Source organism: Lepisma saccharinum, chromosome 28, assembly GCF_977018435.1.
Source record: "Lepisma saccharinum chromosome 28, izLepSacc3.1, whole genome shotgun sequence".
Classification (NCBI taxonomy): Eukaryota; Metazoa; Arthropoda; class Insecta; order Zygentoma; family Lepismatidae; genus Lepisma; species Lepisma saccharinum.
The window spans coordinates 29,811,437-29,883,525 of record NC_139256.1 but is presented as its reverse complement, the minus strand read 5'-3'; the positions used below and the strand labels follow the sequence as shown (position 1 = coordinate 29,883,525).

Genomic DNA, 72,089 nt, shown 5'->3' with positions numbered 1-72,089 from the left:
GAGCGTTGCAAGCGGATCACGAAAAATAGCCATTATAATGCCATGAAGGTCAAACATATATGAAATTAGTCACGTTTTACTTTATAATCACAGCATTTAAGCATTTTTGAAATTTTAAATCTGGGAACGCCGGGCGTACGGGCGTACTATAACGCTACGCCACTGGTAGGGACATTGAATTTTCGCAATGCACGAAATCGCGAAATGTGAAAAAAAGATGCAATTTTGAACATTCTGCACGTAACTACACCCTCATGAAATATGCATGAGTTTTATTCTCGAAGTAATGCGAAATGTGTGTTTTCCACGAAATGAACGCGCGAAATAACCGTGAAATATCATCAAATTAAGTAGAAAACACGCAAAAACCGGCAATCGAGGTTGCGCGCGCAAACTGTCGATTTGTAACGAAACGTTTGCCTAAGTTTCCTACCACTTGCAGCTGAAGAACGTTTTATCTTCGATCACATCAGGAAGACGCTTCAAATTGGGATTTCCCATGCACATAATCTCAGTTCGAAAACTTCGCTCCCTGTCAAGCTGCAGTCCTTTCGTCCCCCGAATGTCTACTCAACTTCCAGTTTCATTGAACTTGCTAGCTGTAGCAGCGATAAGATTAGTCTGTTCCCGCACATCAAGGGAAACAATGGTGTCATTTGTGTTCAGTCATGAATGAATTTTGTTTATCATCATGTGATTTTCAACATGTGTTTGTGTATGTGCAGTAGTGATTATTTTATTTTTTGGACAGCAAGGATATCCTTTAAATACATACAATGAATAAATCACTTGAGATATGCAATTTAGAAATGAAGTGATTTTGTATTGATGTTTTCTTTTTGGTTGGACAGCTAAGTACTTGTGTATGTGTACAGTATATAAAAATGAAGTAGTTTATCAATTTATAGCTCTTTTGTATGTTGTTTCCTCTCATGCCATTTTTTTTCCACCGCTGGTATATACCGCTGATCTAACATTTTATTTACAGCTCTCCTCAGCTTTTATTTATCATAAATTTGTCTCCCTACTTATGGGGCTATAACTCTCTCTGAAATTTTGAGAAATCAACATTTTCAAATTAAACCTGTGAAGAACTGGGAATCAAACAGAATAAAATAAAATAACAAATAACCCCCGATTGCCATTTTTGAGAGTGGAAGTTCTAAATATACGAAATATCTTATTGTGTGTGCAGCCCCCAAGAAAGAAGCTACACCTTTACAATTCCAGCACCCCCGAAACAAAAAACCTGCGTGCGCAATTGATTCTACTGTGTATACATACGTTTTACAATAAAAACGGGACAGTAGTGCAGGAACTAACTACAAGGAGACGACGTTACCATTAAGGTATCGGGGAGGCCCTATGAAATTCGTGCTCCACCCTTCATATTATAAGTAGACCTCGGTTTTTAGGTTCTAAAAGGTGTGCTTTTTGGTTCCTAAAATAGGCTCTAAAAATCCTAAATTAGGTTCGAAAAATCCTGAAGTTGATTACAAAAGAAAATTCAAATGGTTCAAAATTCCTGAAAAATATTGATTAGTTTGAACAGTTAAAAATAAGATTTCATCAGAATCGTAAGAAATTTTAATAGGTATGTATATCAATTAAATATTAATTTCCTAACCAAGTTTCATTTGTGTATATCATTTTCACAATTATCCACAAATTATTGTATTATGCCGTTAGCAAAGTTACTTGTTGATGTGAAAATGGATTAGGTAATGCATATTTTGCTGCACATTATCATTTTTCATGTTATCTACAGTCAAACTCCGCCTTTTTTGTCTTATATGCTGAAAATGATATTCAACAGAAGCATAGTTACTAGAGTGCGCGTCAAATCTCCTGCATATGGCCTTGAACGGCTGAACAGCACCAACGAATCACAGACGTGCGGCGTTGCCTAGTTCCGTGACAAGGCGTTTCGCTCAACCACGCTGTCTCTTTTCCGTGTGAGATTTCGACATGGCACCGCTGCAAAACGCTGCTATTGGCTATCGCCATATGCAGGAGATTTGACGCGTACTCTAGTGCAAATTTGAATGTTAAAACGTTACTTCGCAAGGCGTGAATGCCACAAAGCACCGAAAGTGAGCGAGAACACAAGCATCAGAAGTTTGCACTTCGGACTGTTCAGATAGTAACGGTTGTTGGGGTGTCAAAACTGGGATGCGCGGGGAGGGGAGGGAGAGCAAGGAACAGTTTACTTTCTCTAGGTAGTCAAGCAAAGAGAATGAGGGAACAGCAACGCAATTCTCACGAACATCGTTACACCACATAACCAATTCACCTGCTGATGATTCTCGCAAGTGCTGCTCCCGTCTGGTAGAAATGAGAGTTAGTCCAAGTGACGTCATTCATCGAATTGAACAGTTTATTTTATTAACATAATCAGTAAGAGCATAACCACAAAGATGATGATTAGCCTATAGGGTTAGAAAACATTAAGTTCATGTGTGCTGCTCTGAAATCGACACATGGTGTTTCAAACAATTAGTCATTGAATTTTTTCGTCAGTACCTTTGTAAGATATAAAAATCCCGTAAAACCTAGAAAATTATAAGAACCTAAAAACAAGGTTTGATTTAGGCGCATAAACCTAAAATAGGTTCTAGCAAGCAAAATAGGTTATTTTAGGCTCTATAAAACTTCATCAGTTCTTGCGTTATTCTTACCTTTGGAGTAGCAAAATAAACTTCAATGTAAAAAGTAGCAAGCTGTAATAATGTTACATACTGTATATGTCCATGATGTTTGTTTCAAAGTTGCCACTGTTGCCTGCACGCAGTGGCTGCAATGAAAGGGGGGGGGGGAGTCGCCCTGCCTTTTGCTCCCGTACAATGGACTCTAATGCTAATAGTTGTTATTCTTCATAATTTTATGGTTAATTGAAAGATGTTTTCTTTAAACTTTTTTCATAAACATTTCCGAAACAGATGGAACTCCGAACATTTTTCTAGGCTATCTTTGAAGTTTAATGCAACGGGAAACCAGAAGTTCGTACATGAAAATTTTGAGACCTAAGTATTTCTCACACCTCTAACATCGCCCAGGCCAGGCTTCGAACCCCAGTCCCTGTCATCGTAGCGCGCTGTGCTAACCTCTCCGTCACGAAGATTGGCTATAGTGCTTAGCGCTTTACGCTTACCACTCCTATTGCACATTTTGACTTATTTTAATATTATACACGCACAAAGAGAGAGAGAGAGAGGGGGAAGATCGAGAACGTAGAAAGAAAAAAGATAATACCTTAGAAGTAATGACCCCTACGAGTTGCTCTGACGTCACCACTGTTTGTACGCAAGATACGGAAATCAGAGGCCTGCACAAGACCTGGAGCAGACCCGTTCGCGAGACATCGCTCCTGAAATGCCATGCAACCTGCGCAACACCCTCGCTTGAGCAGCTTGTATGCCCACCTGCCCAGATCGTTCCTGGCAGGCATTGTAGACCCGCCGGGTACTCGCAGTCTTATGATACCTAGTAGGTCTCAGTTCGTTCTTTCCATCAACTGCAGACAACCTCCCTCTGCATGACGTAGTTGCTTCGAGTAGAAACTGCACCGGGCCCACACCGTTCTGCAGTGTTGCCAACTGCAATAGATTTTCACTACTTAAAAAAGGGAACTCAAAGCTTCGTAAGCCACATCACCAATGAAATGAGATTTACGAATGTTGCTACCCCCCCACACACACACACATTGAAATAGGTTTTCCGTGGCACAGGATCCATAAGTATATGTCGTAAATAACCAATATACGTATATATAGTGATATAGGGCAGGACTGAAACATGTCACGTTCGACGCTGAGGTCGCGAGTCAAACAACACACTGTTCTACTGCGAACACCAGGGCCGTAGCCAGCCAGGGGTATTGCCGTTACCCTCGTTTGGGGGGAAGGGCAAGTACTTGGATAAACGTAACAACAACAACAATCACAATAATAGTAATAAAGTAGCATGAAAGGCATTATTATCCTCATAAATCACGCAAAAAGGGGGTAGAAGTCGGTTCTCACGCATTTGTGTTGAAACAGAGGATTAGAAATATTTTTTTTCAACACGTCAATTTCGCATTAGATAATAATGGAAAACAAGCACACAAACTATTTTTGAAAGAAAGAAAGTGCATGATAAATGCATTCCGAATGTACATACATATGGCATGTAAAATTTCCATCTACAATATTTTCTTTTCACATGGAGCGACGTATTACATAATTAATTCATCCAACTCGTAACAAACCAACATTAATAGCAAATAATATCACGGGCCGCCATAGCATTCTCTGTTTTAAAACTTTTCTCACTTAGATCGTTCGGCACTCAGGGCCGACTCCCGCTACCCCTTTGCTACGGCATTGCACTTGATGAGACTTGTACTTTAATGTTTGACCCCCATCCTGACCCCTCCGCTAGACAATTTCCGTCCAAGGTTGTGAGCAATGCACCCTGCCCCCTCTGGTTGCGCCACTGCGTGCCTGGTTAAGGCACCATGCAATGAAAAACGATTAGTTTTCAGTGAGGAGATTTTTGTTTGCTCGATCATTCATTTAGATAAATGAAACTGTAATATTGCGTGCATTTCCTGGCAATAAGATAAAAACTGCTTACGCTGAACTGAAATCGCTAAGTATATAAATTATCCTTGGAGAAGAAGCTCCTCGTAGGACTTCGTAGGATTTAGTAGCTACGTAAGTAGGCAACACTGGCTGCAGCCGTCCACGTGGTGATGAAACAACTGGAGCGACACGCTGCCGGGGGGCTGTTTCCTTCCAGCAGGTTTTGCAGGCGCCCGGGTCTTGTTGAATGCCCAGGTACATTGTAAGCGCAGAGCGCCTTGAAGACCAAGAACACGGGTAGAGATGCAAGTCGACTCGTTGCCGTGGGCAGGCGAGCAGGTAAACCTGTTATCGCGTGCAAGCGGGCAGTGGGTAGGTAAAAGGCAGACTATGCTGGCCTCTAACGGAAATAATGGCTGTGGTTTGACTACATTGACGACGTGATAAAAGAATGAACGATGCTGACAGAACTGCAGAGCCGTGAAAAACAGGTCACTTTACCCTCACATTCTGCTTTGAAAAATAGTCCTGCAAAAGAGAACTAGAGAATACTTTTCCAATGACATAATGCAAGGGGTGATTGATGAAAGAAGGGGCAATATGATCTTGATCAAGACAGATGGATCTCCCAGGCTAAGGTGGAGGGACAGAAAAGGAAACTGGAATTCGTGACACGTCACAAGTCTTCTGGATAATTACTGCCGCGAAAGAAAAATATGGACACACTATCCTAACGACCGTCGCGACGGAAGAGGCTGGAAATTAAAGTCGCACGTAATTAGCTTGTCAGGGCCAGAAACACGAAGACGCTCGTGAAGAAAAGAGCCTGCTTCAAGATAACAAAAATAATAATTTGTAACTCTCAAAGCATTGCCTGTGAAAATAGTGTCTCGTTTTCTACCCCTCTCTGAATTCTCAATTTCTCTCTTTTTTGCTCTCCCTCGTGGTGCATCCATATTCCACTTCCCCCAAATAGCCCATATGAAAAAATTTCAGTTAATTTTTGACACAGTAAGAATCGCACACACAGAGAGAGAGAGAGAGGGAGAAAGAGGGGGGGAGTGGGATAAAGAGAAAGGGTTAAATAATAATTAAAGTAATAATTGATTGATTTTTATGTTATGTCAAATCAGCACATAGGCTATGTTTGTCCGTCACGCAATGCGGGATATGACCCTTAACTATGTATGTATGTATGTATATGTATGTATTTATGTATATGCATATATATACGTATATGCATATATATACGTATATATATATATATATATATATATATATATATATATATATATATATATATATATATATATACATGAAAAATTAGGAGTGCGTGGGTTGGTTTCCTCTAACTTCCGCTTCTCCTCTTTGGAATACAGTATTCACCACTGCAGACACACACACACAAACACCCACCCTCCATGGCCGTATTTAGAGGGGGGTTTCTAGGGTTCAAACCCCCCCCCCCCGAAACTTCTGACATATTGGATTAATGGAAGTTCAGAAACCAAAATCTGTAACAAATTTTCAATTTTTTTTTTCGAAGCATCACAAAAATACATGGAGACAATGTTGAAACGATCGAGCTAGAATTTTCATACATTTGGAATTCTGAAACTTGAGTGAAACAGGATTTATTCTCAGAATCGACGCCCACCCGCGACCCCTCCATTATCACTTCTGCTGTCATCTTTCCAGTGTTGTTCCTGCGTCACAAGGAATATAGACTGAAGATTCCCTTATGATTGTCCCAAAATTCCCTTTCCAGCTTTTAAATTTCCTGTCCGATAAAGTCGAAAATCCCCCTTGATAGGAGTTCAAACCTAGGATCTCCAGTTTTGTAGCGCATTACGTTCGCGATTGAGGTTACAATCCATGCACCAGGCTAAGTTTTTAAAAAGAATAACTGGTTCCACACTTTTCAAAATTCCAAAAATTTAATTTTAAAGTCAAACAACAAAAACTTTATGACTAAAATTTCCATCTAACTTTTAAAGCTTTTCTCTTGAAGGTATCTAAAGTTTAATGACGAAGTATAATAATTGTGCATTTCAGTACACACTGTATGAAACGTAAAAAATAACAAAAAGAAACTTGTGCTGGATATTCACTCATCTGCTGGATTGAGTAAGGCCCCTCAAGGATATAAAAATAATATAATAACAATTATTATTAGTATTATTATTATGGAATAAAATTGTTTTATTATGAAATTTTAATTATTATTGTACAATTATTGTTATTATTTCTATTATTCAAATTTCTGGCGACGCCCATGCAAACAATTATGAATGAACCCCCCCCGAAATTTTTTCCTGCCTACGGCCATGCCACCCTCCCCCTCCCCCCCACACACATCCAGGTCGTGCTGGGATTCTAACCCAGAACGGCGACTGATTTATTACTTGTGCCGTTAGGTTATCCATAAAGAGGGAAGGGAAAAGCCAGGAAGCGTCCATGGCCTTTATTAAATTAACGACTCCAGCATTCGCCTAGATGCCTACATAGTTTCGACATGCAAACCTCCGAATTCGTTGCCTTGACCACTAGCTCGAAGTCATTATATCAGTAAGCTTTAGCTTCATACATATCTTTTTTAATATTTTTATTTTAAAAATACATGTGGGCCTAGTCAGTTTTCTCTATGCGATTCTCAAGGAATCGGTTTTTATTCTTGTTACGCCTCTGCCATCTGTCGGCCATCTTCTTAAACATTGATCCAAGCTCATTGAACAGCCATGCCATCTGTCGGTTAGCTTTTCTACTAACACTAGACCATGAATAATTTTGACACTTGTGGTATGAACAGTGGCGGCAAGAAATAATCTAGAGGGATGTATGCAAAAATCTCCCACCGGACCCACCGAACAGGAAAACTTGAAGATAATTAACATTTACCCAAAAGTAGCATTTTTAAAGTGTTATTCAAGGGCGTATTAAATGAGACTGCATCCATACAAAATTATCTTGCACTGTCAGTCCATCTTACATTGATACTTCTTTCAGTATATTACTCGTAATTAAATATTCTATCTAATTCAAGTTTAACTCTGACTCCTGACGCACATTATTTTATTTAAAGTTCGCTTTACATTGTGTCTGATTAAATGTCGTTCTAGGCTAAGCGCGACTCCTGGCACATTATTCCTCATTACAACTCGTTCTAGGTTAAGCTTAGACGGCTGGCACATCATTTCTCCTTACAGCTCGTTCTAGGTTAAGCGTTGACTCCTGGCACACATCATTTATTCTTACAATTCGTTCTAGGTTAAGGGTGGACGCCTGGCACATAATTTCTCCTTACAGCTCGTTCTAGGTTAAGCGTTGACTCCTGGCACATCATTTATCATTTCAGCTCGTTCTAGGTTAACCGTGGACTCCTGGCACATCATTTCTCCTTACAGCTCGTTCTATGTTAAGCGTGGACTACTAGCACATCATTCCTCCTTACAGTTCGTTCTATGTTAAGCGTAAACTCCTGGCACATCATTTCTCCTTACAGCTCGTTCCAGGTTAAGAGTGAACTCTTGGCACATCATTTCTCCTTATAGCTTGTTCTAGGTGAAGTGTGGACTGCTGGCACACCATTGCTCCTTACAGCTCGTTCTAGGTTAAGCGTGGACTCCTGGCACATAATTTCTCCTTACAGCTCGTTCTAGGTTAAGCGTTGACTCCTGGCACATAATTTATCATTTAAGCTCGTTCTAGGTTAAGCGTGGACTCCTGGTACATCATTTCTCCTTACAGCTTGTTCTATGTTTATCGTGAACGCCTGGCACATCATCTATCCTTACAGCTCGTTCTAGGTTAAGCATGGACACCTGACACATCACCTTTCCTCACAGCTCGTTCTAGGTTAAGCATGGGCCCCTGAGACATCATTTTTTCTTACAGCTCATTCTATGTTAAGCGTGGACTCCTGGCACATCATTTCTCCTTACAGCTCGTTCCAGGTTAAGCATGGACTCCTGACACATCATTTCTCCTTACAGCTTGTTCTAGGTTAAGCGTGGACCCCTGGCACATCATTCCTCCTTACAGCTCGTTCCAGGTTAAGCATGGACTCCTGGCACATCATTTCTCCTTATAGCTCATTCTAGGTGAAGTGTGGATTCCTGGCACATCAATGCTCCTTACAGCTCGTTCTAGGTTAAGCATGGACTCCTGGCACATCATTTCTCCTTATAGCTCGTTCTAGGTTAAGTGTGGATGCCTGGCACTATTTCTCCTTACAGCTCGTTCTAGGTTAAGCGTGGACGCCTGGCACATCATTTCTCCTTACAGCTTGTTCTAGGTTAAGTGTGGACGCCTGGCACATCATTTCTCCTTACAGCTTGTTCTAGGTTAAGCGTGGACTTCTGGCACATCATTTCTCCTTACAGCTTGTTCTAGGTTAAGCGTGGACGCCTGGTACATCATTGCTCCTTACAGCTCGTTCTAGGTTAAGCATGGAGTCCTGGCACATCATTTCTCCTTATAGCTCGTTCTAGGTTAAGTGTGGACGCCTGGCACTATTTCTCCTTACAGCTCGTTCTTAGTTAAGCGTGGACGCCTGGCACATCATTTCTCCTTACAGATCATTCTAGGTTAAGCGTGGACTCCTGGCACATAATTTCTCCTTACAGCTCGTTCTAGGTTAAGCGTTGACTCCTGGCACATAATTTATCATTCAAGCTCGTTCTAGGTTAAGCGTGGACTCCTGGTACATCATTTCTCCTTACAGCTTGTTCTACGTTTATCGTGAACGCCTGGCACATCATCTATCCTTACAGCTCGTTCTAGGTTAAGCATGGACACCTGGCACATCACCTTTCCTCACAGCTCGTTCTAGGTTAAGCATGGGCCCCTGAGACATCATTTTTTCTTACAGCTCATTCTATGTTAAGCGTGGACTCCTGGCACATCATTTCTCCTTACAGCTCGTTCCAGGTTAAGCATGGACTCCTGACACATCATTTCTCCTTACAGCTTGTTCTAGGTTAAGCGTGGACCCCTGGCACATCATTCCTCCTTACAGCTCGTTCCAGGTTAAGCATGGACTCCTGGCACATCATTTCTCTTTATAGCTCATTCTAGGTGAAGTGTGGATTCCTGGCACATCAATGCTCCTTACAGCTCGTTCTAGGTTAAGCATGGACTCCTGGCACATCATTTCTCCTTATAGCTCGTTCTAGGTTAAGTGTGGACGCCTGGCACTATTTCTCCTTACAGCTCGTTCTAGGTTAAGCGTGGACGCCTGGCACATCATTTCTCCTTACAGCTTGTTCTAGGTTAAGTGTGGACGCCTGGCACATCATTTCTCCTTACAGCTTGTTCTAGGTTAAGCGTGGACTTCTGGCACATCATTTCTCCTTACAGCTTGTTCTAGGTTAAGCGTGGACGCTTGGTACATCATTGCTCCTTACAGCTCGTTCTAGGTTAAGCATGGAGTCCTGGCACATCATTTCTCCTTATAGCTCGTTCTAGGTTAAGTGTGGACGCCTGGCACTATTTCTCCTTACAGCTCGTTCTTAGTTAAGCGTGGACTCCTGGCACATCATTTCTCCTTACAGATCATTCTAGGTTAAGCGTGGACTCCTGGCACATAATTTCTCCTTACAGCTCGTTCTAGGTTAAGCGTTGACTCCTGGCACATAATTTATCATTTAAGCTCGTTCTAGGTTAAGCGTGGACTCCTGGTACATCATTTCTCCTTACAGCTTGTTCTATGTTTATCGTGAACGCCTGGCACATCATCTATCCTTACAGCTCGTTCTAGGTTAAGCATGGACACCTGGCACATCACCTTTCCTCACAGCTCGTTCTAGGTTAAGCATGGGCCCCTTAGACATAATTTTTTTCTTACAGCTCATTCTATGTTAAGCGTGGACGCCTGGCACATCATTTCTCCTTACAGCTTGTTCTAGGTTAAGTGTGGACGCCTGGCACATCATTTCTCCTTACAGCTTGTTCTATGTTAAGTGTGGACGCCTGGCACATCATTTCTCCTTACAGCTTGTTCTAGGTTAAGCGTGGACGCCTGGTACATCATTGCTCCTTACAGCTCGTTCTAGGTTAAGCATGGAGTCCTGGCACATCATTTCTCCTTATAGCTCGTTCTAGGTTAAGCGTGGATGCCTGGCACATCATTTCTCCTTACAGATCATTCTAGGTTAAGCGTGGACTTCTGGCACATCATTTCTCTTTACAGCTTTTCCTAGGTTAACTGTTCATCTCTGTTGAAAAACTGAGATTTTAGTCATGGTGTCAATGTAGGGCCAATAGGTGGTTTTTACATTGTGCACACCACCATACTGCAAATATAGATGTTTGTATTGTAATTTATATAATTTATAGTGAAGCCAAATATAAAATGCAGCACCAATGATTTCTATAAAATAAACATGCACTTTTTTGTACAAATGGTATCAGTTTAAAGGTACCTTCATGTGGTAGCACTAAACACTTTCTAGAGAGTATACTTACTTTTTACACAATCCAGAAAATTTAGTCTGTGCATATCTATTTATCTTATATATACTGCTGGACAAAAAAAACTGGACACCTTAATATTTGACATCTGATTTGCAATGTATTACAGAATGTTTGGCAGATCATGTAGTACGTACCATATGCACTATTCATAGATCCGGACTTTGTTTATGCATTTGTACTTAATTCCGTTTCTGCAACATTTAGTTAGCCTTCGAATCAGAATTTATGCGTTATCACAAAAAATGCAAGTGTCCGGTTTATTTTGTCCAGCAGTATATATAGATAATGAAAAACTGTGACTACCTGTCATAAGGTTCATGTTCTGATACAGCTAAACAGATAAACCATAAGCAATTCACAACAAAGAAATGTTAAAATTGTTAAAGTTACATATATTATATAATGAAAATTTAATGTTTGACTTCCCTAATAAAGTGGCGGGTGCAGAGAAGGCACACAAATGATTTAATGTAATAGTTAAGATGAATTATCGTCCAAGTATACCGTTTTGAACTGTGTTTAAGTAAGTGCAATGCTATGTATTTGCTTGTGTGTGTATGTGTAAGGGCAAAAAATATGTATGTGCAGAGGCGTAGCAAGGGGTGGGGGAAACGGGCGACCGCAGGGGGGCATGAATGATGACATGAATTGAGATTTTGAAGTATTGAGTCTGAACAACATTTTTGTTTCTGTTACATGCAACAATTGGGAGTGCACTATAAAGGCTCTCATCGTTAAATGCTACAATTGAGACCTATTGCATTTCAGTTTTAAAAAGCAGAAGGAATAAAGAAAAAGAATTGTTGTTTTCTCTGTTCATTTTAAACTTACTTTAAACATGGATTTTCAAGTTTTTCAATTAATTAGTGTAATTAGCAGTAGTATTACCAAACTGATAATTAACAAAAAGCAATATCAACAATGAAATAAAATAACGTTCTGTACTGTAGTCTATTAAATACTACTGCAGCCTAAATGTTTGAATGCAATCATTAAAATATGAGTTTCATTTTTTTTTTTTCGTTTGTTTAAATAATGCCTTCTCTATCGTAATATGCCTTTTATGTCAATTACGGGTAGATAGATCATCATTATCATTATTCTATCATGATCACAGTTTTTTTGTGAAGGTAATCGATTTCATTCATCACAAAACTTAGCGAACATCTGGTGAAAATGTTGGGACTAAATCACTGCCTCCCTCCAATAACGGCTTCAGCTGCCAGGATCAGGACAAGAGCTTTTCAGGAATGTACATTAATTCCCTCTCTCCAGTTGCCTCCAGGAATAAGAATGCCAATGTTAAATGTACCTAGGATGTCATGTGTACTAAAGATATATTAAGAATGCATCTTATCTGTGCTAGTGCACTAATGTGCATGTGTGTGTTGCAAACCAACAATATTGATTTAACAGAAAAACAACATTATCAAGTATAAATATCTGTTTTGCAAGCAGAGTGAAAAATAAAATTTTACTAAATTTCACAAATCATCAATGTAATGTTAAAATTTATATACTTGTAAAAAACCCTGATAATTTAAACTGATCTATTAGTGTAAAATTAACTTGAAATGAACAGAAATGTTTATTCCAAATTCGTCATTAGCAAATAAGAAAAATGGCACAAAATATAGAAAGGAAAAAATTCTTTCACTTGTTGGGAACTAAATTAAAGACATAAAAGAGGGGAAATTTCTAGTTATTTATTCAATTTGAACACTACTCTGCTTTAAGAATTAAACTTTACAAATATTTTCATGTACAATGTTTGCGACACTGCCATTTGTAGATAGCAAATGTTATTTTTTATTTTGACTGAAATCTGGCTGTACTCAAATTTCCCTTCATGCATTCAGTTTAACCAGCTTTATGTTTGTTTTTCCTATCTAGGTTGTAATTATGTAAATGCTTGGTAAAATCAATGGCATATCGAGCAAAGAATCACCTGAATATTTCCCAGGATATACCGGGTGATCCGTTTGAGATGTCAGTAAGTAAACATACACAAGAGGTTAATGTACGTATCTCCGAGCTTCTTGTAATATAACCAGAGAGGATGTAAGTTTCGAATGAGTGGAGCTTTACAGACTTCAGCCACATGGCAGCTCTAATGTGCATGGTAACAAAGGTGGTGATCACGGCACAACAGTACACCCAGTATGTCGTATGGTATGCTAAATTTTCGAGCATTACATGCATGTTACTGCCGCGACGCAGCCGAGGTCAGTAAACCTCCACTCATTCAAAACTTACATCTTCTGTGCTTATATTACAACAAACTGCTTAAGGTATACTTTTCCGACATCTCAAATGGATCACCCGGTAGATCTAGGATACCAAGTTTGAAGTAACCACATGTCTACATTACCTAGTTTTTAAGCATGGCTAAGGTATGGATATCATTAAAACAAATGTTAGCCAAAAATAAATCACAGGACAATTTTCCTGCATCCTTTATTAGTTATTGAAATATTTGTTTACCTGTTTTGTAAGAGCTTGCAAAATGTTGTTACTTACGTAATGATGAAATCACATCAACTTCAAAGAAAATTGCTTTTGTTCCTTTACCATTTACATTGTTCCTATAGAGCTAACAATTCTTACTGTTAATATTTATATTTGTTGAGTACATTGTTGTAGACTTTTCCCACATATGAAGTACTTTTAATAGATAGGTGCTACAAAATAAGACTTGCAAAGCTGAATAGTTGACAAAATTATGCTATTTAAGAAAATATTTTGCATGGAATAGTATAAGAAACAAAATTATATCTCAATTTATAGGGTGACCATAATATTTTGACCCAAAAATGGGACATCTCAAAGTCAGTTTACTCCATCCTGAAAAATCGGTTAGGCCTAATTATAAAATTATTATTTAGTTAATGTTGTATGCATATGAAGGTATGACATACTCAAATCAGAAAACAATATGTGGTGTGACACAAAAAAAAAACGTATTGATTGCATAAGTGAAAAACAAAAAAGAGTTGGCAACAACAGTTTTGGTGACATCATGCGAAACCCCTAGTCTATCTGTGCTGCAAGTTTGGACTCACCCGGTCTCGCCAGTTGGGAGTATTGCATCATTGAGTAAACACTTGCAACCGTGTTCTGCCGAAAAAAGAAAGTCTATTGTGAAAAGTGAACAAAGAATCAACATCAAATTCCTTGTGAAACTTACTTTCAGGTTCATAGGTAAAAATCCATGTCTCATCGCAAGTAACAACAGATTCCAAAAAACTTGGCTCATTTCTAAGGCACTGTAACATGTCCTCACTCAAGTCTTACGACACAGTTTTGGTCATCTGACAGAACTTTTGGTACAACCTTCGCACAAATCTTCCACATGTTCAATTCCTCTGTTAAAATGCATTGAACAGCTTCCCTATCAAAGTTAACTAACTCAGCCACTCCACGAACACTCAATCTTCGTTGTATCACTTCAAGAACTCTTGCAATGTTTTGTTTTGTAATCGCAGTTCGTGGGTGCCCTGTACGTTCATTGTCATCCACACTGTCCCTTCCCTCCGAAAACCGTTCATGCCATTCAAACATGCGTGTACTAGACAAAGTATCATCTCTAAAAGCCTCACTTAACATTTGCCGATTTCTTAAGTTTCACAAGGAATTTGATGTTGATTCTTTGTTCACTTTTCACACTAGACATTTTTTCGGCAGAACACTGTTGCAGGTGTTCACTCAATGACGCAGTACTCCCAACTGGTGAGACCGGGTGAGTCCAAACTTGTAGCACAGATAGACTAGGGGTGTCGCATGACGACACCAAAACTGTTGTTGCCAACTCCTTTTTGTCTTTCACTTATACAATCAATCCAGTTTTTTTTTTGTGTCACACCTCGTATATCTAATCTTAATATCATTAACACTCTTGAGTTCGAAAATGTCAATTATACCCTCCAAACATTATGAGATCATTACTATCCACAGTGTTGTAACTTGCTGACCGATTTTGTTGAAATTATTAGGTAATTATTTGTATTATTATACTCCATTTGTCGAAGTTTTGTTTTCTTTCATCACAGTTGAAAAGCTACTTGTGTTGAGTGTGGAAGAGAACACCAAAAAAAAGCAGGTTATGAGGTCTGAGTATCTGTGGTCCAAGTGCAAAGGTGGTGGAGAGCTGAACATGGAATCCACGCAACACTGGATTCAAAAACAAAAGCCTTGTTAGTTATTAAGAACAGGCAGTGTTGCTAATGTTAGTTAGGAGCCCACCAAAATCAGTGCTAAAGTCTGGTTAAAAATGTAACTACTTTTCAGGTTCTCATTTAAATTGTCCGATCAAGATTTTGTCTGGTACTCTCTTTGACAACATTTTTTTGATAAAGTTTTCTACTTCCTGCGGTGCAGTAAGTTCTTGTGTTACAATCTGTCTCAGATGTACACCGTTATTACACAGACATGTCACCACACTAGAATTGGATTTCATGTGTTAAGATGCACCTCCACCTGATGACACCATGCCCAACTCTTAACATGGTTTTTATTCAACCCTTCATTCCCTTACACAACCTTGACTGAAATACCACTGATGATTATATAGGTCACAGTATTCACTATTCTCTACCAGTGAATAGAGAATTTTACACCTCATTACATCCTACGTATGATCAGTGTGCAAATTAATGGGAGGGGGACGCCATGGATCCCCCCATACACACACACACAAAAATATAATCCCCTGGCAAAAGAATATTACATATTTTTATTCCTGTCAGGGATGTTTTCATCTTCCTCAAAGAAAATTGAATTGAAAGCATGTCCGTTCTTAACTATGTAACAAACACAAATGAAAAAACCTTTCCTGACTATTAATGGTCCAGTCATCAAATACAGGGTGTTCATAAAGTCCCGGTACCATTACCAGTAACATTTACTACGACATGCTTGAACAGCACTTTCTTCCTCAGTTGGAGGAATTCCAGCCAAGCACAATTTTTCAACCCCTCATTGGTCCAAGGATGTTCGAGGTCTTCTGGATAGGCATTTCCCTGGCATGTGGATAGGCCGTGATGGAGCTATTCCCAGATGTTGCTACTCTTCGAAGAAGAATAACGGAGAGTATCCTAACTGTTACTGGTGATATGCTGGGGCATGTATAGGCAGAAGTGGATTACCGCCTTGACGTTCTGAGAGCAACTAGAGGCTCATTTTGCAATCAACAGCATTGTTCTATTGCATGTAGTTTCCAAGCTATGTTTTTTGTAATGGTACCACCACTTTATGAACACCCTGTATTTCCCTGCAGAAAAACATGAATCTTTTTTGGAGAAGAGCACTATTCTGAAACTGACAAACGTTACCAAGCCGAGACAACAGTATGCTGTTATCCACTTCAGTTTTCATGGCATAGTGATGATATTTTACATGCATGTGTTCACAAGAAACTTGTAAGTAGCTTAGATGGATGCTAAGTTGGAACTCGGCAATAGAAATTTGGTTGGTGTTTATAACTTCGATAGCTCTTTTTCTGTATGAGTTCTTGTTTTCTCAGAATGTAAATATGGTAAGTGTTTCTAAGTTGACATAAATATTATCATACGATTTAATGACTTGTTAGTTTACTGATAGGTAATACATACAAATTTGCATACCCCCCAAAAAAATCACAAATATGTAACTGAGTGGGCATCCCACCAAAACAAAAAGCTTAATTTGCACAGTGCCCATGGTGATAAAACGAAGGAACATTACAGGAGATTTTTCTCAAAACATTACATAAAGTTCAATGTCACAGTCTTGGCTTTGGGAGGGGGAAGGAGGTCCATCCCCTGCCTAGCTGTATGAACTGGGAATAACTGGGACATCAATCACTGTTTCAGAATGGCAAAAAAACATTTTCCCTAATTCAGGAGACCTCAAATATTAGGGCCAGAAGGGAGAACAGGAACTAATGCACCAATTATCAGCTTTTAATTGTGATTATATAAATTAAGAAACTTTATTTTACTACATGTAGATATATATACACACAGAGAACATTACTATATGGGTATTTTAGTTGTTTTTTTACGATTATTCTTGGTAAACCCTGCAGGTTTTGGTAGTTGTTTTTCTTTGACGAGCTCACTTGAGAGGCAAAGCCAGTTCTCTGGAGGTTCTAGCGACATGTTGACATTTCCTGAGAATTGAATGTCATAAGGTACATGCCACGATTCCTCGTCCCCTTGTGCAACTGGGAGGTAAGACAATGGAGACTGAAAGAAAATAGCATTGTTAATGAACATTGAAAAAATGTCCATATGTAGTTAAGTGTAGTCACGGACACTTCTGGATTGTAACAATCCCATTGAAAGCTAATTACAGCATTACAACCTCGAAGTGTCCATGACTGTACAATGGCTTCATTAGTTTGGTTATTTATGTAAATGGTTTTATTAACCATAAATATTTTACACAATTCATGCATTCGCCATTCACTCACATTGCAGCTTACAAATCAACAACAGAACATAACCTCCCAATGTGCAAGCTGTTCTCTTCTTTCTAACATTCTAATACACACCTACCACAAGTATTATTACTAGATTGCACATTTATGCGCACTAAGAACTTGTAAATAAGGCACGTAAATAGGCATAAACTTGAACTTGTTATTAATGTTCTTAGTACGTTGTGCCCTTATTGACTTGAAATTTTTGCATTCATTTGTGTTTTTCTTGTTATTGGTTTTGTTCTTCTGCAGCTTTTTGCTAATCACAATGATGATGGTGAATGACTGTACATAAAATGGATGAAGGGGCATTCACAAAACAAGAGGTTACCTCTGTGTACTGTGGAGACACACTCAAAGTAGCAAAAATGGGAATAAGCAGAACATACCGAAAAAGGCCAAATGTGCAAAGTGGGCATTTACAAGCACTATAAAAATGCATTATTAGGCTCGGAACAACATGAAATGGATTTCAAAAATTGAAGCTTTAATGCAACAGAATAAAAGGACACATGGTCAGAAATGAACACCCTAATTATTACAATATAGCAACATGAAATTTTCCAAATAGTACAGGAGTCTAAAATGTAAACAACTAATACTAATAAAGCCTGTGTGCTTACAGAAATTTACTTTTCAAGTGCTCTAGTTAATACCTTCAATGCGGCGACGTTGAAGGGAAGTACAACTTTAAAAAAATCATCTACATAGATGCAACTGCAAATTCGTGTTATCCTAAATAATGCAAAAACTAACTATAAAAAGTCTTGCCACAAAATGAAACTAAGGAAAACACTTTATATATAGACTCTGCCAAAATAAACATTCCATATTAGGTAAGGTCAAAGGTAAGGTTCCTCCTGCATGCAGCATCATGCCTTGAAGGCACCTTTAGGGGATGATATGCAAATGCGGAAGGTGTGCGTGAAATTGGTGCCAAAGGTTTTGTGAGACGAGCAGAAGGAACACCGTGTGACGATTTGTCGTGAACTGTTGGAACGTTTGGAGACCGATGCAAATCTTTTGGACAGAGTAATAACTGGTGACGAAACCTGCATTTTTGAGTATGATCCGGAGACCAAAAGACAAAGTGCTGAGTGGCACACAAGCACCTCTTCTCGACCAAAACAGGCCCCCATGAGCAAATTAAGAGTGAAATCAATGCTCATCGTCTTTTTTTAATGCAAAAGGTGTGGTGCACATGGAGTTTATGCCTGCTGGACAAACAGTGAACGGGAAATGTTACGCATTAGTGCTCGAATGTTTGAGGATTAGGGTCTGTCACGTCCGAAGGGAGATCGCCGATTCCTGGCTGCTGCATCACGACAATGCGTGCAGTCACACGTCGCTAATTGTGAGGGAGGCACTGGCCAAACGCAATGTGGCAACACTGCTGCAAGCACCCTACAGTCCAGATATGGCTCCCCCAAGTTATTTTTATTCCCTCGGATCAAAAGAAGCATGAAAGGACATAGTTTCGGGACGATTGAGGCAGTCGAAGCAGCTTTGACAGGGTGTCTAAACAGCGTGGAAAAAGCGCTGGCAGCAGTGTATTGATACAGGAGGATCATATTTTGAAGAATGTTAACACACTGTACATATATCTTCAATAAATTTATTTTTATGACTTGTCCCTATACGTACTGGACAAACCCTGTATGATCATCAGTCTGATCATAAAATATAAAAAAGTAACTTGCACAAACAGAAAAATACAGTTTTTTAAATGTTATTATAGACAAAACTAATTGGAGCCTATGGAAATATACATTAAATTACACCCCTAAAAATTATATATTTCGTGATTCTTTGACTGAATGGAGAGGGCACAACAATCATCCGATTGTAACACTATACTGTTTACTTTTTCCACTGAGATGTTTCTAACATTTACAGGACAATTTACTGTTTCAAATGTGTAATCTACTGTATCTCTGTTTTTCTTTTGTGTTTCTGTGTTGACTACACACATTTCACATAATATGAAAAAAAAAGTATGTTCATTATTATTAAAAATGCCTTCATTCTGTATCAATTGTTGCTATGTCCTAAGGAGGAAGGCAGGGATATTGCAAAGTCAAAAAGAACGATGAATGCCATAATCACAAGAATTAAACCAAAATGTAAAAAAAAAAAAATTAAAAAAAATCACAAGAAATAAACCAAAATGTAAAAGAAAAAAATTAAAATTTTTACAACATACAGGATGTGGAACATATGTAATATACTATATCCTAAATTAACATGTCCTTTTCTTCCTTCATTTTCTCTACAGACCAAACCAGAGATGATTTTCAGAAAAATGTTGCATTATTATGCTTTTCAGAGTGTGAAAAGCATTTTAATTCTGACATTTCGACTATAGGATCAAAACTTCATTTTTCGAGAAATAATTCCACATTCTAAAAATTAAAATTTCTTTGTTAGCAAAAGCTACTTATATTACACCTACTGTTACTGAGAAGTACTGTTATCATTGTTACTTACAGCAATTATGGCTTGACAAAAAAAAACTGCAGAAATATTGAAATATTATCAATACTAGGATAATTCACTAAGTGATGGACACCTTTGCTTTGAGTTTTGAAATGTGACATTTAAATGGAAAACCCTCCACAATTATTTTCAAAACAATTAAAACACACCTACACTGGGGGGAAGAGCATGGTGCTGACCACATCACCTTCACATAAAAAGAGGTCAAGATCATATAAGTGTGGGGCCCCATCTCCAGACATCCTACATACCTTCGTGGAACACTGCAATGTACAAGGGTAGCTTCCATGCGAAAAGAAAATTGCTTACCTTCAATTTCACATTGCCACCATTCGTGATGTAGTTCACTTGTATCTGATGCTGCTGCTGCCATCTCTTGAAGAGTCCCATCAGTGATGCATCTTTCAAACGAAATGCATGTCCCCTCATTAGATCCCGAGAAATGAACTTTGTTCCTAAGCCACTGTGTAAAGTAGCATACAGGAGGAATGGATCATCCTGAGACCTGTAAAAACAAAATGGATGTAAGTACACTCATGTCCATAAGTTAAGGGATTTGCAAGATCCACTAGAAAGAATTGGGTCACTGTGATAATGGAAGCATGAAAATGTGCCCTGGCAACACTGGAAATTGACAGTGGGCAGCACTTACGTGGCTTGGTCTCTCTCCGCTCGTGGCATGTTTTGTGGTGGAACCAGCCAATACGGGGTGTGGTGACCCTGGACAGCAATACAGGTTGCACAATGGCTCCAATTTTGCGAATCAGGACATCCAGCATGTGCTGCGGTAATGCATCCCGTTGCTGCACAAGTGCCCTTCAGAGGTCTCCAATGGTCTGTGGTGCCGGAGATAAGGCTGCAATGCTTCGGCCTAGAGCGTCCCATGTATGTTCAATCGGATTGAAGTTCGGTGAGCGAGCAGGCCACTCCAGGCGCATGATGTCCTCATGCTGCAGATACTCCTCCACCAGGCAAGCTCTGTGTGGTCTGACATTATCATCCATCAGACAGAAACCAGGTCCTTATGCACCACGGAAAAGTCTCGCATACTGTTGCAGGACGTCATCCCTACAGACCACAGCTAGCACAGGACCCCGTGGAAAAACATGCAGTGGCTTATGTGCTCCTAACATGATGTCCCCCCAGATGAGAACACTGGCACCGCCATATCGGCCCCTTTCCACAATATTGGCAGGGTTGTGCCATGTTCCAGGGGCATGCCAGATGAACGGGCACTGGGAATCACTCTCCAGGCTAAACGACAACTCATCCGTGAACAACGCACTACCCCACTGTTTCTGGGTCCACTCAAGGTGGGCAATGCAATACACCATATTCAACGAGCCACACGGTGTCTTTGTGTGAGGGGAAGGGTACAGAGATATCTCTCGAAGCTGAGGATACACAGTCTGACAGGAACAGAAGATGTGTGTCCCAGAGGCTGCTACAAGGTCTCTAGCCCATTGCAGGTGCTCTGCTGGTTGGATGTTTCAGGTATTTAAAGCAAAATAACGATCCTGGCACTGGGTTGTAGCACGTGGTTGGCCATGCCCATATTGCGATTGAATGTTTCCGTCCACATGGAAGCATCTCCACAGACAAGAAATGACGCTACTGGCGACATTCAACTCCTGACTCATCTCTCGCTGACTTCAGCCAGCCTCTAATCTGCCAATGATCTTGCCACACGTAATGTCATCCAAATGTGTCCGACCTGCCATCTTGCTTCCCTACGACTCTAATACTGTGGGCCAAACACACAGTCAGAAACACTTTAAAAAACACCTCCTCCCACACAGACTGTTCCAGCCACATTAATCAGTACTGTACAGAGCAGGCATGGTGCCAACCTGACACGTATGTCACGTGTTCAGTGTTGCCAGAGCACGTTATCGCAGTGACCAAATGTTTTCTAGTAGATCTCACAAATCCCTTAACTTATGGACATGAGCGTAATTACAAACACAATTAAAGCAGCAGAAAAATAACCTAATCACAAGCAATGTTATTGTCATAAATGAAATATATACAGCATTCCACTTTCTACACAGTTACATTCCTTAAAAATAAAGCACTTTATAAAAATCTTTGCAGACTGTCTGCATAATCGCAGCAATTTTATATTAACCACTAAAGTATGTACTTTTTGGGGTTGTGCTTTCTTTATCTACCTTAAAATTTGGAAACCTAAGCAAATATGTACATATAACCAAGACAAATGCAGGTCTCTGGCATATGGAGTTATTGCTCTACCAACTCTGCTACCGAGCAAGTCCTGGTATTGCCCAATTTTTTGCTTCCACTGTGTCTATCAGTGGCTATTGATGATACCTAATATCTCCCAGCATGGAGCTGTATAGAGCGACCACAAACAGAAAAAACTTAGGCCAAAAGCATTCACGCATCTTCCCCTCCATCCATTCAACTCGGGCTACAAGGAATCATACTCCACTCTGCCCCTCCATGCACAAGTACAATGGACAGGACTCGCGGTCCTGCACAGGTCCTTGTGATTGTGGTTCCACTCTACATTACCTTATAATTTAATTCACATATGAGATGTACTATATAGAAATTTTAAGAGAAACATGCAGACTTGACCAAGACTCGAGCCCAACAGAGACCATTCCACAAAGGCAAAACAGTAGAATTCACAGAGCAATGGCACAGTATGCCAGAGACCCATATCTATGATGTAAGAATATGTAACAATGCATAAGAAACTGCAGAAGAACCAAGATTCAGTTAAAAATGCAATCTCAAAAATCATTTGAAAGAAAAGTCTTAAATTTGAATTCATTTTCTTCTTGTTACATGAGCAATCTGTTGGAATCTATTTTAACTAGAACAGACTGTGATCTTCCAATACACTGCCAATAAATAAAACAATAACTTATAGCAGTTAGGGACAATTTTTTTTGCAATCATGATAACACCAAAAATGTTCATTTATTGCTAGAAAGTAGTTAAAAGTGGAAAATGATATTTTTTTATGGACAGTAAACCACAGAATTGATGCAAATTTGGTCTTGTGCATGCATGTAGCGAAAAAAAACTAAAGTCTTAGTTATTGTGCAAGATATCAGTATGTCATATTTTTGCTTATTATTTTGAGTTTCTCTTACAGGATGAGGAGTTACTTAGAATAAGTAAGAACTGAACACTTTTTATAATTTTAAAGCTAAATACAGCTTTTTTATGTGTGAATGTTTGGGACGACTGAGAAACAGAACACTGGAAAATTCAGGTTCTTGGTTTTCAGGGTTTAGAGGTAAGTCATAGAGTTATGAGATCAGCATTAACAGACTGTGCATTATGCTGTCTCAAGGCCAAAAACCCCCTTTTTTTCCAAAAACGTATAGGGTGGAAAAATCATGTAATAGTAATTAAACATCTCACAGAAAATTATAGCCAATTTGAAAGATTTCAAGCGAAGTCTCTACAGGAGTTGATTTTCTTTTTGTATTAGATTACCACAGAAAAAATGGTACATTGTATGCTTCCCTTGAGGAGCACTGCATCTTCAGTTTTCATTGACCAATTGTGTATTCTCATTGTTTCTACAAATAAATAATTACTCAATCTTTAATATTCTTCATTCAAATAATTTTGTTCCTGAAAAAAATAATAATTGTGAGAAAATTTAGATAAATATAACATATTACCATTCAGATGATTTATATTGCATTGTTACATTACCATTGTTTAAATCACTTGTAGAAATCCTCCAATATTAGGTTAGTAATTCCCCAAATCTTAATCCCTTCCATGCATCTCTTCACCACACACATTACTCTATGAATTCAAATACTACAAACCAGATTTGTGATGTTTGTTAATGAGCTTAACTGCTTATTATAAGCTGAAACACAAACAAGTACAATTTTTAAGATCTTTGTTATGAAATCGAAACATCAATCCTGGTGAGGCTGTGAAAACGTAATAAAAATTCTGAAATTTTTATTGTGAACAAAAAATTCGAGTTAAGGCAAGCCGGACTGGAAATCGGAGACGAGACGGTCTACGAATAGGGACACTGAATATTGGAACACTGACAGGAAGGACTGCAGAAATTGAGGATCTAATGGAGAAGAGGGATGGACATCTTTGGAATGAGTGAAACGAAATGGAAAGGAAGAGGAGAAATGAAATTGAATTAAACTGTACTGGGCAGGAACTGAAGATGGCAGACAAAGTAGGGTTGGATTTGTAGTCAGAAGTGGATTTGATTGACTGATTTGCTATATTTTACTTCGCTTTTTGTACCACTTTTGGCTAATTTGCAAAGATGGGGAAGAGTGGTGATGAGATTAAATTGATGAATGGACACTCACAAACATCCATGCCCAGGCCAGGATTTGAACCCGGGACCCCTGGTAGTCAGAAGTGGAATAAGTGAGGACGTAGAAAGGGTAAATGACAGAATTATAAAACTAAAAATGAATGGTAAGAGGGAAAATAATAGAAATAATTCAAGTGTATGCCCCACAAACAGGATGTACAAGGGAGGAGAAAGAAGAATTTGAAGAAGACTTTTGGAAGAACATGTAGGAAAGGAATGGTAAATTGTGTTGGGTGATTTTAATGCACAAGTGGGAAGGGAGAGGAAAGGGTATACGGAAATACTTAGAGCAGATGGATGGGGACAGAGAAATGAGGAGGGAAGGAGGCTACTGGACTTTTGTAAGAGAAACGGACTGTTAGTAGGTAATAGCTGGTTTAAGAAGAAATATGACAGCCATAAGATTACAAGATACAGTTACAATAATGAACAAAAGTCTGTAATAGATTATATATTGGTAAACAAGGAAGTAAAGAAGAAAATGAACAACATTAAAGTAATACCCAGTGAGAACTTCGATAGTGACCACAGGCTACTAGTAAGAGATGTCAGGCGATGAAAAATAAAAGACAGAAGAAGGAACAAGAGAGAAGGATAAAAGTGTGGAAATTGAAGGATCAGATGATAAAAGAGAAATATCAAGAAATTTTGCGAGCAAAAGTGCCAAGAGATGAACCCAAAGGAGTAGAAACAAAATGGATAAGATTTAAAACAGAATTAGGAGAGGCAGCTGAAAAGGTATGTGGAAGGACAAGCAAAAAAAGAAATAAACACTATGGAATGAAAGAACTAGAGTGGCAGTGAAAAACAAAAATGATGCATTTAGAAAATGATTTAAAGTTAAATCACAAAATGTACGAAAAGAGTGTGTGGAAAAGAAGAAAGTGGCAAGAACAGTAGTAAAGGAGGAAAGGAGAAAGTGGATGGAAGAATAGGCCAAAGTGCTAGAAGATGATGTAGATGGGAACAAGAAAGTATTGTATGGATTAGCTAGGGAAAGGAGAAGAGAAAGAGGAGACAGCTGTAAGCTAAGGGACGAAAGGGGAAACGTTGTAGAAGATGAAGAAATAAGGAGAATGTGGAGAAATCATTTCGAGAAATTGCTGAATGTAAAAAAAGGAAATAAACATGAAGAAGTGAAGGAAAGAGAAAAGAGGAAGGAAAAAGTGAATCTTACATGGAAATAAGTGGAGGAAGCTCTGAAGATAATGAAGAGAGGTAGAGCATCTGGAGTAGATGAAGTGCCAGTGGAAATGATACTAGCAGGAGTGATTGGTGTGCAGTGGCTGTACAGAGAGTTGAAAACAGTGTGGCAAGAGAGAGAAGTGCCAAGAGATTGGACAAAGGAACTAATAGTTCCCATATTCAAAAAGGGTGACAGAAAGGAATGTAAAAACTACAGAGGAATAAAACTTATGTGCCACTCAGCAAAGGTGTATGAGAAAATATTAGAGAAAGATAAGGGAAGTGACAGCTGAACATGAGAGAGGAACAGTATGGATTTAGAAGAGGCAGATCAACAGTAGACCTGATATTCACCACTAGGCAAATGCAGGAAAGGCACTACGAGTATGGAAATGATTTGATTATGGCATTCCTAGATATAGAAAAGGCATACAATAGCATGGACAGAACAAAGATTTGGAAGGCTCTAAGAGAGAAAGAAGTCGAGGAAGAGATAGTGTGCAGAGTGCAGAGCACATACAAGGCCAACCAGATCTGTTTGAAGACACCAGTGGGAAGAACGGAGTGGTTCAGTATAAATGGACTAAAGTACAAGTGCTCTTTCCCCACTGCTCTTCATAATTACAATGGATGCAATTAACGAAGAGGTGGGGAAGAAGATAGGAGAGGAGGAGATGAAGGCCCTGTCATTTGCTGATGACTTAGTAATATGGGGTAACGGGAAGAAGGAGTAGAGATAACTTGATAGTTGGAATGAGGAAATCAAAAGAGCAGGAATGAAATTCAGTGCAGAAAAGAGTGAGGTGTTAATAAGAACAAGAAACAAGAGCCAGAAATGAACCAAGAATAAAGATGGACACGGAAGAGTTGAGGGTAGTGGAGAGCTTCAAATATCTAGGAAGCATAATTAAGAGAAGTGGAAGAATAGATGAGGACAAATGGGTGGTGGACTATATGAAAGCATTCGAAGATTAATCTGGAACAGGGATGTACCTATGAAATGCAAGAAGGTAAAATATAACACATACTATGTGCCGATGATTATGTATGGAGCAGAGACTTGGACAATGACAGAGAGAAACAAAAGAAAGATGCAGGCAGTGGAGATGAAATTTTTAAGGAGTATATTGGGGAAGACTAGAAGGGATAGAATAAGGAATGAGGAGATCCGACAGACAATGGGGGTGGTGAAGCTTCAAGACAGGATAGTTCAGGCACTACTGTGTATGCACCTGTGTTCTAAACAAGAACCGTAAGGATACTTACAGATTATCAGCAAGGAACACTGAAGCATTTTTGTACACATATCCCATTTCACGTTGAGGCCATGTTTTCATGTGCTTTCTTCCCAGTACAAGCACACGGTCATTGTTGTTAATGAAGTGCTTCACCACAGATTGGAGCTGCAAGAAAATTAAATTAAATTGCATTTTATAGAAACATTGAAAACCTTTGAGCAAAACTATGAAAATTCCACCAATACCATTAACTGAAATTTTACGAATCTGATATAAAATTACAAATGTTACATTTCTTTCATACCTCATGAGTTAATTGTGACAATGAGGATGAATGGTATTATGACAAACACAATAACATACCAATGGCTGAGCAGGGTTCGAACATGGGACCTCTGTCTTATTCCATCTGGAAAGGAGGGTGTAAGTCCATATTTACGAAGTGGAAGGGTAAATTTAGAGCCAAAATGACATTGAATTGGGTCTCTATGAATTATTTTTGGGGTTGAGTAAATTTTGGGGGATGTATAGCCTCTATAAGGAAATCGATATTGTAAAATATGTAAAAATATCAAGGCTAAAATGGACAGGGCATGTTAGGAGGATAGCAGAAGATGAGATTCCAAGGAAAGTACCTGATGGTAGCCCAGGAAGAAAGAGAGGAATAGGAAGACCAGAGACTACAGTGGTTCCAGCCAAAGAATGGACTTGGAAATTCTGTTTTCATCTTTTCTGTAGAAAGCCATGGAGGGTCACATGAACCGCTGAAGCAATCGGCTTCGTCCAGTTACCGTGGCGAGGAGCAATTCTCGTGGTATTCTGCATTGCCAACTTTTTGTTTTGGGTCGTTCTCGAAACAGGTGTCACCCTCAACAAAGCCAAGAACGACGAAGCCTAATGGTTGCCGCAGCACAGCAAGCGACTAGGTCTCTGATTCCCTGCCTCTCCTTGAAATGCGATTGAAGGGGCCATGTTGACAGGAAGAGGTGTCGTGTACAACTGGACAAAAATCGGGTGTGTAGCAACCAGTAGCAACACCGCATTTCCCCCCTTGAACTGGAGGCGGAAAGTCTGGGTTTCCTCAAGTCCATTCTTTGGCCGGGCGGACTTTAGTTGGGAGGACAATGTACGAAGGCATGCCCGCACAGCTGGAGTAAGAAATTGGAGAGGAGCGTCAATGGCAGTGGCATGCCTAAGGCAGGGTTGGTGGGGGTTATAACCAGTGCTCGAAAAATTTTCTTCAAAGCTAGGCGCCAACTCTGAAAATCAGGCACCAGGGAACCACCTACTAGCAATTGTGCATACTACGGATTGTTTCAAAAGTCACGCAACCCAAACTTTGAAAATGTATATCATGAAACGTAAGAGATATTTACACCTGGTTTTCTGCACTAAACTGATCATGTAGGCTATCACTGGGTTACTAAATTTATTTATTTTAGCATTTATCCAAATAAAAGCAATTACATTATTTGAAAAAACATTGTTAATTTGAAGAGAACATCTGAGAATTGATTTTCAACAATAAATACCAACTCTTAACAATTTGTGGGATCATTTGTTGGTGTTTGACTTGTCATAAAACAGTTGCTTTGTGAGGTTCAGCAGAAGCAGGGTATTTTTCTTTGAAAACTTCTTGCACCTGAGTGTAAGAATAAGTAGTAAAATACTGTTCAGCAAAGCACACACGCTGCTCCAATGTATACTCCGTGCTGAATCAATTAAAAAAAACAGGCACAGTAGCGGCGAAAGTGAGCGAAGAGAATTCAGGATAACCAGGGCCACTCTAGAATTCTCTCAAGAGTTCAATTTCGGCACAAAATCTTGATTTATGATTTTCATGTAAATGTATGGCCAATACTTATGCACATGTTGCATGCGTGTTTTGACAATATTTTGACCTGCTTGTGTTGCCATTTATGGAGATATGTCCCAAAAATGTAACTTTTTCACTCAAACCATAAAATAGTCAGTCAAAAATCGATCAAGTATTGCTCATGACCAATATTGGTCGTAATTGATAGATTGACATTGTATCAATCATCAGACATCTAATTATGACCCTTCGATAATTTTGAAGATATTTTTCTCTCAAAATTTCATTTCTGGAAACATTTTAACCTGCCTTCCGCCAGTTATTAATTTATCTAATTTTTTGTATGTCGTAAACTGATAATTTTATGCAATGAAAAATATCTCAATGGATGAGGCTTCATAATGCAGAAAACCTGGTGTAAATATCTCTTACGGTTTTCATGATATATATTTTCAGTTTGGGTTGTGCAACTTTTGAAACATTCTGTATAAGAAGCTGAGCATCACGGTATTCAAAACATCGCTAAATCATTTGAGAAAGCAGGAAATGTAGGACAAAGAGTAAGAAATTGTTACTGACTCTATGGAATGTTCACAACTTCGAAAAAAAATTGCTAAGTTACGCTGTACTGCAATTTGAACTTAGAATCTTCAAAATTTCGTACATATTACAGCAAAAGATCACAGTCGCCAGGCTGAAATTTTTAGTCGCCATGGCGACTGGCAATTTTCGATCCCTGGTTATAACCATCTTTTTGGTGGTAGTGTAGTGTAGTGTAGTGTAGTGCAGTGTAGTGTAGTACCAAAACGGTACATTTCCGGACATGGGTTCCTTATCAAAACTTGTCAAAGGCAGGAAAATATGGCAAAATGAGGGCTGACTACTTAAAAAAATATACACATAACCCTACCCTTTCGAAAATCCTGGACACGCTACTGGTCAATGGGTGAGGACTGTTGGTGCAGATTCCTTGTGGAGGCTAAGGATCACTGATATAAACTACGGACGTTAATGGAAAATATCAAGTGCAACTTGCTCTTGCTCTCTTTCTCTCTCTCTCCCACACACACACACAAAAGCCAACCTCCATGGCAGAGTGGTTAGCACAGTACACTAAGACACCAGAGGTCCCACGTTGGAATCTCAGCCTGGGCATGTGTGTTTGTTGAGTGTCCCTTCATCATATTATCACTCGTCCTCATCTTTGATATTAGCTAGAAGTCACAGAGAAACAAAGTAAACAACCGAATCAATCAAACAACACACAAAGAGGTTGTACAATTCTAACTATGAGAAATATGTGTGACTAAAATGTACAAAAATAACCATGAAGTAAAATGCAGTTAAGAAGCCTTAACAATGCACAAGGCAACAACTGCAAAAATACTGAAAAATTACCAATAACAATGGGTTTTCCATTAATTTATAACAATAGTAATATGTATTACCACTACTACTTAATGTATTATATAAGAACTGCCTGAGCCATCAACAAAAAATTCTGGCCTAAAAGGATTCTTCTTTTTTTTTCTCTTCCTCCTCAAAAAAAAATTATGTGCATGCCCTTGGTTACATCCCTACTTTTCATTAGTTGCATTTATAGGCTGTAAAAAAATCATATGATACAGAACCAGAGCATCAATATGAAAAAATTAATCATTAACATGTGGCAACTATTACACACAACCATACTCACCAACCTGGCACGTGCTTGAGGAGGCTGTTTGGCCCCTGCAGCATATCCGACATTAAGTCCATCTATAACAATATCATACGGTGATGTGGCCTTTATGAATTTTTGGTATCGTTCCAATTCCACTGGAGTAGTTTTAAGGAATACGTCAGACCCAACCATGGCACGCTCCATAAAGGTAGATTTCAATTGTTGAAATTCCTCTTCGGTTATGACCAATGGCTTCAACTGTTCTCCGCAATGTAAACAGTTTCCCCTGTTAAAGATTAAAACATTACTATAATGACAGTCAAATATAAAGGTAATTCATAAGTAGGGCTCAGAATTTGAAGAAAGGAAAAAAAAACTCTAGAAATGACCTATAAAAAATTGTGCTTTGCACAACACCATGGAGGCATATGGGGGAGTTAGGGCTCCACACTTGATTGACTGATTTTGATATTTCACAGCCTTATTCACAGTAAGGCTAATTGGGACTGGACCTACAGTTTAAAGTGGGATCCGAACCACTATGTGCCTCCACCAGGAATCGAACCTGGGACCACACACTTTCTTGATCACAGCCAAAGGTGGGGGTTAAGTGATGAGCAGCACACCCCTGGCTGCCTTTACCCTCCCCCTAACCCCCGAGTTTCTTACAGGTACTCACTTTATAATGCTGGGTGGGTGCTGGAGCTGCTTGAACAAGTGGAAAAAATCCCAGTTCTCCCCCAGCTGGATCAAATCCATGTCTCTCGCATGGTAGTCAGATGTCCTAATGACCAGGTACGTCCTATAAGATGACCTTCAAATTATTCAAAATTTACAGAAATTTTAAAAAATGAAGTTAAAGTAATTTTCGCACTTAAAATGAAAGCTTGATTCTTTCATAAATTGCAGGAGATTGGTTGATTTGGTATTTTAAGTCAACTTTATACACAGTAAGGCTAATCAGGACTGGACCTACAGTTTAAAGTGGGATCCGAACCACTATGTACCTCCCCGGGTATCGAACACGGGACCCCTTGATTACAAGGTGGCGATGCACCACTGTGCCATCGGGAAGGCCCAAATTACAGGAGAGTTGTTGAAAAAAAATAGATAAAACCCATTTCTGGGTGGTTCAAACTATATTATGCTTCTTATTACATAAAAAAATGCTACAAAAGTTTCTCTGTATATCATTCACCTCCTTTCAGAGTGGGCCTTGTAGGATACAGTAGTCAGTCAGCATCTGAATATACAGTTGTGTTTCGCGTACACCAGATTATACTTTTGTTTTGTGTTGTGACTAATTTTACTTTACAACCTTACATTAAAGTGATAATAGTGGCCAGCAAGGAAACCTCTAAGTAGGCTTCACTCAAAGTATTTTACAATTGCTGGAGGAGAAATAAATTTACCAAAATTAATTATTTAATCCATTGCCAAAGATTTCAGTTGAAATAATATTGTGCTCTTGCATTGCCAATATTTTCAATTAATGGACGGCTCGGCTGGACCTTTGGCATGCGAATGGACAATTTTTTTCAAATTTTCCTCTCCATTAGAAAAACCTCTTGGATATTTCAAAATATGAAAAATTACATACGCTTAGAATTCCTTCTAGAGCATTGACATGAATTTCCATGCAGTTTTCTTTCACTGTATCCATAGTTTCGTGATTACTAGGGCCCGGGACTTTATGTTATAACATATTTTTCATTTGGCTTCGGATCTAATATTGGGGTGAGATCTTGGGTCCCTTGTTTCAAGTGGAAGGCTCTGTGATTGGTCCACTCAAGGTCACTTCTCCCTTTTTTGGAAGACACCCTCCTTTTTCCCCACTTTTTTTTTTGACAGAGTTGTCATTTGCAATCTTGTGCGTTGGTGTTCAAGGTGCCTGTCCGACAGCCATTATACCCTGACATTTTTATGGCTTGACCGGGCTCCGTGCCATGTGCAAAGGTCCTTGTGCCTCACTGTGTTTTTACCCCAAGGTGCCAAAATTTGTTTTTCATTGAATTATGGTGGCAAACACTTTATTCTCTTTAAAAAATATGATATTTCTGGTAATCAACTTAATTTTAGCTCCGGAAGTTCAAATGTTGGCATAAATAACATATTTCAAATATTGTATAGCTGTTCAGAAATCTTGTAGCGAAATATGATCCTGCTCCTGCTACCCTATTACATCTATCCTGCAACTTAAAAGTGTTACTTGCATATGTATTTTCCATTTTGGATATATATATATACTCTACGATACTACACCATTACAAAACTTTGGGTGTATTATTGGTGTTCTGGGTATCAGATATTGGTGTGGAGGTTTTCACGAGTCACAAACATGACCGTTCACAGGTTCTATTCCTCTCCATACATGGTTCACATGTAAATATCCAAATATTGTGTGCAAAAAGCAATCATGGAAGGTTGTCAAAATATACAAAAAAATAATTAAAATATTAATCAATATTACAATTTATGGTGGTCATGTATGTGACAGTGGTCAGGTTTGTGACCTGACAGGTATGTGACACTGTTATTGTGCAGATATTAATGACTAGAATAGTGTATTTTATTTTCTATTTAACAGTGGCAGTGACAATAGTGAATACAGAGTATTAGCAGGTATTATTGATAGTGTTTTTATACCGTTTGGGCCTTGTATATAATCTTCCAAGTATGCATGATGAGATGACTGTGGGAAGATAGCATCAGATTGAATTGATCGAATGAATTGTTGCTTTAAGTTCACTTAATGCACAGATAGGCTAATCGGGACTGGACGTTTAAAGTGGATTCTGAACTACTGTGCAATGTGCATCCAACGGGTATCAAATCCAGGACCCCTTCAAAATACTACCTTACAATGCATATGCTTTGTTCAAAGCAGAGAATCCTGATGTAAGTATTGGGTATTCAAAGTTCTCTCCTTAAAAATACACCTAGTGACCAATAAAAAAGAATTCAAGCTGCAGCCTGCCAATCTGATGCAAAGAAGCAATACTGTTTGTTGATTTTGTCATGAATTATTCATGTGAATGACAATCTGAAATAGAATCAGTACTTTGGAGTAGACAGTGTGTGATCTTATTCACTGGTGCTCTTTTTTAACACAAGCAAAAGGCACAGTGCTATCTTATTGTTAGTCATACAAAAGATAAATCAGATAAAGCAGGTCATGTCTGCCTTCATTTTGAAACTCATTGAAGTTCTCACATTTCAAGTTAATAAAATAAGACTGATAATCAGGGAACGGATTTATATGTAAATACATATTTTTGTATATAGCTGAAATCAGTTATATTTCATATTATCTTTGCACATCATGGCATGTAGACTTCAAAAATTCAGTTTTTATTTTCTATATTTGTACATATATTAGGTTTTGTCTCGTATTTTACATATTGTAGTTATTTTTACATATTATTTCCATATTTCAGAACACTCAGACAGAAAGAGTTGGGTGAATTTTTTGCAAATAACTGACAAAGTTCGAAGTGACGTTCAACAAACAAAAGTTTATGACCTTTTCTATACCTTCCAACTGTCATCCAAACAATATTACATATATATGCAACTATATATATATATTTTTTATTTTCAATTTTACACCTTCCAACTGTCTGCTTTTGCTATTGTGAAACACTTGAAATTTCAGTTTATTTATAATCGTTATCAACAATAAAGAATGAGGGCTCAAGCATAAGTACCTGGTTGTTACAAATGTTATTTTGGCAATATTGAAGAGTGTCCCAAGTCAAGGAACCCGCTTTTTTTAACCCAACCTTCGATACTAGTTCCGCGCCAAACAAGAGCGCCGGAAGCAATGATTTTTTGGCACACATACGGGATTTGCTTCTGGTTTCCCTTCAAGACTGTCACGGTAATAGTTACAATGCCAAGACTGTGATTTATGTAGCTAATGTAGTGCCTTGTATTATTAAAAACATATTTTTTTTACAATTTTAAATCCATATTTTTGTGAAAATCACTGCATATAAATCTGTTCCCTGTTGATAATCAATCTGGAGTGATGCACCACTGAGTAAATTAAAAAAAAAAAAGTTGAACTCCTACCTTGTCTAGCTGATATCCAGATCCCTAGAACAATTTTTGGGTTTTGAATGAAAGTATTCTAGCATTGCACAAAGTAATAAATGTAGTTGACCAAAAGGGAACAATATTTGGAAAGTCTAGTCAAATCTGCGCATATGCAGATGATATTACAATCATTTCTAGAAGAATAAGTACACTTAAACAAATTTATGAGCAAATGGAAAGAGAAGCATTAAAATGGGGCTTACTGTAAATGAAAGGCTTAATGGTGTTATAAACAAATATTAAGAAAGGTGTGACCTGTGAGGGAAGATGATGATTGGAGAATATGATATAATGCACAGCTAGATGATTTAATAAAAGGCCAGGATATAGTGAGATTTGTCAAAGATCAGAGAATAAAGTGGTTGGGACATGTTGAGAGAATGATGGAAGACCGGATGCCAAGAAGAATGTTGAGAGAAAAGCTTCACCATGCAAGAAGCAAGGGCAGACCATGACTTCAATGGAGGGAGGGAGGGAGGGGGGAGGGAGGGAGAGAGAGAGAGAGAGAGAGAGAGAGAGAGAAAATGAAAATATTCAGCAACTTCCCGTTTGGAAGGAGTTATGGATGGTATTTGTGGGTGGCATTGTAAGTCTCGAGTGTATGAAGGAGTTGCAGTAACTGCAAAAATAGTTCCAAATGTGAGTATAATTTCAGTGACGCAAAAAGGTATAGATGAAGTCCAAATTGAGTGGAATCTCAGTAAAGTAGCTCCAGGAATTAAGAAGTAATGTCATCAGATCCTATTCCAGGGATCATGTTGGTCCATTTATCAGCCAAGTCATTGAACACCCCGATACAATAGATTTGTTACTGTGAGGATGTGGATGTGATTGTCAAAGTACTGCACACGGTATTAAATCTTCATTCATCATCTGCTACAAAATGCATTTCAAACACTTCACCTTGCGCTGTTCTGCTGCAAAAAGATTTAGAAAGGAAATGTGGAAACCATCTGCGATTTCCAGAATTCACCAGCGTATATCAGACTGGAGCACCAAAAGTGATGTCAAATTCATTGAAATTCGGAAAGTTTCACACTGAAACAAATGAAGGTTAGATTCAGAATGTGCACGCATTATCAGGAAAAAATCACCATCAGTGACTAATACACAGAAGATATTTTATGATTATTATATATTTTCACTTAACGACATCTTATTTTGCATGAGCACTATGAACTTAAATGGTATTCTTTTGTAAAAAATAACGAATATTGCAAATGGATGCATTCCTGCATGTTGCAGCAGAAGATGGATGCATGTTTTGATGCATCGGCATACTTTATTACACTTTGCGTGAAAGTGAAGAAGCAATACTATTAAAAATGTCAACAGTTCATGCCTGCATCCAGTTTATTCGCACTCCGTTCAATAAAATCTGTGTGACATTTCATACTATTGCCTACAGAACGCATATCATGAATCAGAACAAGTTTCATTGCAGGCGATGCCATTTTGATTCACTAGCCGCACCAGCTCTTGAGGCCGGTGTAAAATGATGACGTCATGGTCTAACCTGGTCAAACCTTTGGTGCACCCTGATGAAAGACGGAATGCCGAAGCGTGCATCAACGGTACACCAGCCCATCCACCGTTGGAATCTGGAAAGCACGGCATGTATTGCACAAGTGTCTGCAGTGCAAAAGTTTGATATTAGTGTAGTTTTCATTAAGAAACAGTCTCAACAACTTCATAGATATCTTAAATCACTTATTTTACCATTATCGATTGAGCACTTACTTCAGGGAGAAATAAGATTAAGTCAGATCATGTATACTGCATAAACAAATAAGAGTAGGAGGAGAAGGGTAGTGGCTGAGGGATCCGCCAGCACTTACCTCTGCTTCCTGGTGGTGGCACTGGCTGCTACTATCAATGATCCACCAACTAATTCATAACTAAAAGGGAGCTGCTACAGGGCACACTTCGCTTATATAGTAGCCAGTTTTTGCAACCTCCGTTACCTGTAGAATTCTCCTATGCAAGTTGGAGAGTTCCAGGAGACGGAGGAAACCGGATCTGAAGTACACCAGGAAGCAAACATTCTGCACCCACATCCCTAACCATCTACAATATGAAGAAAATGATGTAGTTTGCCAGGTAACCAAAATCCATGTATTCTCATACAATGTCACAAACCTGATTGCCTGTCACGTACATGACTGGCACAATTATACTACATTAAAAAACAGTCAATAGAAATCTGTTCATTCTGCTAAGTGATATTTATTTGGTAGTCCTTTAGTATTTTTTAAAAAAATTCAAAATGCATGTTGATTTGTATAATTCACAGAATTTTGAAGAAGAAGAAATGTATGTGAAATGTAACTTCTATTCTTTATCACATGCATGATCATAATAAAAAAAAGCAACATAAACAGTCCAACATTCAATGTAATCTATTCTCTGATAACATTCTTGTTGGTATGTGAAGGTATGTTTGTCACATACGTGACTATGGAATGAGCCTTTACTACATCTGACCCTCCCCTAAATTCTTCCTTTTCTTCATCTAATGGATTAATGGTGAAAATGATCAATTCTGGTAGTGATAGAGACACTCTCTGAGAGACCCTGTCTAAGAAGGAACTACCTGCTACAAGATGTGCTGGAAAAGAGTCCAAAGAAGAAGGAGATATCGGCTGATAGATGATATTAGCCCTAGAGAACAAAGCTGGAAAATCAGTAACGCTAAAGCTAAGGCATAGTCATCTTGACGACCTTACTCTCTTTATAGGAAGAGTTTTATTCACAATTAAAATTGGCTAATAACATAATTTGTTTCCGATAGTATTAGTATTAGTAACAAACAAAAACGTTCATAGTTACATTTAAAATAGCAATTTGTTTGGTATTCTTCACATATTGCTTTGGAACAATGGCTGCAATACATTTTGGTCATCCTCTTTTCCTCTCATGGTTATCACAGATTATTCGGAAGTTTGATAGATGGATGCTCTGCCATGAGTTGTCCAAAGCAACAAAATCACATTTTCTATTTTTGTTTTGCAAAACACAATCATTTTTTCCTTGTTGCATAAGAAATTAGATGTGGCAAATTTGGTTATGTTAAAGCTTATGCTTCGTCAGAACGACTATGTAGATACAATAATATCAAATAATTTGTCAACTGGACAGCAATTCAACCCAAACAGTATCACTCCCTCCTCAGTTCAAGACCAATTGAAGGTACTGATGGTGCCAAGCGCATCATGTGTTAAGAAAGGGTGGGGGACACCTTTCTGTATTTACGTATCGTCAATTTGACAAAGCCTCAGCTTTCTAGGGTTAAATTAAATGGATCCTATTATGATATGAAGAAAAACTTGTACGGTCAAGAGATTGCACAAAATATCTTTCCCACCGAGTAGAAAACAATGCATGAATGAACACTTGAAATAATTTGTAAAGCATACCTGGTAGTCACTGATGTAAATTCAACATGCCATGGTGGTTTCAGGTGATTTTCCACAAAATTCTTCAGATTTTCTGCCACGTCTTTAGAAGGTCTCACATCAAATCTTTCAAAATATGAAAGCAGTTCTTTGAACATTTTCTTCTTGTTTTCAGTTTTCTTGTTTGCAGCACAGGTTTGCAACCATGCATCAAAAACTTCAGGATACGGTCTTCTTCCTTCTTCCAGCATATTCTCCATGAACTTCCAACCCATTCCATTCTCACCATTGCGAAATGCTGCAACAATCACAGCACTGTACACTGATGCACTTGGAAGACAAGTAATCTTCACAGAATCCATGAACTTTAAACACTCCTTCCATGCACTTGTAATGGACAAACCGTAAATTACATTCTCAGTTGTGTTGGCATCCATTGTAGGTGATTTCTTTCTTAACATTTCATAAATGTTCATGACTTCAGACTCTGAACTTTCGTAAGAACACAAGAAGCACAATTTCAGAAACTTTGATAATGTTGCAACATTCACGTCTTTCTTAGTTTCCATCAGGTATTCCAAATATGATCTCCCCATGGCTAGATTTTTATTTGTTATACATATTCCCATAATAAATGCATCGTAACTGTACTCATTTACGATCCTTGAGCTCTCTAGTATGGCTGTCTTAAGTTCGTCCCATTCTTTTGCTGTCAGTCTTACAGTGTCTTTGAAACGATCCAACAGAACCTTTCTCTCATCGGGAATATTCTTCCCATCATCCTCATCAGTGTCCGAACTTTCTTCGCCCGAGAGAGAACTTTCTTCACTCGTGATATGCACCAAAGATTCTGGATTACGATGACGAGATGCACTATCTTGCTGCCCTTTCTTATCTAGAAAGAACAATGAGCTGTTATGGTACGCTGTCCACTTCAAAACACTCTTCCCAACACTACATGGAGCACTAGTACGAACACTGCGTGAAGAGTTTAACACAAAGTATGAAGTGCATATGTGACACAATGGCCTGCATCCAGATAAATTAATAATTTTTTCACAACCATAAAGAAGTCTAGAACTTATCATCATCATTTGGCTCGCCATTATGCTGAAAAATAAAATAAAATATTACACACACACACAGACACACACATATATGACATTTTTATTGTACTATGAATTGCTGCATTGTAGAATTATATCTTGAAGTTTATGGTTCTTGCAAGCACACAAACACAATTTCTTATGTATTGTTTTAGGAGAACACATGTTCTTGTAATTTATCATTTTATTTAACATCTGATTACATAAGTGTGGTTGTTTATATGTTTGACTTTACTTTTTGAATCCACTTTATGCACAGAAAAGCTAATCAGGACTGGGCCTATAGTTTAAAGTGGGATCAGAACTACTACGTGCCATCACCTGGTGCGTAGTTAAAACAGTTGGATTAATTGAAGTTACTGCTGCATGGATTAAATAAACACATACCTACAATGAAAGTGTTCTTTAACAGTAACACTTAAAGCATTTTAAGAATCAATCAGGCTATTATTGTTGAATAACTTCTCTCCAGGTATTACCCAGGTCAATTCTGGAAAAGTTTCCAAGCTTCCAAGAGCTAAAGTCACTCTCATCTTCGGGGTAGAAGGTAGAAGTCCTGGCCGATAGAACTTATTCATCATTCGTCGCCAGGAAAGTTTCAAGACTAACTTCAGGCTATTATTTTTCGTCAGTAAAACCAAAAATGAATAAAATTGTCATGTTTTCTTCTTGGAAGAAATTGGAAAGTTGTAGGACCAGAATAGAAAATTGGGGAGGGGGGCAGGGTAGAAAGTAGAGGGGGCACCAAAATTTTATCTTAAGCCATCCTCCTTGGACTTGCAAACAACAAAGTAGGACTGAACGGCCTGTCGAGTACTGAATAGAAACAATTACTTCAAAGTATTAGTAATAATGAGGGAAAAAAAGAACACAAAAGTAGCTCGTGCCAATTGTACAGTGAGAAAATTTCCGAAATTCAGCCAGGGAAGCACGCTGCCTCATCCTCTGGTGCCGCCATTGGGTTTCCTTTTTCAATAACCCTCTCAGGCTGGAAATAAGCCAAGGTCGAGTATCGTGTTGTACATGTAACATAAAATACACTTTATATGTGGAATTATTGTTCGTATGGATATGTTTTTTTTATCTTAATAAATTTCACAACAGCACAAGAACGTCTTAAGCGATGTGGTATTTGAAAAAAATTGCAATGTAGAAAAATTTCCAGTTACGAAACATTGAGATATTATATAAAATTTATTGGATAGGGTGGAGGCATTAGTTATGGCCATCTTAAGGAAAATGTACAATAGTATACAACTTTTAACATGATGATAATTTTACTGATGGCTTACAAAAATTATGATCACTGGTACAGAGTCGGTACATTATGACTAAGCATTAACAAATACAAACAAGTTAGTCAGAAAAAAGTTTTAAAAATATTAAATGGCCACCCATTTTCCCCACTTATGGCCACCTTGTCTATGAACAAATAATGAAGTAATACAGACGAAACACAATATGTTAAAGGTAAATAACATAGTTTTCAATGGATGAACATAGTGTAAATGTGGTTGAACAACATAAATTAACATTTCCAGACTTCTTAGGTCACTCCGTAATAAACAAAATGTCAGTTCAAAGTAAGGAGAAAAAAGTTTTCACACATTAGATAGTAGCTTCATAACGAGAATAAAATCAGTTTTCAAATTTTCCATCCAGTCTTCTTCAGATGAACTTGTGTCTTTGTCACAACGGAACTACAGCTCACCGCTCACGAGAAGATCCCCAAATGAGAGGTGACAGAGAGTGGGTATGAAAGGAAGGAATGGTTCATTTGCAGATTTTAGGGGTAGCAGAAAGCCTTCCGCTGCGGCTTTTCGAAGTGCATGGGAGTAGATTTACACCAATCATGCAGAGTGTGTGTCCCCAGCAACAGTTTGCTGCTTTTCTTTCAGTGGCCAGAATACTTTTGTATTGCTTATCCTGTGCAATATTTAGACTGTATTTCAAATAATTTTTTAAAAAAATATATGGCAACGACTTTAGAGTTACCAGATGACAAACTTTAAAAAAGAAGGCATTCTTAGATTGCAAAATGTTGTTAACTTTAGACGAAGAACACGTTTTGTGCTTACTGGTGTTTTGGTGGGCTTATAGATCACACATCCCTGTAAAATAATTTTACACAGTTTCTGTATAACTAATAATAGGCCTCATTGTAGGCAATGTCTGAATATTTTAATATTTATTCACTATGCTCCTAATATTATACAGTTGTGAAGCTTGGTCTCTTACTTTAAAAGAATAACATAAATTGACATTTTGCCTCTGAGTTTTTTCTTCCAGGCCTAAAGTTAGGAAACAGTTTTGTAAGACGTCACTAAAAACACATTTGCATTTTTGGCATGGTTCAGATCGCTGATCGACAGAACTTCACTTCTCCACTGCCATGTAAAAACTAAGAGTACAGCAGTTAAAAAATACTGTTTATTTCTCAATTCTGTCATGAAACTCAAATCAAAGTAAACCGCGGCGAATTGCATATTCTTACCTATTGTCAGAAACTTGCTGCTCACCAAGAGCTGAGGTAGATGTCACAAATGCTTTCAAATCAAAACCTCACGCAGCACGGCGGTGACAACAGAAGAGACGCAAAGGTCCAACAATTTTTATTTGTTGCAAGAAAAGTTTATTTTCTTTGCACTTGCAACTGAGTGTGTTGTAATTACTTCTTTACTTTGAAATTGAAAACTGAAACAATATTAACAATTATTTACAAATAACATTTTGTTACTAATCTTGAAGTTAAGCAGTTGTCTACACCCCAAATAATCGGATATTTCCAAATTTTCCTAAAATCCCACTTCTGGTAACCCTAAACAACTTGTCACTTCACTTCCATCAGTGATCTTCTCCTGAACGGTCAGCTGTAGGTGATTTGGATCGGTTTTGCTTTCTCTTTAGCTCCATGTTTGCTTTACGTTCTTCTTTCTGTTTTTCCTCTTGTTTCTCTCTCTCCTTTTGTTCATGATATTCAACCCATTTGTCACTGGTTACTACACTAGGAGTGAATTAGCATCATTCTGGGACAAAACAGGGTCATCATTAGTATTGTCCATTTCTGAGTCTTCAACAAATTTTTCCCACACATTTTAGAGTGAAAGGTCTGCTGGTTCACCTTCCCAGTCATGGTTCCTTCGTTTCATTAATTGAAATTTACTTAACGTCTCAGCATCAATTTTTGATTCCAAATATTGAAGATGACTAACCTGCTCATTTTGATCCATATTACGAGGAACATGCAACTTGTGAACTACAAGTTTTGATTAGTCAGCATCAAATGGAAACAATAATGTGGACTTAGCAGCCTGAACGTTATCAGTCATGCTGTGTTGTGTAATAATATTGTGCAAAACTGTCGGAACATCGATCTTGGCTATGTCCTGTCCATTATGATCAATTCGCCATTTCCTTACAGTTTTCTTCCATGATGTCTTCAGAGATCCAAAAACAGCAACATCTAGTGGCTGCAAAATGTGTTATGAGTTTGGGTATAGGGCAACAAGTATAATTTTATTCGCGGTACAGGTGCAGTGTTAAGTGTGAACGGTGTCCATCCATAAATACAACAACTGGGCGACGAATTTCAGAATTTTCCAGAAATGGAATGAACACATTAGGCATGTATTCAAAGAAACTCCCTCCAGTCATCCAGCCATTCTTCATTTTCCTAATCCCCCAGTTTGGTGGAGCATCTTGAAATCCTCTCATATTTATAGAGTTAGTGGTGGAGCAAATTTCCCAGCAGCATTTGCAGTAAACAAAGTGGTAACATTTTCTTTATCAGAGTTACTACTTTCGTCATATACTTGACGTCCTCTTGGACCAATGATCAATCCACCTTTTTGAGCAAGACAAAAACAAGTTTTTGTCCATATTGAAAATTCTGTTTGGATCCTTTAGGACATCTCCATCATCTTTCAGTGATGTAAGAACTTCATCGAACCATTCCGGAACCTTCTCTTCAGTCACGGAGCCTCTTCCTCTGTTGAGATATTCAGCATGTTTCTGTGATAGGATGCAGTGTCCCTTCAAGAACCTGTAACACCACGTTTTCCCTGGACTAATCTTCACAAAAGTAGGCTTAGAGTGCTCCATCCCAGCTTCATTTAGTACCTTCTGAACAGAAGACATGAAATTTTCTTTATCCACAGGGAACCCCATTTGTGCACATTGAAGTATCCACTCGACTAACATGTTTTCTGTTTTCTCTCCCAGTACAGAATGTGGGCCACAGTGTCCTGGTGAAAGTTTTGGAGAAATCCCTGCAATTTTGTTCCTTAAAGTTGTCCAAATATTTTACTCGCTGTTGCCACTTTCATTCCTTCGTCCTTTCAAAGTGCATTCTTCACTTTGGAGGGGAATCTCTTCTCCTTCCTTATATCAAGCCTCTTTGGAGCTTTTGTAGCCATTCCTATTGTAAAAAAAGCAATACATTAATAAACTGCAATCATTTTCTTCAGTGGCCATAATCAAAGAATCTTTACAAACCTGCATCTAGTAATGGCCATGTGGTCTACACATACTGTTTTGTGGTTATTTCTATTTCAGGATATAAATACTGCAATTCTAACATTTAAACTTACCTCTGAACAAATTATATGTTCCTGATATATATAACAACTGTGAAAAACATTATTGTAGCGCTCTCTTTTCTTACGAAAATGCATAAGAAATTCTACTGTAACAAGCAGCTTCTTCCTTACAGGAAGTACAAAGAGGAAACATGAAAATCCAACTGGAAAGCTTATATTACACTGATTTATGTAAGCTGTTCTCTGATTGGCTGTAGATCACCTAGGTAGCTACCAATTAAATATGAACAGCAAAGTGGCCATAAGTGGGGTAGTGGCCAAAACTAATGCCTCTACCCTATATAATAGGTCTATAGCATCACCAAGGGCAAAGATTTAAAATCTATGAGGGGGGGATGAAGTCATGAGTGGGAGGAATCCCCCATAAAATCCAATCCTGCTTATAAGTCATGGAAAAGCATTCTTTTTTCTTCTTCATGAATTAGAAAACTTACTGAAATTATTCCATTGCACATCCACACATGGCTCTTGTCTCAATTTAGTGCTTACAGATAGCACAGAATCTGAATGTATACGTCTCACAAACGCCTGGAAGTTTATTTGTTTACAGCTAGTTTTGCCGGAACCACAAAATGGAGACGCAGAAGTGATGCCATGACAAAGATACTTGGTCCTCTGCATTACTGGACTAAATATCACAAAAATCAAGAGAGGTTACACAAATTATGTCAGCTTGTTACAACACTTTTTCTCATTGCCCATTCAAATGAATTCAACAAAAAGTGTGAAATGATCCACAGTACATCTAAACAGGTTCCACAGCTTTCTAGACAATCATTGTTGTGATGATATGTCCTCAGGTTTTTAAAATTACAACTTCCCTCTCTGATTATCTAAAAACGAGGAACTTGGATTTCGTTCAAGCTGGGCGATATGTTTCCACTGGAACAATAGATTTGAAGGCATCAAGGAATACATTCTCGAAAATCTACTAGGCTGCCAACAAGTTTGTTGCTATCGATGGCCCAAAGTTTTTTTTGTTTTATTGCGATTTCATCATTCTACAAATGCAATTTTAACATGGTTTGATTTCGATTTACTTCTCTTAACACATACTGCAGAGTTTTAGCGATTACTTTAGATTTTGTTCAATATATGCTTTCGTAGTTAGGTTAGGCAGGTCAGGTTTGGTTCTCTTAGCATTAAAATAAAGTCCCTAAATTCATTCTACTAAGGTTCCGAATTACTTCTACATTAATTCCCAATAGTCTACGATACTTACAGTCGCTTGTTGTCCATGGGAAGCGCACATGCTTGCTGAAGGTAATTTTTAAGTTTTTTTTTCAACATAAGTAACTTTTTCTGGAAAACCAAACAGTGCCCATTACTTTAAGGAAGGTTCAAATTTTGTGTGACAATGATTGCCAAAATTAGTCTTCCCGCTGGGAAAATTTGAAAAAAATTACAAAACAATTGGAACTGTTACCCTATCGATAATGACAATACTGTTTGACCAGCGATCCGAGAGCTCTCGAGTTTTCTGCGCATGCCCGAAGTAGAAGAGTCCAGTCGTAAATTGGGGGAGTTTGCGGAACCGCTTCTCTGAAACGCGAGCAGCGCGAGTGTCACGTGGGGAAAGAGAGCAATGTTGCCAACCGGAGAATATTGTCACAAGATATTGGAAGTGCTTTGGCCGTGGAGAGGCGTCTTTGCGAAAGCTGAAGTCTTGAACGTAGCGCCAGTTCGGCATCTTTGACCCAACCCCAGAGGAAGCCGACTGGACCCGTATCTGGTTTCGAGCCACCACTATGGGCATCCGGAAGGGGGGGCAAGGGGGGGACGCCCCCCTGAAAAATGAAAGTCATCCAAAAATTATGTATTTCGCACATATAATTTCATTTTAGCCACAATAATATGTGTTAATTATTGCATGATCACCATAAATTCAAATTTAAGCAATGCATTTTAAGGGAACAGCACTATTTTTGGAGAAAATGTGCCTTGTTTGCCCCCCTGAAAAAAAAACCTTCCTTGCCCCTCCCTGGAAAAAATCCTGCGGACGTCCATGGCCACCACCTGTTTTTCCATAAAGCGATGTTGTCACTTTTGCCTGCAGTGTTTAGACATCCATTCATTCACTGCGACATTTTACTAACAAGGTCTTTATATTATATATAAAAAAAATAGCACAGCACAATAACACTAATCGAGATTCAACTCTTCAATACCAACAGTGAAACTAAAATTGGCAAACAGCATGGTTGTGCATGTCCCTCGGTTTTCGTTACCTATGTTCTGGTGGATAAGCATCTTCGCAGATTGGTAACACTGTTCAACGTGCAACCGCGAGCGGCGTTCTCGCACCTGCCTTCCTATCGACAACTTCCCCTTTTTCTTGGCACTTTGCCAACTGGAGCTCTCGGATCGCTGGTCAAACAGTATATTACTAATTTCATCTAGTCAAAACACCTATAACTCATTCATTTTGTGCTTTTAACATTGCTACTTACTTATTCTGCATTGCGGAACATTCTATACGGTGTGGTGTAATTATGAATTTCTCACGAAAATAATTTCAATATTTCATATTAAGAGTAATTATTGTTGTTCATTTCTTTCACTTGCATGATACACAATATGGCACAAGCGTTCTGGATCATCGCGCGTCGGGCTTGTGTCTTGTCGGATTGGAGTGGGTATGCAGTGTTTCCAACCTTCTAAACCAAAAAATACCTACTTCCGTGTTATTAATTTTCTATTTTTTCCCAGGTTTGAAATTATGCTAATATCTAAAATTTGGGGTTGTATAACCATTGATGGATAGCCCCGTAAAACCATTGATGGATAGCCCCACACACCATTCATGGTAAGGTTAGGTTAGGTTAGGCAAGCATAGTTAAAATTTTGGGGTAGTAGAACCATGCACGGGTAGCTCCACAAACCATTCACAGATAGACCCACAAACCATTCACGGTAAGGTGAGGTTAGGTTAGGCAAGCATAGCTAAAATTTGGGGTTACGTCTTCTTGAAAAAACACGGGGTGGTTGGAAACAGTGACAGGGGATTATGTCATCAAACGCACGGAACTCGTAGAGGTAGTACATCGAAGCAACGGCAATTGCAATATTTTTATACATATAAACATGAATTATCGCTAAAAAAGATGAAACGATGACAGAAAATACATTCGGGAACTTCAACAATGCTATTGTCATGTTCTTGGAGAACAACGGTGTGGTTGGAAACACTGACCGGGGGTCACATCATCGAACGCACGCAACATTTGATTCACGTAGTGGACGGACATAGAGGCAACAGCTTTCGTGCATTGGAGACACATTGATCTTCAAAAATACATGACTTACCGGCAAAATAAATTAAGCGATGGGAAAAAAAACTTCCATGACCTTTCAAAAGTGTACGAAAAGTCAGTTCGGTAAGTACTTTCTCCTGTAAAATTGAAGAAATACGTTTCGGGGATACTTAAATTTTACCGGGGAAAAAAACGAAGTGGAGAGGATGAGATCTGAATTTTACAGAATTGGAAATTTAAATGATTTTTGGGTAAAATTTTCGAAGCCGGGAAATGCCTCTAACCCGCTCACACGTCATCTTGTAAAACTACCGCGTGGTTGCTACACTGACAAGGGGTTACATATTCGAATGCACGGAACATTTGATTCACGTAGTCGACGATAATTGTGGCACGGAGATACATTAATTTCATCATTTACCAGCCAAATAAGTTGCACGAATGGAAAAAACACTATTCCCAGCTTCCAAAAGTCCACAGGAACTCAATTCTGTAAGTACTTTCCCGTCATTTCTCCTGTAAATTTGAAGAAATCTGTTTTCACTATATCTAACTGTTACCAAATTTTCAAAGCTGGGAAACTGATTTCTTCAAATTTACAGGAGAAAGTACTTATGGAATTGAGTTTCTGTGGAATTTCGGAAGGTCGTAGAAGTGTTTTCTCGCATTTTTCAAGTTATTTGGCTGCTAATTCATGTATTTTTCTTTAATAATGTCCGTCCAATGCACGAAAGCTGTTGCTTGCATTTCCATCTATGTACTTCAATCGGATGTTGTGAGCATCTGATGACGTAATCCCCGGTAAGTGTTTCCAAACACACAGTTTTTCACTATATTGCCCAACCTCACCTAACCTTACCGTGATGGTGCGTGGGGCTATCGTGAATGGTTTTTGGGACTATTCGTGGATGGTTATACGATCCAGAATGGTTTTTGAGGTAGTTTTTTCACTATATTGCCAACCTAACCTTACGTGATGGTGTGTGGGGCTAACGTGAATGGTTTTCGGGGCTATTCGTAGATGGTTATACGATCCAGAATGATTTTTGGGGCTATGCGTGAATGGTTTTTGGGGCTATGCGAGAATGGTTTTTGGGGCTATTCGTGGATGGTCATATGATCCCGATTGGTGTTTGGGGCTATGCGTGAATGGTTTTTGGGGCTATGCGGGAATGGTTTTCGGGGCTATGTGGGAATTTTTCTGCTAAGAAGGTTGAAACACAGCATATCGACAATGCTAGTCAAGATTTGCCCGTCAATTTGTGTGTTCAGGAAGCGATAAAAGAACAAACGGAGTGAATTGACAATATAGAGAAAGTCAGTAACGATTAGACAAACCGGAAACACATTTCTTGAAATTTACAGGAGAAAAGACGAGAAAGTACTTACGGAATTTAGTTCTTGTGGACTTTCTGAAGCTGGGGAAAATGTTTTTCTCGAATCGTGCAACTTATTCGGCCTGTAAATAAGGTCTTTTTCGACATTCATGTATCTCCGTTGCACGATAGCTCATGCCACCAATACCGTCGACTACGTGAATAAAATGTTCCGTGGGTTCAATTACGTAACCCCCTGTCAGTGTAGCAACCACGCAGTAGTTTTACAAGATGACGTGTGAGTGTTTTTTTTTTCCAATTCAATTTTCTGTTTGCCTAACCTAACTGGACCTAACCTTCCGTGAATGGTTTGTGGATCAATTTTCACTTAAAAACCTCTTGTGAATACTTTGTGCGGCATTTATCGGTTCATAAGTTTGGAAACACTACACATCAGCTGACGATACTGCATATCAGCTGACAATAGACGTGAGTCAAGATTTGCCCGCCGAATTAGCAAAGACCAATAAATAATTATAATGTTAAAAATAACGCTTTTTTCATGGAAAAAAAGTGATCCAAGTTGAAAAATGTTCCGCTATGCATATGAGGTAAGTAGAAATTAATTTTATTTGAAAATAAACGAGTTAAATGTGTCTCCGGCATATCTAACTGGTACCGACAAAGTCTCCAAATTTGTTAATTTTCGGTACACTAACTAATTTTGGCCTCCTAATCACGAATCTGTTGTAAGAAACCAGGGGTCACATCTGGAAATTTGAAAAAAAAAAGCAGATTGATTTTTTATATATAGGGGAGCGATTTTACAATACCGGGAATTTCTCCATTTTGTTTGAAATTCGGCATACTCACTAAATTAGGGCTCCTAATCACGAACGTGTCAAACTTGCAAAATAAGAGGGTCAGTCATCACAACCGACAATGCACAATTGCTCATTATTTATCGCAAGATTTTCCATTTCAAATACTTAAAGAACGAAATATATATATTCCTAATATTACTACGACCCTAAAATTTAACTCTGTTTCCTAACCTAACCTAGCCTAACCACGTGCCAATGGTTCGTGGGGATAGCGCCAATGGTCCGTGGGACTAGCCATAATTCAGGAATTTCTATACGTGAGCGGCAAATTTTAAGTGCAGATTCGTGATTAGGAGACCCAAATTAGTAAGTATCCAAAATTTCAAACAAATTGGATAAATTCCCTGTATTGTTAAATTATACCCCCTATTTTTTCGATCAATTTAGGGGTGAAATGAATGCTAATGCAACCTAACCTAACAGGCCTAACCTAACCTCGTGTGAATGGTTCATGGGGCTACTCGTGGACTGTTTTGGGGGCTAACGTCAATGGTTTGTGGGGCTATCCGTGGATGGTTTTTGGGGCTAACGTCATTGATTTGTGGGGCTACCCGTGGATGCTTTTTGGAGCTAACGAACAATGTTTCATCAAAATGTACAATTTCCAGACGTGATCCCGGGTTTTTTACAACAGAATCGTGATTAGGAGGCCAAAATTAGTTAGTATACCAAAAATTAACGACATTGGAGACTTTCTCTATATTGTCAATTCTTACCCAATGCAGAATAGGTAAGTACGAATGTTAAAAATAACAGAATAAACGAGTTTGCCGATTTTTGTCATGATCAACTAAGAAGTTGCGAAGTGTACAGTAAATGCAGCTATATCATCATGCAGATAACACCTCCCCAAACTACGTGCGCATTAAGTAATCGTTATGCTGGAAGGATGCAGTAAATAATCAATGTGTGTTCACCGACAAAATAGTCAATTGACACTTGAGCCAAGCCATGCTTGAGGCCTGGCAACTTAAGAGCACAGATATGAAGAGATCAAACCATAACCTACATAACTACATAGAAATGGAATGGATTCTTTAGCATATATCTTTCTGTCGGAGAAAAACTTCTATACTTTTTATATACATACATGTCTTTGATTTATATACACTCTGTTAATGCATCAGAAATTTCATTCGGAGGTTTCTGTTCTTACACAAATTGTCCATGCCGGTATGCCGGTAAAGCTTTTTTAAGTTACGTATTCTTCTTCTTCTTCATCATCATGACCCTGTCAACAAAACCCTGTTGACTTTGGATATCGTTTCTGCTCAAACTCTTTGGTTTCTGCTATGGGCCTGGTCAAAGCAAACTATTGTAGGTGGCAGCACCCCTGTTGCGTCCCCACGCTTTTGATCGGCTATTGTTCTCCCATTTAAATACATGGGAAATTTGATGCCGAACGTGCTGCTAAAATGGGAGTCCGGAAGGGGGGCAAGGGGGCCGTGACCCCCATGGAAAATGAAAGTCAAACAAAAAATATGTATTTCACACATATAATTTCATTTTAGCCAAAATAATATGTGTTAATTATTGCATGAACACCATAGAGTCAATTTTAAGCAATGTTTTTAGGGAACAACACTATTTTGGGGAAAATTTACCTTCGTTTGCCCCCCTGGAAATAATACCTTCCTTGCCCCTTCCTGCAAAGATCCTGCGGACGTCCATGGCTGCTATTACATTAAGGGGATAGACTATGGCCGCCATCTTGAAAATTCGTCCCATTCATTTACATGGTAAATTGCTACCGTGATTGTGTAGCTCTGAAATGGAATTTCGATATTCTGCTTGCAGGACATTGTTCTTCGTACTCGTCCGTGTGTGTATTCGTACCTATATTATATATTGCATAATTACATTAAGCGCAAAATAATAATAAATCGCAAAATACAGCTCTCACGTCTTTCCACTTAATTTTCTTATTTCACAAGAAGAATATTAAAAAAAAAAACGACCACGTAGATCACAAGAGGAAACATTTATGCTGCGATTGCTATACTTTTGTCACTGGCAAGATTGCGTATTATTTTGCAATTATATTAACATTCCAGGCCTGCTACGTATTTTTATCACGGCAAATTGTGCTGCCACCTGCGACACCGCCTGGAACTTCCAGCGGGCGGAGGGATATTTGATTTGGATAGCTTCTGCTAGCTAAAGGTTCGTCGAGTCTCGAGTGTTGTGTTGCAGACATAAAATAAGAAATTAGGTCACCGCCAAGAAAGAAGAGAGGATTATTTCTATCAGCGAGAAGAAAGAAGAGGACAGCAATTAACTTGAATATTTGGTGAGAACATCAAAGGTAGTCTAGGTAAGTAAATCTGTCTTTCATCACTTTCCTAATGCAGATAATGTAAGAAAGCGTAATTGCCACGCCAACAATTCCGCCGCAAATTCATAGGTCCGCGAAATCTGTGTTCGCCTTTCGCTAAAAATAGCCGGGTAGAGGACTTTCCTCGACCCTCCGTCAGAAAGCTGTGTTGTCTCCGCCAAATGGTCAAGGTCAACTTTCAGAATGAATAGCTTGAAACCTTACGTATGTCAAGTGGAAATCGCCACATATTAATAAATTATGAAATTTTATCTCGGACGTTTGCACATTGCTAGCACACTAAAGCACACTATTTATTTTAATAAGCACACAAATATTAATCAAGATATTAATGAGTTTATTGTGGCGATTCTGGCTTGATATCAAGATAAAATCGCTAAAAATAAAAAAATAAAATATTTATGAGCAACTAAATTGTAATATTATTTAGGCATTCGTAAGCACACGAAAGCACACTATTTATTTTAATAAGGACACAAATATTAATAAAGATATTAATGAGTTTATTGTGGCTTGATATCAAGATAAAATCGCTAAAAGTCAAAAAAATATTTTTGAGCAACTAAATTGTACTATCTTTTAGGCATTCGTTAGCACACGAAAGCACACTATTTATTTTAATAAACACACAAATACTAATCAAGATAGTAATGAGTTTATTGTGGCTTGATATCAAGATAAAATCGCTAAAAATAAAAAAATAAAATATTTATGAGCAACTAAATTGTAATATTATTTAGGCATTCGTAAGCACACGAAAGCACACTATTTATTTTAATAGCACACAAATATTAATGAAGATATTAATGAGTTTATTGTGGCTTGATATCAAGATAAAATCGCTAAAAATCAAAAAAATATTTTTGAGCAACTAAATTGTACTATCTTTTAGGCATTCGTTAGCACACGAAAGCACACTATTTATTTTAATAAACACACAAATACTAATCAAGATAGTAATGAGTTTATTGTGGCTTGATATCAAGATAAAATCGCCACATATCAAAAAAAAATATTTTTGAGCAACTAAATTGTACTTTCTTTTAGGCATTTCCTTCGTAGGAAGTGTAGCTACGAATTATGTGCCTTTGATAATATATACAGGGTGGTCCAAAAGTGTGGAAACACCTGAATAAAAATTGAATGGCATGATATTTCCAAAAACTAACATTGCAGGTTTGTAATAGGGGTGGGGGAAAATGTTATAGGGCATATGACGATGACGGCCGCCATCTTGAATGCAACTTTAAAAGTTCAAATGGAAAAAATGTCCTGTAATACCTCATTGCAATAGGAAATTTTCTCACGAGTTCAGCGGTGTGCATAATTTTGCTCTAGCACCAACAGGGACGAAGTTATTAACGTTTTTATGCTTGTTTATCGTTGCAGGTGACTTAACACAGCATGGGTCTCACGCAGGCAGAACGCATTGAGATCGTGTTGATCTCATGTGAACGAAGCACGAGGGTGATTTCAGACGATTATAACCACCGTCACCCAGATAGGGTCCCCATCCATTATGGTACCGTCAGTAAAGTGCTTGCAAAAATTGTGAAACCGGGACTGTGGCTGACAAACCAAAATCACGATGGCGCCCCTCCTCATTACGGAAATTGTGTTCGTCAGTACCTGGATGTGCAGTTTCCCCAACACTTGGATTGGACGACGAGGTGCTGTGGAGTGGCCACCACGTTCCCCAGACCTCACTCCGCTGGATTTCTACCTGTGGTGACATGTCAAGGCCATCGTTTACTCCGAGAAAATTCGAGATATTGTTCACCTTAAGCAACGCATAATTGACGCATGTGCCAGCATTACTGCAGACACTTTACGCAGGGTTTTGCATGAATGGGTATCAAGACTGGCTTTAACTGTGGAACGTGTTAATTACGAACACAATAGCCTACCGTGTCGCTGTAGCTCATTTTTGCTTGCACTGTGTGTGTGTGTATTTTGAATGGACGGTTTCTATCCGATAAAAATCCGGCTTGAAATTTTGAATTTTTACCAATTGTGGCTAACCCATTTCACTTGCAGTGTTAGAAGAGTTTAGAGGTTCGTAACGTCATATTTTGCAATTAGCTAAATAATTTAACAAGGTGTAGCAACCAAGAGACACATACTGGCCATTTCTTCTACAGGCTGTCCAAAAAGTTAAGCAACCAAGACTGAATGTACGTTACTTTTGTACAAATAGTTATAGAGACATGAATCTTCTACTAGGTATTAACTTTGTCCATGTGGATATTTTTTAAACAATAAACTAGAAAATTGTGCTGTTCATGAACATTCAGTATGGAGAAAAAGTTACTAAGGTTTTAAAAAAATGTACGAAGTGAAAACGAGCATGGATTAATTACAGCTATGGAGTCGCTTGCAAAAAGATTTCAATATGTACCGTTGGTCTCTGGAGATATTTACCGAATTGATAAAAGAATGTCAAAATGAAAGAAATATTTGAATTTTTTGTATGAAAAACTAACCTACCTCTGTTTTGTACAATAAATTTCAAATATTTTCTTTCATCTGGACACTGAGTATCATAACCAGATGCCAGGCACACCTACCTGATACTGCCCTCTGACCCAATCAATGTTGCCAGTACACCTCGTAATTTTCTAAAAATGCTTCTTCGTGAATAAGCCATAATTACCCCCTAAATCGTCTGTAATGCATAGAAATTTATTGTTCTTTTATGAATTCGGTAAACTACCCACAGAGACCATCGATACACGTTGAAAAGTTTTTCAAGCGTCTTCTCAGCTGTCTCTTATCCATGCAAATTTGATTTTCAGCAAATTTATCTTGATATCAAGCCAAAATCATGAAGATTGAGGTATTAATGTCAAAGATGTTGAATACTATTTGTGTTCTAATTTAAATGAATAGTGTGCTTTCGTGTGCTAACGAATGCCTAAAATAATGTACAATTTCTTGCTCAAAAGTAATTTTTTGACTTGTAGCGATTTTATCTTGATATCATGCCGTTTTTTATTAAAATAAATAGTGTGCCGTCATGTGCTAACGAATGCCTAAGAGATAATACAATTGAATTGCTCAAAGGTATTTTTTTTACTTATAGCGATTTCATCTTCATATAATGGCGGAGTTAATTAATATCTTGGTTAATATTTGCGTTTCAATTAAAATAGATAGTGTGCTAACAAAGGCCTAATAGAAAGTACAATTTTGTTGCTCAAAAATATTTTTTTCTTATTTTAATGACTTTATCTTGATATCATACCAGAGTTCATTAATATCTTAGTTAATATTTGCGTTTTAATTAAAATCAATAGTGTGATTTCCTGTGCTAACGAATGCCTAACCTCTAGTACAATTTAGTTGCTCAAGAATATTTTTTTTTGTTTTGTGGCGGTTTTACATTGATATCAAGCCAGAATCGCCACAATAAACTCATCAATATTATTTTAGTTTATATTAGTTTATTTTATATATATATATATATATATTCACTGATACTTTATTTTCTAACTGTTGTCACTGTAACAAAAGTTACCTCTTTTTTATACATTTTCAAGGACAAAGGCAAGAAGCAAGCGGGGTGAAAGTTTGTTTGGGAACTAACATTCGGGACATTTGTTGCTACTGTAGGAATGTCAACATTTAGCAAGTAATTTGAAAATAATTTGTTTCCAAGAGTAAAAAGTATAGCTAGTATAAGATGTTAGTAACGTCATGGGACTTACAGGTACGAATTCCCCTACATGTTTCGACCCTTCTGTATCTTTACTTATAAACCCAGGCCAGTACTTCACTTTTGTTAGCAATGTATAGTGAAGTGAAGTCCTTCCTTTCATTTTTTTATACTTGGTTGGAGTCCCGCTTGGTTTTTAAAGTTTTGCTATTTACCGTTGGTTTTTTTGACACTTTTTACTAATGGCGACGATGAAGATGAGTGATAATGATTCGCTGGCGGATTTTTGCATATTTTTTTCCCCTTGAGGAAAATCCACATGCTTTGAACGAATTAATTCATTTGACTCGATTTGAAACACTTGGTGCATATTTGGGTTTGATGTTCATATTAATTGAATATATTAGAAGACTTGGCAGTTTCGTACCAGGTGTACAGTCACGGACACTTCTGGATTGTAATGACACTATTGAAGAAGCACTGAAGCAAGCCATCCATGTCTGACCACCAAGCGCCTTGTGACTAGACAACCCAATCAGCATTGAAATTCTGCGGCTTGTATACCAGTCACGGGTATGCATCTCTGTAAATTGAGTAGTGATGCCAAAGAGAAATACGAGATGGAGATTGTCGATCGTAATGTCTCGTGTTCTCGACATGGAATAATACTCGGTCCACGTTACGCTCCATTATTTAATGTTGTTTGGGATCGAACTTGACGGATTGGGTTTATATTTTCACTCCTTGCATTACAGTAAATTTCATATTTTACAATTATATTAATGCTTTGAACGAAAATAATGCCCAGAAAAACATCGAACACACGTTCACACCATTCTTCTCACACACATGCACGTGAAAACAAACACACAAAGCTAAGTTTTAACTTCCAAGTGAATGTCCAAATAACAGTAAATGGAGAAGCACGATGTGCGAAACATGGGATTTTTCACAGAAAGAATGCGTCTATTTGTGACATACGTGGTTTCTATTTATAGACAATGAAACAATTATGAGAGAAATTAACAAGCATTTTCGTCTTCAGGTGTTGAGGAGGAAACAGACTGACTGGAAAAAAGAAAACATGGTGCTATTGATAAAGTGTCGTACAGAACTTTCATCAGTGAGGTCTAAGTTTCGATCCCCAGCAAGGACAATTTTTTTATTCTTTTCTACTAGTGAAGAAGTATGTAATATTGTTTTCTAGGCATTTTGACGAAAGGATACACATCAAATTTGTTCGTTCAATCTGTATTTTCATTCTTCTAATAAGTTCTCTATCGCAAGGGGATATAGAGATTCTCTATCTATGCGATGGATATCTTCTCAATTAATAAGCAAAATGGGAAGACGCGCAAAGAGGCCGTGGAAACAAGTTACACGTACCAAAACCTAACAGTTACAAAAGTCGTTGTTTGAGGTTAACGACGTGTATTTTGTACCGTCACCTCAGTCTCGTGTGAGAACCAACTAATCGGGACAAAGCGATCTATTATACAAAATGATACCTTCGTGCTAAAGTCAAAAACATGTTCCCTTTTTCGCGACAAAGTTAATCCTTAAACTAGAACGTGAATTCTGCCACGGTTCCGTATCCGAACAATTACAACCTCGTTCGCCCAATTTTTAATTTAAGGTACAGTTTTTTTCTAAGATAAACATGTACTACAAGATGTAATTTGCGACACGTGGTCAAATTTATTATATTAACCCCGCAACGAAGAATGGTTAATATTTTCTCATCAACAACAAATACATCGATATAAATATAACATTTCTTTTTTTTTTTACGAAACCAGCGTCTGTTCAAAAGTTTAACATTCCCCGGAGGTAATACAATAAACTAGATAAACTGATAACATATATGGATAACATATACAAGGATACTGTTAAAAGTTAGAAAGGTCAATCATTGGCATTGATATACACACGACATTTTTGAGAGAAACCTTTTTTTTTTTTGGTACTCTTATACGTTTTGCCAACATACGTAATGTACTTATTTATCCACAAGAGTGCCAACCAGGAATTACGTAAATTGTATTCCCCCTCCCTTTTTTGTGCCCAATTAACGCTGATTAGTGCCCGCCTTGCATATACAAGAAATGAACCGAACGTCACACCACGTTGCTATAAGTGCAATCACGACGTCGTCGTAAAATTGGGGAGGAAATCACTAAAAAACCTTTTTTTTTTTTTTTTTTTTTTACAATCCCTCTTAACATTTCGACTTGCAGTTTGGTCAAGAGTAACACGTACATTCGTCAGACGACACTTCACAGTTCACTACGTAATGGTCGTAAAAGTACATACCTCAATAAATGGATCAATCGGACTGCGTGGTTTATCGGTGGTGGCGAACTGGAGAGCCAAATGACGCCTTCCTACGGGTCCTATCCACGTACGTCCGAAGTATCCTGTACTGCTACTTGTATCCTTTTTCCATGAACTTGTCCAATTGCGTCTTCATAGTTCATGTCACACTATGTGCGCGAAATAACGACGATCAAAATAGCCAACGGTCAAAAGTGTTTCGTGTAGTCATCGTCACTGCTTGCTACCGTTTCTCGAAAACACCAACTCTCTCGCGCATTAGTCTCATGCAATCCAAAACAGGGCAGTTTCTTGTCGTGTTCGAGAGATAAAGGTAGCCCACTATTACCGAAGGTCATCAGAAACAGGAAGAGGTATGTATGTCTAGCCATACGAGTCCATGCTCTCATCAAGTCGAGGCCGTCCCTTGCAACTCTTTCACAACTGACCAACTCGTTCGGAACAGACTTTTCCTTCGATCGTGATCGCACAAAACAAGAAAAATGCCACTAAGGGCCTCTAGCGGTCAATCGACCAACTAGCCCCCAATAACAGGCTGACGCAAGGCGTACCGAAGATATCTGGAAGAATGTGAGGCTTTTCTACGCGATAAATTAACATAATACATTTATTACTGATCTGCGTAGAAAAACGTCACATTACGTAGCTACGTAGCTGTATTTGTGTATGTGTTGGAAAACATGCAGCCACGTGATCATTGAGAACGCTTCCTAGTTGTCAGTGCTAATATGGCAGTAGCTACAGTCTGTCAACACGCACCAACTTTCACGTTCCCCGTTAAATGATTATCTTTCCACGTTTCAAAATCATGAGTGCTGTCTAAAGCAATACTTTGATACTTGCGTTTGCATGTTCAAATCTAAAGTAATACGAAACTTTTGAAGTTGATGAAATGTCATCTTTTTTCTGACATCTCGGACACGATGCCCATTAAATATACACAATATTACACTTCATCTAGAACCCAAAAAAGGTTATTTTAAAGTGCATTTTTTTGCATTTGTTGCCATTTGTCAGGTTTTAGGTCATTTTCCCGGATTTTCGGCATTTACCCTTCATTTTTTGCAATATTCGGTATATTGTTTCATCATATTTTGTCACTTCTTTAATTTTGGTAATATTCTTGAATCTTTTTACCAAACCAAGGTATATATATATATATCTCGCAAGATTGCAATTTACGAGCAAAAGAAATGCTGAACTGGTGACAGTCTTTGTTGTGTCGGGGGAAACCACCAGGTGCCCGTCTGGGGCAAACTCAGATTTAAGATCAGATAAGGAGAGGCTTGAAATACCATAGCTAGACCCCGTTTGCACTGAAAATCCTCGTTGCATATTTTAATTGAATGTGCATGTGCTATATTTGTTGCCCTTTTTTAAAAAGCAAGATTGCATTTTGTTTAATTTCATTTTCTTTTCAATTTTTAAACTGAAACTAACAAATTTAATGGTCATTTCTTGCATTTTACGTCATTTTTTCCCCATTTTTTAGGATATCCTATAGATCATATACCTATATTTTTTAGGTCATCAACTTCCGCTCCCTACTTATAAATATATTAAATTATGTGGATACCTGATGTGAAACGTACGATGCACGATCAGAGAGCCTGAATGTTGCATTGACAACTGCAGAGAACAATGACTGACTTATGAACAGTGAAAGGTTTTTCCATGCTCCAATGGGATTTTATTTATAACTATAAATAAACAAGGAAGAAGGACGCAGGTTGGTATGATGAACTAAATTGTAATCTAAAAGTTTTAATTGAAGAAACAAAACACGTTCGCGGTTAAAAATAGGGCATTCAATTTCAGGCACATTACACTAACTGAAAGACTATTTTCAAAATTAGTAATATTTGGATAACCGGCAAATCCAAACTTGATGTTAACCACGTAATGCACTTGATAATCAAAGAAACATAATTTTTCTTGAGCATGCCCTTTATTTTGTGTCTTGATTGTTGAAATAATACGTTGAAACGAACAGTAGTATGTTTTAGAGTGTGTTTAGAATCTCTTGTGTACTGCATGTAAATACTGAAGTCATTTTAGTTTCCTAATCAAATAACAACTATTCAGTGTAATCCTTTAAAAGGAAAGCCTTTGTTTCTTTGCAGCTGTTCATGACTAAAGGCCTGCACAAGACCTGGAGCAGACCCGTTCGCGAGACATCGCTCCTGAAATGCCATGCAACCTGCGCAACACCCTCGCTTGAGCAGCTTGTATGCCCACCTGCACAGATCGTTCCTGGCAGGCATTGTAGACCCGGCGGGTACCCGCAGTCTTACGATACCTAGTAGGTCTCAGTTCGTTCTTTCCATCAACTGCAGACCCCTCCCTCTGCATGACGTAGTTGCTTCGAGTAGAAACTGCACCGAGCCCACACCGTTCTGCAGTGTTGCCAACTGCAATAGATTTTCACTACTTAAAAAAGGGAACTCGAAGCTTCGTAAGCCACATCACCAATGAAATGAGATTTACGAATGTTGCTACCCCCCCCCCCCACACACACACATTGAAATAGGTTTTCCGTGGCACAGGATCCATAAGTATATGTCGTAAACAACCAATATACGTATATATAGTGATATAGGACAGGACTGAAACATGTCACGTTCGACGCTGAGGTCGCGAGTCGAACAACACACTGTTCTACTGCGAACACCAGGGCCGTAGCCAGCCAGGGCCATTGCCGTTACCCTCGTTTGGGGGGTAGGGCCAAGTACTTGGATAAACGTGCCAACAAGAACAATCACAATAATAGTAATAAAGTAGCATGAAAGGCATTATAATCCTCATATATCACGCAAAAAGGGGATAGAAGTCGGTTCTCACGCGCATTTGTGTTGAAACAGAGGATTAGAAATATTTTTTTTCAACAAGTCAATTTCACATTAGCTAATAATGGAAAACAAGCACACAAACTGTTTTTGAAAGAAAGAAAGTGCATGATAAATGCATTCCGAATGTACAGACATATGGCATGTAAAATTTCCATCTACAATATTTTCTTTTCACATGGAGCGACGTATTACATAATCAATTCAACCAACTCGTAACAAACCAACATTAATAGCAAATAATATCACGGGCCGCCATAGCATTCTCTGTTTTAAAACTTTTCTCACTTAGATCGTTCGGCGCTCAGGGCCGACTCCCGCTACCCCTTTGCTACGGCATTGAACTTGATGACACTGGTTAATATTTTATAATATATTTCTACTTTCATAAAATTTGAAATCAAGGGGTTGCAATTACTCCTCCATTCCCCCTCTGCAGGTGCCCTTGGCCGTCTGGAAGGAAAATGCAAGAAAAATATGAAAATTAATTCCATCTTGAGTACCCTTTAGCCCTGCTACTCTGTTTTTTCTTGTACTTTAATGTTTGACCCCCACCCTTGCCCCTCCGCTAGACTTAATTTCCGTCCAAGGTTGTGAGCAATGCACCCTACCCCCTCTGGTTGCGCCACTGCGTGCCTGGTTAAGGCACCATGCAATGAAAAGCAATTAGTTTTCAGTGAGGAGATTTTTGTTTGCTCGATCATTCATTTAAATAAATGAAGCTGTAATACTGCGTGCATTTCCTGGCAATAAGATAAAAACTGCTTACGCTGAACTGAAATCGCTAAGTATATAAATTCTCCTTGGAGGAGAGAGCTCCTCCTAGGACCTCGTAGGATTTACGAGCTACGTAAGTAGGCAACACTGGCTGAAGCTGTCCACGTGGTGATGAAACACCTGGAGCGACACGCTGCCGGAGGGCTGTTTCCTCCAAGCAGGTTTTGCAGGCGCCCGGGTCTTGTTGAATGCCCAGTTACCTTGTAAGCGCAGAGCGCCTGGAAGACGAAGAACCCGGGTAAAGACGCAAGTCGACTCGTTGCCGTGGGCAGGCTAGCAGGTATACCTGTCCTCACGGGCAAGCGGGCAGTGGGTAGGTAAAATGCAGACTATGCTTGCCTCTATTCATGACAGAAATTCAATTGCCAGACAAGTTACCAAATTAGCAATAGTTCTCTTACATATTTGTGGTATGTGCTTGTCTGCCTTATACCGGATGATGAAGGAAGCAGATATAAAAGATAGACAATTACTGTTCTTGGGTAGCTCGTTCTGCTTTTGTCAGAAAACCTGATCAGCATACTGAACCAGGCCATCACACGAGATACGACGTCAATAATATAATTCCGTTTCTGTGGCCAAATAACTCAAAAAAAGGCAAGAAAATTGTCAGTGTGAGGAGACGGAGAAATAATTTCCTTTTATCTTTCATTATACTCTGTCTGTATGCCTAGTGTGGTTTGTCTGTCCCAAAGCTGAAGACAACCCTCTGTCTGTTGTTTTCTTCCAGCTTACAAATCACATAAAATACCTTCGTTCACTTCAGTGTGCTGGTTCTGCAGACTCAAGGTCATGTCGACTGATAACGAGATACCACGTGACTCCGGGGCCAACTGTCAGCACCGAAGACAAGCTTCAGTAACTTTTGCGAGATTCCTTCTAGTTTTTGACAGAGCGCATGCTCCGTAATTATGTGCAGAAAACCCATGTTTTCTGTGTATAAAATTTACGTATGTTTGGATTGTGTGCTCAAATGTTGCAGTAAACATAACTCCGTGACACACAATAATAATTACAAGTGCTTCAAAGATTAGAAACTTAGCAAGCGTTACTCATAAGACGATTAGATTGCCGGACTGACAGAAGACGAAGTGGTGGGTTGGTAGCGTGTTAATTTGACACGCAGGAGATACTGGTTTCGATTCCCGTTTGATTGCCTCCAATTTTTTCCTTAACTCGAGCGACTATATATTTCAATTTATTTATTGCGAACATTCTTATTTTATTTGCTGTGCGAATTGTTGAATTTAATAAAATGCAATAATTAGTTGCTCGAGTTATTTAAAAAAAACATAGGGAAATAGAACGGGAATCGAATTCAAAGCCTTCTGTACGTGAAACTTATCCGCTACCACGGGGCCACTTGACCACTTGAAAATCATGTAATAGCTTCGCCTCATCAGGCACTTGGAACTCATCGAAACCTTCAAGCGCTTTTCCTCGATTTTTCCTTCTTTTTAAGTCCACTTTATGCACAGTAAGAAAACTGGACCTATAGTTTAAAGTGGGATTCCAACCACTTGGAACCACTAAATCGCGTATCAAACTTTTCCTGTGGAATTGTTGGCTAGCGTGCGATATTACCAATACTCGGTTCGGCATGGATGTGGGTGTTTGTCCCAATGAGAATACAGAGAATGTAGAGGAAATTGACATGTGTCACAACTGAGAAAAAGGTGAAGAACGAGGATACTATTAATTTTGAAAATACTCTTTAAGTTAGTGTAATGTGCCTGAAATTGAATGCCCTATTTTTGACCGCGAACGTGTTTTGTTTCTTCAATTAAAACTTTTAGATTACAATTTAGTTCATCATACTAACCTGTGTCCTCCCTTGTTTATTTATAGTTATAAATAAAATCCCATTGGAGCATGGAAAAACCTTAACTGCGTTTTTTCAACACATACACAAATACATCGTCGCTCCGGAACATCAAATTTTCATATTTGCTGCTTTCAGATTACCAACATACGAAGTGGAATGCAATTCAAAAGGTTTTGCAGAAACCTCAGTTTTATAAATAAGGTTGGATGAAATTAAACAAAAAAAAAAAAAACTTTCCTTCCGCTGGGCTCGAACTCGGGTTGCCCGCATGCTAGTCCGACACGATAACCAACTCTCCAAACGAGACAACACGAAACTCTTTCGCAAGTAGTCTACTGAAACGCAAGTTAATTTTCAGAATGCTAATTCCCAAGGTATAACATGCCTAGGCAGATGTGTCTTGCATTTTCTGTACTTTTGTTATTTCAGTCGCTTTGGTCTCTCCCTAGGTTAATCACGGCAATAATGAGGAATATTTTTTTGACAAAGATGATAAACAGACACACAAGAATAATCACCCTCGAAAAAAAAAAGAGCCAGAACTCGAGTCTGGAACCTTCGACGCGAGGTGTGTTTCTTGTTCTAACTATATCTGTGTGTTTTCGTTAGATATGAAATGAAGTAAATAAATAAGACAAGTGGGTGTAAGGGACTGGGGAATCGCAGTTACGTAACCATCGCATAGATAGAGAATCTCTATATCCCCTTGCGATAGAGAACTTATTAGAAGAATGAAAATACAGATTAAACTAACAAATTTGATGCGTATCCTTTCGTCAAAATGCCTAGAAAACAATATTACATACTTCTTCACTAATAGAAAAGAATAAAAAAATTGTCCTTGCTGGGGATCGAACCTAGACATCACTGATTAAAGCTCTGTACGCTAACCAACACTCTATCAATAGCACCATGTTTTCTTTTTTCCAGTCAGTCTGTTTCCTTCCTCAGCACCTGAAGACGAAAATGCATGTTAATTTATCTCATAATTGTTTCATTGTCTATTAATTGAAACCACGTATGTCACAAATAGACGCATTCTTTCTGTGAAAAATCCCATGTTTCGCACATCGTGCTTCTCCATTTACTGTTATTTGGACATTCACTTGGAAGTTAAAACTTAGCTTTGTGTGTTTGTTTCCACGTGCATGTGTGTGAGAAGAATGGTGTGAACGTGTGTTCGATGTTTTTCTGGGTGTTATTTTCGTTCAAAGCATTAATATAATTGTAAAATATGGAATTTACTGTAATGCAAGGAGTGAAAATATGAACCCAGTCCGTCAGGTTCGTTACCAAGCAACATTAAATAATGGAACGTAACGTGGACCGAGTGTTATTCTATGTCGAGAACACGAGACATTACGATCGACAATCTTCATCTCGTATTTCTCTTTGGCATCACTACTCAATTTACAGAGATGTATACCCGTGACTGGTATACAAGCCGCAGAATTGCAATGCTGATTGGGTTGTCTAGTCACAAGGCGCTTGGTGGTCAGACATTGATGGCTTGCTTCAGTGCTTCTTCAATAGGGTCGTTACAACCCATAAATGTCCGTGACTGTACAGGCGTGAACGGGCAAGGGAGCAGGGGATGAGAAGGGGAGTTTGTGTTGTTATTGCTGTGGTGTTTTTAGAAGCAGCAATTTCATTCTCGCAGAGAGCTCCAAGATATGTAGGGTGCGAGAGTATCAGTGTTTCAAATTCACGAGATAAATGACTGTCTATGTTTCCAGGAATTTGTGGTAAAACCAGTACAGGGTGTCCGAAAATCAACCCCGGGCTTAAAAAAAAACACGAGTATATTAATTGGGTGGAGGCGCATAGTGGTTCGGATCAAAATTTGAACTGTAGCTGCAGTCTCGATTAGTCTTTCTGTGCCTAAAGAGGACAAGTAAAAAAGACTCAAGCAAACAAAGTTGTATATTATTTTTGCTGCAGGATATAATGGTGTTTTGAGCGTAATCGTGAAGCGACAACAAGCAAGTTTCATTTGACACATTCTCACCAGATAGCAGGAACGTCACATAGCTGTACCAAAGTAAGTATATAATATAGTTGAGAAAGTAGCGCAGTCTTCCCTCCCGAAGCTGAAAAAAAGAGGGTCGTGGGCGTTCCCAACCCTGACGTCACTCACGGGACAGAACTGATGCTGTCACAGAACTTTCCGCTTGTTATAGGATCTGATTTTGTGTGAGGGAACGTGAAAGTGCCTTGTGTTTTCTTTTTCTGTAGCTCTTGTGTGATAGTGGAGAATTTTTTTCAACAACAATAACATTTCAGGAAAATGCCGCGCAATTATGCTGTTGCTTTGTGCCCGAACAACGCAAGAAATACAGTAGGACAGGCACATATCTAAGCAAAGGTTTTCGGTTTAAACTAGATAAAATGAGGATTTTGGTTTCTTGTTGTGTGAAATAAGATAATGTGACGATAATTTAAGGAGAGAAATAATTATCAAGGCAAGACGAAGAATGTTCTGTAACCCTGTTATTGATAATAGCACGCATCCAAAGTGGGGATCAGGTGGCTCGAGTCCCCTCAGGTAATTTTTCAGTTTACACTACATAAAATTAGGTTTTTATCTTCTTGAATAATGTGACGATAATTTAATCTTTGGAAGACGCGAGAGGGAATGTTCTTGAATAAGAGGAGTCGAACTACTGGCAATATCTATGAATCGTTTACCTGCGGAACATTCTAGAATATAATGAGGATAAATATGAATTAATTAGAACCATTCCTAAATAGATATACTTTGACCGGACCTTGGATCCAATGAGAAAAATTGCCATGTTTCTGACTTCATTGCCTTTTAAGTGTTCAATTCAAGGACTTGTTCATGATTCATTTGATCGTGTACAAGGCGCTTTACTTCAGTCTCCAATATGAAATCATAGAAAGTTCTGGGGACTTGATTTCAAAAAATGTGTCCGAGATAACGAGTGGCGTTCCCAGAATTTTCGGAAGGGAAAGTGGTTACGTATACTATTTTTGGTGGTCACTTCTCATTTAGCCATCTTTCCCTGTCTTTGACGTTCAAATGGGGCTATGACCCCACCAACCCTCCCTTGGGCACATCACTGGAGTAGTTGAGGAATACGATAAAGTCAATCGCTATTTAATATTCACAATTAATTTGCACGTAATTAAGAACTAATTTGCACGGGTTTTAATTAATTCGCATGTACTTAGAACTAATTTGCACGTACTTAGAATACTTTACATTTATATATTTGCATGTTTATAACTTTTATGAATATATAATTATTTATTTTATGAAAAATATGTATATAGAAGGTAATTAGAGGTACTAAACGCTATGCATATGTTTTTATATTCATTACTGCAAAGTATGTAATGTATAAATCGATAATATTAATGTTTATAATATTGAAAATAAGAGTTTGTGGTTTATGAACCGCTATGAACGGTAGTAATGGGTGTAGGTACAGGTCCAATTACGATTGGGGACGGTCCCGGTACTCGAACCCGCGATATGCAACGTTAATAATTAGTACTATGCAATTATTTCATTATGTTATGAAACACGATGGTACGACACGCTAGACAGAATACTGTCTCCGAATCTCGACTCCGCTCTGATGCCAGACAGAAGACGGTGAACTCCGCGCTGAGGGTAGACGAGAAAGGAATTTGGGGGAAGAGCGGTCAAGGTCAAATGACGTCACAACGCCAGAACAAACAAAGAACCCGATTGACCAATCAGAGATCGCGTCGGTAGATTTTCAGAACCGGTTTTTCCAAGGTCAACCAGTACGCAAGAACAGGGGAAAGGTATGCAATACTGTAGGGCAGGGGACGGATTCAACCAGACAACAAAGGATGTCTGGAATGCGCAGCAAGGGTCAAATTTCTGAAGCTGTGCGTCGCTTGTAGAACCGGTTTCCGCCGCCAATTAATATTCCGCTCAGGGTTGCCCCAAGGCACAGGACGCTTTAGCGAGGGTTTTAGGCTAGAAAGCTTGCATGTTAGAACAGGTTTCTGTCAAAGTAGCCCAAGCTTGCCCAGTACACAAGAAAAAAGGATTTTTGGATACCCAATTAGATTGTAGCGAGAACTTTAATTTGAACAAGGAGAACGAAGCGTAGGTTTTTTTTATCTCTATTAGGAAGAAAGAAGAGTTTTCAGTGACGGGGCCTACACTTTTCACTATTTGTTTTTATCACGGGGTATCGAACCTAGGGCCCTTTGATTATTGATTTAGCTAGTAAATTTATGTTACTGTGTGCTATTTAACATATTATTGAGTTTATTTTTTACCAAACTTTGACTTTATGTCAAACATTTTCCCAGATTATCCTTATTTTTATCAAAATAACATAATTCAATCTGTTCAGGAAATACTTTTAGTTACATTTTCGATACACAAAGTGTGTGTTCTCAACTTTTATCTGTTTATTTCACAAGTTTAGGCTTATTTTTACCAAAATAACACTATTTATATTATTCAGGAAAGATTTTCAGTTACATTTTCGACACACTAAGTGTGTGTTCTCAACTTCTATCTGTTTATTTCACAAGTTTAGGCTTATTTTTACTAAAATAACACTATTTGTACTATTCAGGAAAGACTTTCAGTTAAATTTTCGACACACTAAGTGTGTGTTCTCAACTTCTATCTGTTTATTAGGCTTATTATTACTCAAATAACACAATTTCATCTGTTCAGGCAACATTTTTTATTAAATTTTGGACTCACAAAGACATTTTTTCAACTTTTAACTTATTATTTTACAACTTTATGTTAATTTTTTTACCAAAATAACACTATTTGTACTATTCAGGCAATATTTTTTATTAAATTTTGGACTCGCAAAGACATTTTTTCAATTTTTAACTTATTATTTTACAACTTTATGTTAATTTTTTTTACGAAAATAACACTATTTGTACTATTGAAGCAACATTTTTTATTAAATTTTGGACTCACAAAAACATTTTTCAACTTTTAACTTATTATTTTACAACTTTATGTTAATTTTTTACCAAAATAACACTATTTGTACTATTCAGGCAACATTTTTTATTAAATTTTGGACTCACAAAGACATTTTTTACAACTTTTTAACTTATTATTTACAATTTTATACCTATTTTTAACCTAAATAACACTATTTATACTATTAAGGAAAGACTTTTAGTTATATTTTCGACACACAAAGTGTGTGTTCTCAACTTCTGTCTGTTTATTTCACAAGTTTAGGCTTATTATTACTCAAATAACACAATTCAATCTGTTCAGGAAAGACTTTTAGTTACATTTTCGACACACTAAGTGTGTGTTCTCAACTTCTATCTGTTTATTAGGCTTATTATTACTCAAATAACATTATTTATACTATTCAGGCAACATCTTTTTATTAAATTTTGGACTCAGAAAGATATTTTTACAACTTTTTAACTTATTATTTTACAATTTTATACCTATTTTTAACCTAAAAAACACTATTTATACTATTCAGGAAAGACTTTTAGTTACATTTTCGGCACACAAAGTGTGTGTTCTCAACTTTTGTTTATTTCTCAAGTTTAGCCTAATATTTACTCAAATAGCACGATTTGATCGTGTCTTTTATTACATTTTGGACATACACACACACACACACACACAGAGAGAGAGAGAGAGAGAGAGAGAGAGAGAGATTTTCCAAGTTTACAGGATTATTCTCCAAGTTTACTCAAATAACACAATTTAAATGTGTTGTGAATTAGATTTTGTACACACGACGTGTGTTTCGTCAAATTTTACCCTTTTATTTTTCAATTTTAAGTTTATTTTACCAAAGTAAGACGGCTTAGTCTATTCAAGAAAGTTTTCAATTATATTTTGGATGCAAAAGTATATTTTGTCAAGTTCTACCCTTTTATTTTACAAGTTTAGGCTTATTATCACTCAAATAACACAATTTCATCTATTTAGGCAACATTTTGTTTGTTATATTTTACTCACAAAGACATTTTTTCAATTTTTAATGTATTATTTCACAAGTTTATGTAATTTTTTATTCTAATAACACAATTTTAACTATTCAGGCAACATTTTTTATTGCAATTTGGATTTACAAAGAGATTTTTTAAATCTTTGTATTAAATTTTCTATTTATTACGTTTTGTATCTCACATTCACTAATTTTTAAAGTTTTACATTTTATTTTTTTCTAAAAACTAAAGAAAAAAGTATTTTTAACTAAAAGTTATTTTATAGTTTTCGGTTTTCAGATTTCCACTATGCTATTTTTGGTTCTGTATTTCTATATTAGGATATTACAAAGTTCTAAGGTGTGTATAATATTTCAAAGTATTTTCAGGGTGTATTTGTTAATGCATTTGGATGATAACTATTAGGTTTTTGGACGAACTAATGTTAAGAATATTTCAACCAATCAGAAAACGTGTCTGTTTTATTTCAACCAATCAGAAAATGCGTCGGTTTTATTTCAACCAATTAGAAAACGCTGGTTTTATTTCAACCAATTAGAGAAGGCGTCAGTTTGCTTATGAGGTATAAAAACTGCGTAAAAGCAAGCAGAAGCTATTTTGAGAAGTATTTCTGAAGCATTGCGTCAGAGAAGACATCAAGTTGTGATTATTGTCTGAGATTTGAAGACAAAGAACTCAAAAGAAGCTATAATTAAGGTAAGTGAATTGTTACATATATGTATGGTGCTTTTAAATAATGCGTAAATGTAAATATTGAAACGAAGAAAACGTCAATGCAAACCAAAAAGAATATGCGTAATGTGAACAAGTACTACAACTATTTTTCTATTTTTCAGGTGCTTCTAATTTTGTATGTGTGACTGAAAGGGACCATTAGTAAAAGATGGCGTCTTCAAGCTCCACTAACAAGGCTAACCACACTGCGGTGAGTACCTCGCAAGAGATTTTACCATTGGAATGTATATTTCCCCATTAGTTTTTGAAATAATATATAAATCCAGAAAACAAAGAAACGAAGAAAAAGTAAATACCGAAATGAATATGCTTAATGTGAACAAGTACTACAACTATGTTTCTATTTTTCAGGTGCTCTTATTTGTGTACCTGTGAGTGGAAGGATCTGTTACTGAAAATGGCGTCAACGAAGTAACCGACAAGGGCATGAGTAACATGATTTCAGATGTTATCCATAAGGATTGTGTGTTGGAGACTTTGAAGAGGTATACACCTAGCAAGTATATTATATGCAGGGGTTGCTATCTAAATGTAGGCAACCATTTTTATGAGTGCGAGTGCGTATGCTGTAAAGATGAATTTCTGATTTCCGAATGTTTTCCTATTTGCCAAGGGGAAAGCTGTTTGAATGAATGGCAGCATTGTGTTGAGTGGATGTGCTAGAAAAGCCAGTGTTATTTGCAGGATCAGGACAATACAAAACATATTTTTGATTTTTATATTACTAACCATGAGGATGTTGCGGATGCTTTGACGGCACACGAGGTACAGACAGAATACAAAGCTTTTTATAGTGTGTTATGTGAAATTTCAAACAATATCGAACTAGTGAAAACTCTTATAGATCCTATACGCTCAGCAGAGCTTACTTATGGTAGCACAGGATTTTTGTGAGAGTTGAATAAAGTGAGACTGACTAATAACAGCGAAAATGGTGCAATACATTATTGATGTACAAGGATTTATTTATAACAGAAAATTTATATTGCGTGAGGTTTGTGTGAGTTCTACAAATTTGGACACTGTGTATTATGCGCTTGTGAGTGTTCCCGATTATTTCAAAGAGAACAAAGAATCGCGCTGGGTTAAAGACAGTATCCATGCATTAATGTATGATATTCCTTGTGGATGTGAAATATACTATGTCCGGAGGGCAGTTAGGAATTTGAACTGTCAAGGTGGTACATTTTTCTGCAAAGGAAAATCCCACATTATCAAAGATTTGTTTAATATTGATAACATTGTTGATTTACAAACTGTAAACTGTCCATCCCTTTGTATATGTTTCAAGGAGGATTGTGCAAGTATCATTCTGATACTTCTCCCCCAGCTGAACAAGGTTGCGCATTCAGAAATGTTCAAAGACTTGTATGTTGGTACAATAATAAAAATATTAAGGTGTAATGTATTTTAGTGCAAATAATAAAGATTTGTGAAAAAGAAATGTTTTCTATGTTGTTATTTAGTCTTAAAGCCTGCATTCAAGGTATTTTCAAGTATTACCGTTTTTTTTGTTTAGTGATTGACTTAATACCAGGAGTTATACGAGCCGTATTTTAACTACAATCACTATATGTCTATGAGGACTAAAATCCACTGATTGAACCTTAAAGCTTAGGCTTACTATGTATATTGATTACTCACAGGACAACACGAATTTTACAGAGGATTGTAGGAGGCATAGGCCCACACGCCAGAGCCTTATTAGCCTGCAAGAACAACTTATATGTTGAATTGTGACTGTTTAGAAATAATATTTATAAAGTTTAAATCATTTTCATTAGATTACATATATATTTTGGATTCAAATAAAACACTCAAGTTAAGTTTTTTAAGTTTATTTTATTTAATATACAAATATAGAATATATCAAATTTACATATATGAAAAGTACTCTACCAAAGAGCAAAAGTCACATAGGGATTACGATTTAGCCGATGCTGAAATTCTTCCATGAGGGATTTGTAGTAAGAGAGAAATTTCTGCCATTGGTTAAAGTTGAGGGTGACTCCACCAGAGATGTTGGTGATTTCCACTTTTATGTTTTCTCCACTGCCCTCGAAGGTGAAGTAAAGTTCTTCTATAATGTTTATAGATCTGAACCTGTCTTGTCGTGTGGGGAATCTGTTTTTGTAAGTGTCGAAGATCGCATCTGATTTGTGCACGCATGATGGGTACTCTTCTCTATTTAGGACAATGTAATTTTTTTATGTTTCAAAATCAATTCAGTGTTTGTGAAAGTACCTCGAATAATGATATCCATGTTGGCATCGATGATGAATCTGGTTTCTGGTTTTATGTTGTTTATTTGGTGGGTACCTCGGATAGACTGCATTTTGGTTTGCTATCAATAAAAAGTTTTAAAAATATGCAACTAGTGCTACAAAAGGAACGGAAATTATCGACAATTTCTGGATTATAACTAAAATTCAGTTTGCCTTTTACATATCCAATATTTACTGACCAACACTAACTAGACTTCGATTTATATAAATGTAGCGGGAACTATATTTCTGAGAATCCAACTATATTAGGATTATATGTTAAACATATAAAAACCAGATTATTCTATGTAAGTATATTTATATTGACTGGATTATTTAACAGATCAAACAGAAAGAAGGCAAGATACACTAAACGTAGGTGATTGCAAGAAAATAACTAGGTCAAGGAGTGACCAACAGTGAGCTGAGGTTATATATAGAGGGTCGCTCTTTATAATTCTTAC

At 37.8% G+C, this 72,089-nt stretch overlaps 1 protein-coding gene across 4 annotated transcripts; it reads right to left on the bottom strand.

Moving 5' to 3' along the window:
• Positions 1-16,839: 16,839 nt before the first annotated feature.
• mldr (mitochondrial ribonuclease P catalytic subunit) lies at positions 16,840-50,180 on the bottom strand. 4 transcript variants are annotated; one of them, XM_083113818.1, is made up of 6 exons: positions 49,900-49,951; positions 37,754-38,842; positions 30,273-30,525; positions 26,789-26,925; positions 20,305-20,500; positions 16,840-17,263 (listed from the first exon to the last, which is right to left on the bottom strand). In XM_083113818.1, the coding sequence occupies exons 1-6, from the start codon at positions 49,932-49,934 to the stop codon at positions 17,051-17,053; spliced, it is 1,923 nt and encodes a 640-aa protein (XP_082969944.1). In that variant the 5' UTR covers positions 49,935-49,951; the 3' UTR covers positions 16,840-17,050. The 4 variants fall into 4 exon arrangements, with proteins under 4 accessions (XP_082969944.1, XP_082969943.1, XP_082969946.1 ...); XM_083113817.1 differs by lacking the exon at positions 49,900-49,951 and adding an exon at positions 44,659-45,045; XM_083113820.1 differs by lacking the exon at positions 49,900-49,951 and adding an exon at positions 50,047-50,179 and having other exon boundaries at positions 16,841-17,263.
• Positions 50,181-72,089: the final 21,909 nt, after the last annotated feature.

Coding starts and splice junctions, on each gene's coding strand:
- mldr (XM_083113817.1), bottom strand. CDS start 44,726: ATGTTGAAAAAAAAACTTAAAAATTACCTTCAGCAAGCATGTGCGCTT. Junction 38,843..44,658: donor CCCATGGACAACAAGCGACT/GTAAGTATCGTA, acceptor TTTATTTTTCAG/CATAATGGCGAGCCAAATGA. Junction 17,264..20,304: donor GTGGCAATGTGAAATTGAAG/GTAAGCAATTTT, acceptor ATTTTCTTTCAG/TCTCCATTGTCTTACCTCCC.